Here is a 72,089-nt window from a genome sequence, read left to right on the forward strand (position 1 = left end):
AGACCAGGAGCCGTGCAGGGAGCAGGGTAAGTATAGTCAATGTGAAGGGCCCGGCACATGGGCGGGGCAGTTTATGATATTGGATAACCCCTTTAACAGCACGGATTTTGGCCTAGTATGTCAGGGCATTACTCACTGGTATTATCTTCCGCTATCCTGCGTATTATAAGACATGAAAATGCTGGTTTCAACAACTCAAAAAAATATGAACTTTAATTGTGTGGAGATGGAAATACATGGATTTAGGCCAAATATCACGTTATCACTCAAAGATAATTTTGGGTGCTACCCTGCAACCTTTTAAAACTTTAAAAACTTAAAAAATAAATTAACTATATGTAGATGCCCCGACACTAAGTTTGGATTATTATTTCAGGTGTTTTGACTCAAATTTAAAATGCTACATTGATGGTAAAACACGTGTTGTACAGTTTTGTGCTTATTTCACCCCCCCCATGTATTTTTTGTTAAAATGAGGAAAACATGAAAGGTCCTTGCCGGTAGCTGCTTTGAGGTTTCCAGCAGCTGCAGTTCTGCTAGGAGGCACAGCAAGCCTCAGCTCCTCACTGCTCACTCCCTGGCTGACAGCTTTCCCTGCCTGTCCCATTTCTACACACACAATTCTTCTTCTTTGTAATTCTATCCCATCCCATATCTGTCCTTGGCAGTACAATACAAGCTTGATTGTGACTTTTCACTGTCCCTGACTCCCATTTTCCTGGCAGACACTGACACCCAACCACCCTCATTCACAGCCCCACACACAGTGACTTTCTGCTCGTTCTGCTAGGGCATCTCCCTGCCTGATGCAGCACTGATTGGCTCATGTAGGTTGTCTGTTGGCCTGGGAGCCAATCAGGGCAAACCTTCCCCCCCTCTTCCTATCAAGGTCATGTGAGACCTCTTCTTCCTCCCTAGTGATTTTTCCCGCTGACATGTGCAATAAAATGGCGCTATGTGCTGTTTTAATGGATTTGTCCGAAACAAACCTGAAAAAGTTCAGGTTGGCCTGTCAGCCAAAATTTTGCAAAGCTCGTAAAAAATCGGTTTGCTAATCTCTAAAACATACAATAAATCTGCCAGAACCTGAATACCACAGAAAGATGAAATATAATTAGTATTTTACCTCAGAGTCTGCAGATTATGTAATCCTGGTGCAAGTCTTTCTAATCCTTCATTGTCTAAGGAACATCCATATAGATCGAGTTCTTCTATATTTGTGCATGTGTCCAGAATAAACGATAACACTGTGCAGTCTAGAGCCGACATGTGAACATCAGAAAAGTCAAGACATCTGTGTGATTGTAGTGATTCCAGCACCAGAGCCTTATTCCGGGATTCATACAGATAGAAAAATGTACTGAGAAGTTGCCGCTTGTTGTCCTTACTTTCCATTGGCCTCTTTTCTACTAGAATGAAGTTCTTTAGCCAAGTGATGACATCTATAGATGTCTGAGTTGCTTGTCTGTCCAGGTATCCAGTTAGCATTGACCTGGTGGAGCCATCTGATAGACCACACAGGAAACGGAGGAACATCTCACCTCGTCCATCAGGATAGGATTTGGCATCTTTGAGTGATTTCTGTAACTTCTCAGGAGAATAATCCAAATAATGTACCAAGGCAGAAAAGAATTCCTGAACAGTGAGATGTAAGAAGGAATAGGACACAGGTTCCTCTGATTCCATCAGAAAACTTGCTAAGAGCTTTGACTTATTGCATACATGGAAACAGTCCAGATCTCGTTCCTCAAAGATAATCCTTTGATTCATGACTCCATGTTCTGCCATCCATCCGATGGACTGCAGGATCTTCTGAGCGTCACTTTTGTCCAGGCAGTGATTGGACAGGATGTTGGCGACAAATATCGCAAAGAGCTGGGTGACGGTTTTGGGTAATAATGACACTGGATGAAGACTACTTGTTGGCTGGAAGCTCCTGGACAATACTGTACAAATGATCCAGCAGTAGGACGGGAGGTAACAGAACGTGTACAGGGTGTCATTCTGCTTCACATAATTAAAAGCCTTTTCTGCCAGTTCAGGGTCGGGGAAGAAGTTTTGAAAGTACATCTGTCGTTCTTCCGGTAAAAACCCAGTGATTTCTACTATTCTCTGGAAAACGCTACAATCAATTGATGCCAGTCTGGTTGGACGACTGGTCATTAGGACAGAACAACCATCAAGAAGATACTTTCTCACCAAACTATCCACAATCTGACCACAAGTTTCGGGCTGTGTAGGATTAGAGCACGAGTGACATAATGAGAAATCCAGGTTATGAAGACTTTCATCTAAACCATCAAATATAAAGAGAAGTTTTTCAGGTTCCTGTAAGATGTTACTAAGCTGCTCCTCCAGATATGGGTACTGATGAAGGATTAGAGTGTCCAGACTAACTTTATCCAGTCTGTTGAGTTCTCGGAATTTGAAGAAAAAGACAAAGGAGAATCTTTGATAGAGATCCCCCTTCACCCAGTCATAGACAACTTTCTGCATCAGTGTGGTCTTTCCTACACCAGGCACTCCGCTCACCATTACCATACGTGGCAATTGTTCGGATCGGTGATGCCAGCGGAACAGTTTGTTGGGGGAAATGCGTAGTAATTCATTGTGTTTTCTCTTTAAGTATTCCTCATGTTTTACCCCGGTCTCTATTAGCTCATTCTCAGATCGTCGTCTGAAGTGATCAGTGGAGACAATGGGGAGGTTGACATAACGTGTACAGAATGGAAAACTCTCCTCTCGCTGGTTACATCTTGGAGGTTTTTTCTCTAGAAGTTTCTCAGTTCTTTCATGTAAATGTTTCTTGTGACGGATCTGGAATTCTATAGAATAGGAAAAAAAAAGGTGAAGATAAGAAGATGAAACAGAACTAAATATCTCGATGAAGAAATAGCAGATACTGTATCTGTACATTGCTGAATTTTCCAGCTCCTCTTGGCCACATTACTTTTCTAGACACACTGGAGTGGATTTACTAATAGTGTCTGAAAGTAAGACAGTGTAAACTAAGACCAGACCGTCTGACACTGCTCCAGATTTATCACACAGACTGACACTGGATGATAAATCTGGATAATAACTTTACACAACACCAAGGGCACCACAAACCAGGGAGACCCCAAACCAGGGTTTGCCACGAGGGGGACAAAGGGTGCTCTATTCACTGTGCATGGTCTAATGAGTACCAGGGAGGACTATAGCCACCGTGAGTACTAGTACCACCATCACACACATATTCTCACCTTCCACCCGGGCCACCACTGCATGTTACTAACTAGAATATTAGGTGTGGTGGTGCTGTACGGTGTAATTTGCATGAATTGCAGGCAGCATGTCATAGAGCAGGAGGAACTGAGATTTGTATATAGTTTATGGGAAAAGACCCAGTGAAACTTGTACTTTATTAAAATCAACACTGTCAGCATGATCAACCCTACTAAACCATAGTGCCTGGTAGGGTTGATCATTCTAATGCAAAAAATATTTTTTTAGGTATTAATAATGCATAGAAATCATTACTTTTATAAATATGCAAATTACTTAGATGGAACACCTAGGGGTGTGCTGTAGCGTTATAATGTCACGGATGGTGTTACAGAAAACTAGAAGACACAAATGAAGATCTGACTGACTTGATCCAAAACTAAGGAACAAAAGGGTAAGCCCTGTAACAGCCCTAGCTCTCTCCCTTACTGCTGAAGATCTGAAGTTGTATAAACCGCAAGGTGATTATGGGGAGGAGATATATAGGGAGGCAATCACTGCTAATAGATGACAGCTGGGAGAGGGAGGAGAGATGTCAAAACGAAAGCAAAACAAAAGAAGATCATGCAGAAGGTACTGAAGAACGTCTAACGGAACTTCTCAAAGATCTGGTGGTGACATATAAGCACCCCTGGTGCACTGAACACTGCACCCTGACATTTCATTGATAAAGCAAGACACCTTATCTTTCCCTGTCTTCTGCACCTGAGTACTACCTCCAAATGTCTGCGCCTGTACTACAGCTGGGCTGCTGCTTATCGAGCATTTCAGCAGTATGCACAGGAGTCGATAACCTCATTTAACCCAGAAGCGATCCTCCTGTCTCTGTAGCCAGGGACGCCTCTACTTAAATTATGTCACCAGCACCTGCACTGGTCAGCAAGCAGCAGCAGAGCTATAGCATAAGTGCAGACTTTTGGAGGGTTAATCATGCTGACTGTAGCTGGCCAGCTAAGACCTGTCCTAGGTTGCCAATATAGCTTATATGTTTATACAGCTAAACCTGCCAATAACCTTAATACAGTTCCTATGTTTGTGTGTTAAAGACAAAAGAGTTATTTACAGTGACTAAATGTTTGGATGTCATATAACTGTTATATATTGTGTTCACAGAAGCAGAAAAGATAATATGCCTTTAAGATTAATTATATAATGTAAGGTAAGCTCAATGACACAGCAAAAACAGAAAGCATAGAGTTAAACTGTTGCTGCTGGGCAGGAGTCTTGACCAATCACAGCCAGCCTCACACATAGCAAGAGAGAGGAGCTGAACAGACATTCACTCCACTAAGAGTTGTGTTTTATGGTAGTAGAAAGGGCAAAAAAGGTATTTAACCACCTCAGGACCGCCGTACGCAGGATTGCGTCTTTGCGGCGGTCCTGTTTCTCTGGGTGGACGCGCCAGTGCGTCCTCTCGCGAGACGCGAGATTTCGGGGAAAGCCGGCCCGCGCATGCGCATCGCGGGCCAGCAAAATTTAAAAGACAAGTTCGTCATCAACCTGCCAGCCAATGATCGTGGCTGGCAGGTTGCTGATTTTCAAAAAAACGAATCAGCAGCCAGAAAACACATCATATTAGTAAATATGATGTGGTTATATGGCTGCTGTGCTCCTCTGCTCCTTCTTTTGGTCGGTTGGTTCCAGCAGAGGAGCACACATCACTGTGAGTACCCACCAACACCACACTTAGCCCCCAGATCACCTCCCAGCACCCCAATTAACCCCTTGATCACCCCTTCTTGCCCCTGTCAATCACTAGTGAAAAGTAAAAAAGTGATCAGTGCAAACTGACACTTTTTTTTTTTCACTGGTATTGACTGATAGGTTTTAGGATAGTTTAGGCCCCTTGGTTAGGTAGTTTAGCGATCGGTTAGCGCCCAGCCCACCGCACCGCAGTCACTTATTCGCTGATTAGCGTATCGCTAATCAGCATTTGTACTTTTATAGTATCTGTAAGTGATCAAAACTGATCACGGTCAGATCTATAATAGTATTAGTGTCACTTTAGTTCACCTTCCACCCAAAATGCAGTGTTTGCCCGATCAGGCCTGATCGGTCGCCCACACGTGCGTTCACCCACGCCCGCCCCACCGCAGTGACAAAAAATATATATTTTTTTGATCACTGCACATTCACTTTACACGTGCTGCGGCGATAAAAAAAATCTGTTTTGATATTTTTTATCAACCGCAGCGGCCTCCGGTACTTCGCTAGCCTCCCCTTTGTAAGACAGGCTTGCTTTTTTTTCTTGGGTAGTCTCAGGGAATACCCCCTAAATTTAGTTGCCCAAATGTCAAACAGGGGGTATTCTTCTGAAGAGGCCTACAGGCTTCTGACCCAGTCGGATGAGGAATGGGAACCCTCATCTGACGAATCTAGCGGGTCAGAATACGAACCTGTAGAAAGCAGTGGCTCTTTGACCCAAAGTTCGGACGAGGAGGCTGAGGTCCCTGATAGCACCAGGCGTACCCGGCCCTGTGTCGCTAGACCGCAGGTTGCGCAGGATCCGCTTCAAGAGCAGCAGAGTGGGGCTGGTGCTGTCGGATTACGTGGTGAGGCATACACCAGCAGCGCAGCCCTTCCTGGACCTAGTACCAGCACTGCCGTACAACCTGGTGAAGTAGCGAGCACCAGAAGGGCAGTTGATGCTGGTACGGTGGCACGAGCAGTAGTGACCCCGTCGCAGCCACCGCAAAGACGTGCCCGTAGAGCCCCTAGAATCCCTGAGGTGCTGGCAAACCCTAATTGGCAGTCCCCAACTTCAGCCGCACCTGTAGTTCCCCCATTCACCGCCCAGTCTGGAGTTCGGGTTGAGACAGCTCAGATCGGTTCGGCCCTGGGATTTTTTTAGCTGTTCTTGACTGCGGAGCTCTTGGACTTAGTCGTGGCCGAAACAAATCGGTATGCCACACAATTTATATCCGCTAACCCGGGAAGCTCTTATGCCCAGTCTTTCCGGTGGAAACTAGTCCAAGTTTCCGAATTTAAATTTTTTCTGGGCCTTCTCCTCAACATGGGTCTAACTAAAAAGCATGAATTGCGGTCATATTGGTCCACGAACCCAATTCATCACATGCCCATGTTCTCTGCTGCTATGTCCAGGACACGATTTGAGACCATCCTGTGTTTCCTGCACTTTAGCGACAACACCACCTCCCGTCCCAGAGGCCACCCAGCTTTTGACCGGCTCCACAAAATTCGGCCCTTCATAGACCATTTCAACCAGAAATTTGCAGATTTGTATACCCCTGAGCAAAACATCTGCGTAGACGAGTCCCTAATACATTTTACCGGGCGCCTTGGCTTCAAACAATACATCCCAAGCAAGCGCGCCCGGTATGGGGTCAAATTGTATAAGCTCTGTGAAAGGGCCACAGGCTATACCCACAAATTTCGTGTCTATGAAGGAAAAGATCAGACCCTGGAGCCGGTCGGTTGCCCTGACTACCTGGGGAGCAGTGGGAAGACAGTCTGGGACTTGGTGTCACCCTTATTTGGCAAGGGGTACCCTCTTTATGTGGACAATTTCTACAAAAGTGTGGCCCTCTTTAGGCATTTGTTTCTAGAACGGATTGGCGCCCAACGGCTCGTTACCACCCGTCTTGCAAGGGGGCAGAGGGCTGCATTGTGTAACGAAGAACTGCTCGCGGTGAAATGGAGAGACAAGCGTGACGTTTACATGCTCTCCTCCATTCACGCAGACACGACAATACAAATTGAGCGAGCAACCCGTGTCATTGAAAAGCCCCTCTCAGTCCACGACTATAACCTTCACATGGGAGGGGTGGACTTCAATGACCAGATGTTGGCTCCGTATTTAGTGTCCCGCAGAACCAGATGCTGGTATAAGAAGGTGTATGTATATTTAATTAAATTGGCTCTGTATAATAGTTTTGTTCTCTACAGTAAGGCTGGGAGAACTGGATCCTTCCTCAAATTTCAGGAAGAGATCATCGCGTACCTCCTGTACCCAGGAGGTTCCGTGGCCCCATCCACCAGTGTAGTTAGCCGTCTACACGAGCGACATTTCCCCAGTGTCGTTGCTGGTACCTCAAACCGACCGCCACCCCGAAAAAAATGTTGTGTCTGTAGCAGGAGTGGAATAAGGCGTGACACCCGCTATTTCTGTCCTGACTGTCCTGACCACCCTGCCCTATGCTTTGGAGAGTGTTTCCGGAAGTACCACACACAGGTACACTTAGCATAGGGATCACATCTCACAGGACAGGCACACAGGGCTATTAAGGCCCATTCACACACAGCTGCTGCAAACCTCTCCTTTCACCTGGGACAAAGTGCATAATGTACTTTGCCACATCTTTGGGCGATTTGCGCTTTGCACATTGACCCATGGGGAAGGAGAGGTTTGTTCTATAAAGGTAATAAAAAAAAAACAAAAAAAAAACACCAGTAAGCAAAAAGGTTAATGTTTAATTCAAAAAGTTAAAGTGTCTTCTTTCCAAAATGGGGTCACTTGTGGGGTAGTTATACTGCCCTGGCAATTTAGGGGCCCAAATGTGTGAGAAGTACCTTGCAATCAAAATGAGTAAAAAATGGCCTGCGAAATCCGAAAGGTGCACTTTGGAATATGTGCCCCTTTGCCCACCTTGGCTGCAAAAAAGTGTCACACATCTGGTATCGCCGTACTCAGGAGAAGTTGGGGAATGTGATTTGGGGTGTCATTTTACATATACCCATGCTGGGTGAGATAAATATCTTGGTCAAATGCCAACTTTGTATAAAAAAATTGGAAAAGTTGTCTTTTGCCAAGATATTTCTCTCACCCAGCATGGTTATATGTAAAATGACACCCCAAAACACATTCCCCAACTTCTCCTGAGTACGTAAATACCAGATGTGTGACACTTTTTTGCAGCCTAGGTGGGCAAAGGGACCCACATTCCAAAGTGCACCTTTCGGATTTCACCGGCCATTTTTTACAGATTTTGATTGCAAACTACTTCTCACACATATGGGCCCCTAAATTGCCAGGGCAGTATAACTACGCCACAAGTGACCCCATTTTGGAAAGAAGACACCCCAAGGTATTCCGTGAGGGGCATGGCGAGTTCCTAGAATTTTTTATTTTTTGTCGCAAGTTAGTGGAATATGAGACTTTGTAAGGAAAAAATAAAAAAAATAAAAAATCATCATTTTCCGCTAACTTGTGACAAAAAATAAAAAATTCTAGGAACTCGCCGTGCCCCTCACGGAATACCTTGGGGTGTCTTCTTTCCAAAATGGGGTCACTTGTGGGGTAGTTATACTGCCCTGGCAATTTAGGGGCCCATATGTGTGAGAAGTAGTTTGCAATCAAAATGTGTAAAAAATGGCCTGCGAAATCCGAAAGGTGCTCTTTGGAATATGTGCCCTTTTGCCCATCTTGGCTGCAAAAAAGTGTCACACATCTGGTATCGCTGTACTCAGGAGAAGTTGGGGAATGTGTTTTGGGGTGTCATTTTACATATACCCATTCTGGGTGAGAAAAATATCTTGGTCAAATGCCAACTTTGTATAAAAAAATTGGAAAAGTTATCTTTTGCCAAGATATTTCTCTCACCCAGCATGGGTATATGTAAAATGACACCCCAAAACACATTCCCCAACTTCTCATGAGTACGGCGATACCAGATGTGTGACACTTTTTTGCAGCCAAGGTGGGCAAAGGGGCGCATATTCCAAAGTGCACCTTTCGGATTTCGCAGGCCATTTGTTACACATTTTGATTGCAAAGTACTTCTCACACATTTGGGCCCCTAAATTGCCAGGGCAGTATAACTACCCCACAAGTGACCCCATTTTGGAAAGAAGACAACCCAAGGTATTCCGTGAGGGGCATGGCGAGTTCCTAGAATTATTTTTTTTTTTGTCGCAAGTTAGTGGAATATGAGACTTTGTAAGAAAAAAATAAAATAAAAATAAATCATAATTTTCCGCTAACTTGTGACAAAAAATAAAAAGTTCTATGAACTCACTATGCCCATCAGCGAATACCTTAGGGTGTCTACTTTCCGAAATGGGGTCATTTGTGGGGTTTTTCTACTGTCTGGGCATTGTAGAACCTCAGGAAACATGACAGGTGCTCAGAAAGTCAGAGCTGCTTCAAAAAGCGGAAATTCACATTTTTGTACCATAGTTTGTAAACGCTATAACTTTTACCCAAACCATTTTTTTTCCCAAACATTTTTTTTATCAAAGACATGTAGAACAATAAATTTAGCGAAAAATTTATATATGGATGTCATTTTTTTTTGCAAAATTTTACAGCTGAAAGTGAAAAATGTCATTTTTTTTCAAAAAAATCGTTAAATTTCGATTAATAACAAAAAAAGTAAAAATGTCAGCAGCAATGAAATACCACCAAATGAAAGCTCTATTAGTGAGAAGAAAAGGAGGTAAAATTCATTTGGGTGGTAAGTTGCATGACCGAGCAATAAACGGTGAAATTAGTGTAGTGCAGAATTGTAAAAAGTGGCCTGGTCATTAAGGGGGTTTCAGCTAGCGGGGTTGACGTGGTTAAAACAGTTATATAATGTTCCTACTGTTAATATAGTGATTATAGTAAACTGTATACTGAACCAGTTATATGTGTGTTTACTTACAGTTCCTCCAATTGCAAACTACAAAGTTCACAATGCATACAAACGAACTACTGAGCCATACAATTATACAATCCAAACAAATTGCATACAAATGCGAACTGCTCATACCAGATCATAAGTAATTGTATAGAGCAAACTGCAAATCAAGTAGAGCAAGTGAACTATTGGTTAGACCTCAGATATACCCCTCAGAGAGATCATAAAGTGCTTAAATAACTTAAAGTGAGAGTACAGATACTCAAGAGAAATATATCTACCATTTTATGTTGAATGACAAGATTGAACAGTTGAACCACCGTCTTATGCATACCACCAGTTGTGATACTTTATGCAACACGTGTTTTCTACATGGACTATCTGCTGCGGAGGCGGCAGTGTTATATATGAAGAAAAGTTGAAGTTAATAAAGAAGTTATTTCAAGCCTTTGGTGTGCTCTTTAAACCTACTGTTTTTATAGAATGGCCTTAGTAGAATTACAGAGCAATAGACAGTCTGGTTAGACTAAAAGTCAGAGATATCATAATTCTTCTAATGCTACAGCGCAAAAGGCACTTCATAGTGCTGCGCCTGCCACACTGACAGGGTCGCTTTAAAATCATGGTCATTCTGGGCTGTGAAGTCAAGGAGTTGGTTCTATTAGTGATTAACAGTTTTCTTTCCATTATAAGGTGGTCCTATCAGTGACTGAGCCTTTCCTCTATGAGGAGGAGGAGGTCTTATCAATGACTGAAAGCCTTCCGTCTATGAGGAGGAGATCCTATCAGTGACGGACAGCCTTCCCTCTATAAGGAGGAGGTCCTATCAGTGACTGAGCCTTTCCTCTATGAGGAGGAGGAGGTCCTATCAGTGACTGAAAGCCTTCCGTCTATGAGGAGGAGGTCCTATCAGTGACTGACAGCCTTCCCTCTATGAGGAGTAGGTCCTATCAGTGACTGACAGCCTTCTCTCTATGAGGAGGAGGTCCTATCAGTGACTGACAGCCTTCCCTCTATGAGGAGGAGGTCCTATCAGTGACTGACAGCCTTCCCTCTATGAGGAGGAGGTCCTATCAGTGACTGACAGCCTTCTCTCTATGAGGAGGAGGTCCTATCAGTGACTGACAGCCTTCCCTCTATGAGGAGGAGGAGGTCCTATCAGTGACTGACAGCCTTCTCTCTATGAGGAGGAGGTCCTATCAGTGACTGACATCCTTCCCTCTATGAGGAGGAGGTCCTATCAGTGACTGACAGCCTTCTCTCTATGAGGAGGAGGTCCTATCAGTGACTGACAGCCTTCCCTCTATGAGGAGGAGGTCCTATCGGTGACTGACAGCCTTCCCTCTATAAGGAAGAGCTCCTATCATGGACTGACAGCCTTCTCTCTATGAGGAGGAGGTCCTATCAGGGACTGACAGCCTTCCCTCTATGAGGAGGAGGTCCTATCAGTGACTGACTGCCTTTCCTCTATGAGGAGGAGGTCCTATCAGTGACTGACAGCCTTCCCTCTATGAGGAGGAGGTCCTATCAGTGACTGACAGCCTTCCCTCTATGAGGAGTAGGTCCTATCAGGGACTGACAGCATTCCCTCTGTGAGGAGGAGGTCCTAACAGGGACTGACAGCCTTCCCTCTATGAGGAGGAGGTCCTATCAGTGACTGACATCCTTCCCTCTATGAGGAGGAGGTCCTATCAGTGACTGACAGCCTTCTCTCTATGAGGAGGAGGTCCTATCAGTGACTAACATCCTTCCCTCTATAAGGAGGAGGTCCTATCCGTGACTGACAGCCTTCTCTCTATGAGGAGGAGGTCCTATCAGTGACTGACAGCCTTCTCTCTATGAGGAGGAGGTCCTATCAGTGACTGACAGCCTTCCCTCTATGAGGAGGAGGTCCTATCAGTGACTGACAGCCTTCCCTCTATGAGGAGGAGGTCCTATCAGTGACTGACAGCCTTCTCTCTATGAGGAGGAGGTCCTATCAGTGACTGACAGCCTTCCCTCTATGAGGAGGAGGTCCTATCAGTGACTGACAGCCTTCTCTCTATGAGGGGGAGGTCCTATTAGTGACTGACATCCTTCCCTCTATGAGGAGGAGGTCCTATCAGTGACTGACAGCCTTCTCTCTATGAGGAGGAGGTCCTATCAGTGACTGACAGCCTTCCCTCTATGAGGAGGAGGTCCTATCGGTGACTGACAGCCTTCCCTCTATAAGGAAGAGCTCCTATCATGGACTGACAGCCTTCTCTCTATGAGGAGGAGGTCCTATCAGGGACTGACAGCCTTCCCTCTATAAGGAGGAGGTCCTATCAGTGACTGACAGCCTTCCCTCTATGAGGAGGAGGTCCTATCAGTGACTGACAGCCTTCCCTCTATGAGGAGGAGGTCCTATCAGTGACTGACAGCCTTCCCTCTATGAGGAGGAGGTTATACAAGTTATACTGAATCGTCACAGAAAACTATATATAAATCTGCTCCGCTCCTCCTGCTCTATAACAACCTGCTGCAGTCCAAACACCATGTTCTATGTGACAGGTGGAATGTAATGTAAACAAATAGCAGTTTTATTATAATAGGTCTACAGTTAGGTCCATAAATATTGGGACATCGACACAATTCTAACATTTTTGGCTCTATACACCACCACAATGGATTTGAAATGAAACGAACAAGATGTGCTTTAACTACAGACTGTCAGCTTTAATTTGAGGGTATTTACATCCAGATCAGGTGAACGGTGCAGGAATTACAACAGTTTGCATATGTGCCTCCCACTTGTTAAGGGACCAAAAGTAATAGGACAGAATAATAATCATAAATCAAACTTTCACTTTTAAATACTTGGTTGCCAATCCTTTGCAGTCAATTACAGCCTGAAGTCTGTAACGCATAGACATCACCAGACGCTGGGTTTCATCCCCGGTGATGCTCTGCCAGGCCTCTACTGCAACTGTCTTCAGTTCCTGCTTGTTCTTGGGGCATTTTCCCTTCAGTTTTGTCTTCAGCAAGTGAAATGCATGCTCAATCGGATTCAGGTCAGGTCATTGACTTGGCCATTGCATAACATTCCACTTCTTTCCCTTAAAAAACTCTTTGGTTGCTTTTGCAGTATGCTTTGGGTCATTGTCCATCTGCACTGTGAAGCGCCGTCCAATGAGTTCTGAAGCATTTGGCTGAATATGAGCAGATAATATTGCCTGAAACACTTCAGAATTCATCCTGCTGCTTTTGTCAGAAGTCACATCATCAATAAATACAAGAGAACCAGTTCCATTAGCAGCCATACTTGCCCACGCCATGACACTACCACCACCATGCTTCACTGATGAGGTGGTATGCTTAGTATCATGAGCAGTCCCTTTCGTTATCCATATAATTCTCTTCCCATCACTCTGGTACAAGTTGATTTTGGTTTCATCTGTCCATAGGATGTTGTTCCAGAACTGTGAAGGCTTTTTTAGATGTCGTTTGGCAAACTCTAATCTGGCCTTCCTGTTTTTGAGGCTCACCAATGGTTTACATCTTGTGGTGAACCCTTTGTATTCACTCTGGTGAAGTCTTCTCTTGATTTTTACACACATACACCTACAGATATAGCATTGTTAGCGCTCCCTTCAGAATAGCTGCAGCGCAAAGTAATTTCCAATTTAATTAGCAAACCCGAATCGCGTAAAAAGCCATTGAGAAAATTCAGGCTGCAATGTTGGTTTGTGAACACCAGATGGCGCATGGAACTACAGTCAGCTAGTTAGTTCCCGTGCGCTATACAGTGTCTCAAGCAGGGAAAGGGTCTCCAGCAGGAATCCTGTGCCCTGGAGAGCAAAGAATAAAAAATAGCAATACATATAAAATAGTGATAGATCCAGGAGCATACACAAACAAATAAATTAATATCCAATAAATACTGTAGGTCCTTCACTAACTGCCTGCTGTCTCTGTTATTCGGCAAATTCCATTAAAAGATCGAAGCGCTGACATTGATAGTTACTTACCAACTACTGACACCTAATACTGCAACAAATTGCTGTGAACTTTGATACATATATTCTCTATTCTATGCTGCTACAATTATATAAGAATATGGAAGTGAACTGAACTTGTCTTATTCCCCTCTGTGATTTGGAACACTATCTAACTCAGGTGCTGCTACATAAACTATGATATTTATGGGATATTAATTTATTTGTTTGTGTATGCTCCTGGATCTATCACTATTTTAAATGTATTGCTATTTTTTATTCATTGCTATATTTTATTGCTGGTCATTATTTTAGCTGCTATATTGATTTATTATATATAAATATATTTTATATATTTATATTATATATACATTTGCATATAGTATAATTAGTGTAATATTGTATAATTATTTTTTTATTCAGAGGTTATCTATATATGTCCATTTTACTGTACAATACATTATATCTAAATCACCATACCTCATATGGATCATGGAATAAATAATAAACAATATTACACTAATTATACTATATGTAAATTTATATATATAATATAAATACTGTATCCAGCCACTATAGGAACATAGCTAATAAATACTCTGTATCCACTACTTCAGAGAAAAACAAATAAATAAAAATAAATATGGAAAACTGCATCAAGATACAAAACAATATACACTTAAAGGATAAAAAAAACTGATGAATGCAATAATATTGATTGTGTATCTGACCTACTTGAAGCAAACTCTCTTATAAGGGCTCTTTCACACCTGCGTTATTGTCTTCCGGCATAGAGCTCCGCCGTCGGGGCTCCCGGGGCGCTCCAGAGTGACGTCAGGGCGCCCCACGCGCATGGATGACGTGATTGCATGGCACGTCATCCATGCGCATGGGGCGCTCTGACGTCATTCTGGAGCGCCCCGGGAGCCGCACGGACTGTAAGTATACCGCTCCCCCGCTCCCCACTACTACTATGGCAACCAGGACTTTAATAGCGTCCTGGCTGCCATAGTAACACTGAAAGCATTTTGAAGACGGATCCGTCTTCAAATGCTTTCAGTACACTTGCGTTTTTCCGGATCCGGCGTGTAATTCCGGCAAGTGGAGTACACGCCGGATCCGGACAACGCAAGTGTGAAAGAGGTCTTACTTGAAATTGGGACATTCTCTAATAACTTTCCCACTCTCAGTATGGCTACAATAGGATCTAAGGCCCCTATCACACGGGCAAGGAGGGGCTGGAGGGGTTAAAAAAAAGGGCTGGAGGGGTTAAAAAAAAATAAAAAAAATAATAAACTACTGTACAATGGATTAACTGTACATTTATATATTTATGTATCGATCACAATTATGATTCAGTACATCTAGAATATTAGACTATATATTTGCATATGCAGCTCTATAATATATCTGTATACACCGCTCCATTATGTCTTTACGGCGATGGTGACATTACCCTGCTGCATGATAGTTTCACATAGGGGTCATTTCCATAGGGGGGCAGCACAGCTTCAGGTATTCCATACCAACCATCGGTGCCCCATCTTTGCAGGGGCGCAAGTTCTGCATCACCATCACTTAGCAGGCTGATATCTCCGTCTGTCATCACATGGTACCTAAGTACGCTACGCGCGCAGATCCATCACGCCTTCGGATCCGAAAGTCAAGCCCTGTCACGTCTTCAGGCACCAGTAGTCCTTCACGCACTCAGGACACGATTTAAGTGCTGTCACGTCCACAGGCAAACACGGTCCTTCACGTCCAAGGACTCAGCTTAAGTCCTGTCACGACTACAGGCGCATAAAATAAAATAAAACGCCATACCATCAGTTCATGCATCAATTCATGTCACGTCGCATCCATTTCAGTTGATACCTGGGTCACCCCACTCACTATGTTCCAGGGCAAAGGTGCACGCATTGCATTCCATGTCACCACCTAGTACGGGCGCACAATTGGTAGAACTTCACAGGTGATTAGTTTCCGGGCGCACTAGTGCATGCATGAGGGCCACATTCGGGCAACAGGGCCTTCATGTCTCACAATGTTTTAGATGGAACCATCACAGGATCAAAGGAGCCAAGGCACGCTCGATTCCCAGAGAAGTCTCGACCTACTGTCACTCCCATTCCCTCAGATCCTGGACCATTCCAAAACTGTCAGCAGAACTCCGGCGAAGAGGCATCCCTTTTCCCGCATCGGCCAGGAAGGCCGAACTGTTTCGTCTCCTCCAGGCGGATTCGGGCCCCAGCCAAGACGTGGTCACCATGAACACCATACAAACTTCTATCAGTCAGCTGCACGCAGCCATCAATAAGGCTGCTTTCACACTAGCGTTCGTCGGTCCGCTCGTGAGCTCCGTTTGAAGGGGCTCACGAGCGGACCCGAACGCAGCCGTCCAGCCCTGATGCAGTCTGAATGGATGCGGATCCGCTCAGACTGCATCAGTCTGGCGGCGTTCAGCCTCCGCTCCGCTCGCCTCCGCACGGACAGGCGGACAGCTGAACGCTGCTTGCAGCGTTCGGGTGTCCGCCTGGCCGTGCGGAGGCGTGCGGATCCGTGCGGATCCGTCCAGACTTACAATGTAAGTCAATGGGGACGGATCCGTTTGAAGATGCCACAATGTGGCTCAATCTTCAAGCGGATCCGTCCCCCATTGACTTTACATTGAAAGTCTGGACGGATCCGTCCCAGGCTATTTTCACACTTAGCTTTTTTTTGCTAAAATAATGCAGACGGATCCGTACTGAACGGAGCCTCCGTCTGCATTATTATGATCGGATCCGTTCAGAACGGATCCGATCGAACGCTAGCCGAACGCTAGTGTGAAAGTAGCCTAACATGGCCTCGTCCATGTCCAGCTTTCAGGCCAGACTTGAGGTCGTTGAAAGCAGGGCATCCAATCCCACTGATGACAGTCAGGGTCCGGTGGTTCCATCTACTTCCGCCGGCACGGGCATCCATACCCCGCCCAATTTCCCCAGCATATCCCCATCTCACTTCATTCCTGCTAATCTGAGGAAAGACATTCTTGAGGGTAAGGACATTAACTTAGCCTCATTACTAATAGCCACCCACGAAGTACCAGACAACAAAACGATCGCATGCGGCGAAGTGTCGGTCATATTGAAATCTAGAGACAACCGATTGAACAGGAAGCTCAGTGTCACCGAATTCGTTCTAGCTTTCAGCTTATATAGAGACGTCATATGCTCAGTATCCCTAACACGCAGAGAAGAGTTAGATCTGTACCTCTATAAGGTGGTGGACCTTGGTCACAAGTACGGGGGCACCGCCTTTTATGAATATCATCGCTCGTTCTCCGCCAAAGCGTCCGCTTTACTTACCTAGTTCCAGCATACTGTAGATTGGGCAGTCGTGGACACTGAGCTGTTCTGTCGACACTTCGCCGGGCTGAAATCGCCGGCATGTGTCAATTGTGGGTCTTATTCCCATTCAGAAGAATGGTGCACCAATGCCAGCGCGCGACTTGACTTTCCTATCCCCAAAAACTCCCCGGATGCATTTCAGTCCAAAACAGCCACGGGGGTGGACAAGTTAGGTCGGCCCATCAGATATTTGGGGAAGTCGCAGATCTGCAACAATTTCAATGCAGGGAGCTGCTTCTACAATCAGTGCCGCCTATTGCATCTTTGCGCTAATTGCTTCAGGGTACACCCCCGCATCGCTTGCCCACAGAAAGGGCACAACCCCGCATGACTAAGCGTTGTAAATATTGATATGCTTGCGCATCACCTGTCGGGTCATCCAGACATAGCATGGGTCAAATTTGTAATTGGTGGATGTTCATCAGGGTTTCACACAGGACAGGTCGCCATTCCCCAGGCTTTGTTTGAATGTAGGAACTTGCAGTCTGCCTTAACCAACCCCAAGGTGGTGTCGCAGCTGATTCAGGCCGAGCTAAGCAAGGGATGCCTCATTGGTCCATTCATCAAACCCCCGTTTGAAACCTTCAGGATCAACCCCATAGGGGTAGTCACTGGGAAGTTTTCGAATAAAAAAAGACTGATTTATGACTTGTCAGCGCCCCATTCTTTATCCACACCTAGTCTCAACTCGCTCATTCCAATGAAATATTCCTCCATAGACTAAGCCATCCAGGTCATTCTGTCCTTAAGTGAACAAGCATACTATCCAAAGCTGACATCACGGATGCCTTTAAGCTCCTTCCTATATCACCTCAGTTATGGCAATGGCACGGAGTCAAATGGGAGGGGAGTTATTATTTCGCCAACAAGTTAACATTCGGGTCTAGATCTAGTCCATGGCTTTTTGATCAATTCGCCAAGTGCCTGCACTGGATCTTACAGCACAAATTCCATGCATGCCACGTCATACATTACTTAGACGATTTCCTGCTGATCGAACCCCCTTCCCGATCACCTGTTGACCTCAATACTCTGATACGGGTTTTCAGGGAACTTCACGTACCTGTGGCTGATAACACAACGGACGGGCCCAGCACCAGGATCACCTTTTTAGGAATCCAGCTAGACACTGCATCCGGTCAGGCCAGTCTACCAGAAGACAAGCTGTCTAGAATAAGAACTGCGGTGTGCACCTTGCTCCAAGGGGGGGGGGGGGGGGGTCACGTCCAGGGTCAATCTGCAAAGCGTCTTAGGGATGCTCAATTTTGCCATGAGGATCATCCCCCAGGGTAGATCATTCATCTCCAGACTCCTTCGCTTGTTGCCCGAGGCAGCAGATCAAAATTCGATCATTCCTCTCAATCGCCAGGCCAAGGCAGATCTGGTAATGTGGGATCAGTTCTTGACACACTGGAACGGAGTCTCATTATTTATACCCATGGTCTCCAACAACTCTCCTGTCGTACACACAGACGCCTCATCTTCGGTTGGGTTTGCGGCAATTTATGGTGGGCACTGGATAGCTAGTGCTTGGCCGGCAGAGGTATCCTGCATCCCGGGGTTTTCAGGGTCATCGCCTCTATTCGAGATTTACCCCATAGTCGCAGCAGTGCAAGCCTGGGGTAGTCATTGGTCCAACAACACGGTACTATTCATTTCCGATAACATGGTAGTGGTCGATCAGGTCAACAAAGGGAAATCAGCATCCGGGCAGGTCATGGCGTTCCTAAGGCGGTTCGTGTGGTTGGCATTACAACATCATTTTAACTATGAAGTCGCGCACATTGCCGGGAAGGCAAATTTGGCCGCAGATGCCTTGTCAAGACTTAACATGCAGTCTTTCTTCCAGGTTTCTCCAGACGCAGACCCATGCCGGACTCCAACACCAGCTTACAACCTCCTCCACATGGATTGAGGCACCACTTGGAAGTGGCTAGGTCACTCATTAATCAGTCCCTGTCCAAAAAACACGCAGAGGAATTACAACACGGCCTGGGGACATTTTATCACGTTCAAACGCCTATTTCCACAATCTCACCTAGACCATGTGTCTTACATCCTAGCATTCATAGCATACTGCCACAAGACTCTAAAACTGTCCCATAGCACAATCAAATTATACTTAACCGGCATCCAGCATTTCTGGTACAGCATGTACCCCGACAGACCATCGTTATTTTTGGCACACCCCATCAAAGCCATCCTAAAGGGGATTCTATGTACAACGGTTAGACCCAAGGCGTCACGGGAACCCATCACAGGGGAAATGTTCAAATCCCTGTCTCACATGCTAGACAACGAGCCTTTCGGACACCATACCAGTCTACTCATCAAGACAGCGATATATCTCAGCTTCTACGGTTTCCTACACCCAGGCGAATTCACATGCTCAGGCTCCTCCCCTGGTTACCTCCAGAAGGGACATCTCGTTCAGGTGGGTTCCTCATTCTCACTCTCCCTACAGCATTCGAAGACGGCACGGCCGGGGGAAACCGTACAAGTGAGATATTTCCCCACCGGGAATGCCTGGTGCCCGGTAGCGATCCTACGGGAATGGTCTGACACCATCGTACAGGCCCCGGCTCGATCTCCCCTACTAGCTCTTGGCTCCGTTCCCCTCAGTATTCAAGTTTTCCTAAAGCATGTACGGATCCTCCTCTCCAAGCTGAAGGTAAATCCGCGGTCAATCACGGGGCATTCATTTAGGATAGGCGCGGCACCCCGGCGCACATCAGTAAAGAAACTAGGTCGTTGGCAGTCCTCATGCTATACCAGGTACATTCCTAATCCACGCTCCGAAATGTCTTGTGCTTTCCAGAAGTTATTACTGTAAGTCTGTAACATGAGTCCTTTGTACCATCCGGGTCTCACGCGTCATTTTTGGCCCCTTTAGGCTATCCTCACATAAGCAGTTCCGCCACACCCCCACTGCTAAGGTTAGGGCTCATTATCTGCTAGCCGATCCGATCACAAGTATAGGCGCGGCAGACGCCGCATTTGTGTGAGGGGAGGCGCCAGCAGCAGCTACAAAAGGTGGGAGCAGTGAGCTCCTAGACGACGCGGTCTTCAGCTCAGCTCACCCTCCCACCCACAGCCCTCAACTCACATATCCTCCTTCCAAGGTGGCCCTCTTTAGGCTATCCTCACATAAGCAGTTCCGCCACACCCCCACTGCTAAGGTTAGGGCTCATTATCTGCTAGCCGATCCGATCACAAATATAGATATAGATAGATAGAAAGGTAGATAACCTCTGTATTAAAAATTATTATACAATATTAGACTAATTATACTATATGTAAATGTATCTATAATATAAATATATAAAATATATTTATATATGATAAATCAATATAGCAGCAACGCTGTATATATTGGTCTATTTTTGCCTGTAAACTTTTGGTGTATTTTAAAACTTACCCAGCGCTGGAGCTGTATTAATTTATTTATTTTTGTTTTTCATGTAACAATATTATTTGTTTTAATGGTGTCAGTGTTAACATCAAATTCATATTAGGTTTCCATTGCGCAATTGTGGATAAAGAGATCCAACATTAAGAATAGCAAGAATAGGTGTGGGGATTGTCCTGGCAGAAGGGGGGGGGGGGCTGCCCTCAAGGAGGAAATGTTCAAAAGGCTTTGCTAAATACAAATGTATCCATACTGTACATGTTGTTTTCGATACTGTATTAACATTCAGCCACTATAGGAACATAGCTAATAAATACACTCTGTATCCACTACATTATATATCTGTATACAACACTTCGTTATATATCTGTACACCCCGCTCTATTATATATCTGTATGCAGTAGACCGCACAAAATCCGGTACAATGTATCACCAGGTGTTATCCAAAACGAATCCACTTGTATCACAGATGTAAAGACATAATGGAGCGGTGTATACAGATATATTATAGAGCTGCATATGCAACTATATAGTCAACTATTCTAGATGTACTGAATCATAATTGTGATCGATACATAAATATATGAATGTACAGTTAGTCCATTGTACAGTAGTTTATTATTATTTTTTATTTTTTTTAACCCCTCCAGCCCTTAGATCCTATTGTAGCCATACTGAGAGTGGGGGGTAGGAAAGTTATTAGAGAATGTCCCAATTTCAAGTAATAAGATAGTTTGCTTCCAGTCAGGCGCAGGCAGTGTAGTCAGCGATACTGAGGTATAATACTGCAATGTGCACCATTAGTCGATCCTTTTGTATGTACTTGCAACCTTAATGAAGGGCGGCATTAGCGTATGAATCGCGATTTGCATGTAAATACCTTCAGTGTTTAGGGGATAAGAAAGTTATTAGAGAATGTCCCAATTTCAAGTAATAAGATAGTTTGCTTCAAGTATGTCAGATACACAATCAATATTATTGCATTCATCTGTTTTTTTTTTATCCTTTAAGTGTATATTGTTTTGTATCTTGATGGAGTTTTCCATATTTATTTTTATTTATTATTTGTTTTTCTCTGAAGTAGTGGATACAGAATGTATTTATTAGCTATGTTCCTATAGTGGCTGAATGTTAATACAGTATTTATATTATATATATAAATTTACATATAGTATAATTAGTGTAATATTGTATAATTATTTATTCCATGATCCATATGAGGTATGGTGATTTTGATATAATGTATTGTACAGTATAATGGACATATATAGATATAGATAGAAAGATAGATAACCTCTGTATTAAAAAATAATTATACAATATTACACTAATTATATATATATATATATATATATATATATATATATATAATATATTTATATATAATAAATCAATATTGTAGCCAAAATAAGGGCCAGCAATAAAAAATAGCAATGAATAAAAAATAGCAATGCATATAAAATAGTGATAGTTCCAGGAGCATACACAAACAAGTAAATTAATATCCCATAAATATCATAGTTTATGTGGCAGCACCTGAGTTAGACAGTGTTCCAAATCACAGAGGGGAATAAGACAAGTTCGGTTCACTTCCATACTCTAATATAATTGTAGCAGCATAGAATAGGAGAATAGAGAATATATGTATCAAAGTTCACAGCAATTTGTTGCAGTATAGACAAGGGGCCAGATTTATCATTAGCTCAAATCAGAATAATGGAGTGAAAAAGTCGCAAATTTTTGCGCAATCACTAAAACTGCGCAAAAATTTGCGACTTTTTTCTGCTCTGCACTATGCTCGCCAGTTTTCTGAAAGTGGGCGTGTTTTCTTATGTAAATTAATCTCTAGACAGATTTACTATTGAGACTATTTAAAAAGTCGCAAAAAAGTCGCAAAAAATTGCGCAATTTCACTCCAGTGAGGACCATGCTTATCTTATGAGACTTTTTAATAGAACATGCGACTTTTTCATAAAGACGTGCGACTTTCGTAAAAGCTGCTTACTGACGGACAAACTGCTACCGTCAAACCACATTTATTACAGTCTTAAAGGGCCGATCATAAATCTGACTTGGCTAAAACTGACTTTAGCCATATGTGATAGTGGAGTGAGCTGTCAGAGTCATGATAAATCTGGCCCTAGGTGGCAGTAGTTGGTAAGTAACTATCAATGTCAGCGCTTCGATCTTTTAATGGAATTTGCCATATAACAGAGACAGCAGGCAGTTAGTGAAGGACCTACAGTATTTATGGGATATTAATTTATTTGTTTGTGTATGCTCCTGGATCTATTACTATTTTATATGTATTGCTATTTTTTATTGCTGGTCATTATTTTAGCTATTGTCCTGATTTTAGTTAATAAACACGTACTCCACCAGAAGCGCAGTGAAAGGGTCTCCAGACAGAAAATAACCTGCACTTTCAGCCTGCAGACAATACCCCCCTTCCCCCAAACAGGGAGTTCCTTTTTCTACGGCAGCGGTCAGCAACCTTCGGCACTCCAGCTGCTGTGAAACTACAATTCCCAGCATGCTCCATTCATTTCTATGGGGGTTCGGAGAAGAACAGAGTAAGTATGCATGCTGGAAGTTGTAGTTTCCCAACACCTGGAGTGCCGGAGGTTGCCTACCCCTGGTCTACGTGCTTTCAGTGAATAGGAGGGCAGGGCATCAGTGTGTAGAGAGATAGCGTGCGATCTAATTCACAGACAGCCTGTAAGGGGGGGATGCAACCCTATTCAGAGCCTCAGTAAAGTTCATTTGATATACATTCGATTTGCTAATATAAGCTTAAGTCCTCAGAAGTTTTTTTATGTTATATTTATATCCAGTTCAGCAGTATATTGTGTATATACATAGTTCCACTACCAATCGCAATGCGTGACTGCATAGAAATGTAAATGCTGATATTATTGATAACTAGCAATGCAAGTTATATTATAATATAAATAATAATAATTATAATATATATTTATATACACGCACATATATATACACATACATGCATGTATACAAATTATTCATTTATATTCATAAAGTAAAGTAACACCATATACAGTAATATATATTTGTACTGTATGTATTTTTATTTATTTAATTAGGGATTAGGCTATCTTTCTATGCAAATTTTTGTCTCACTCTGCCGATTTGGCTGCGTGCAGAGCAGTAGTTATGATAGCGATATTATGTCCTAGCTCTCTCCCCCCCCCCCCCCCTGGTGTAACAACCTGAATATACAGCTGGGACATAATATCGCAATCATAACTACTGCTCTGCACACAGCCGAATCGGCAGAGCGAGACGTGGAGCCGGATACTGCGTAGCAGTATGTGCTTGTAGTATATAAGCCTTTGTCTTTGCTGTGGATAGTAGGGTTAGGAGGGGGAGGTGACTTGGATTGACAGCCTGGGGAAGCAGCCCTATGCTGGATGAAGGAGTGTGAGAGCGAAGGTTAACACTGCCATCTGCTGGCTTTGTTGTGTATTGTAGGTACAGTGTTCGTTTCATTCATAGCGAAGGATGAGAACTCGCGCTTCGGCAGTAACGATATGCGAAAAGAGGGAGCGCTAGCGATGACACAACTGTACCTCCTGGAGAGTGTTCTTGATCTGGCCAACTGTTGTCAAGTGTGTTTTCTTCACCAGGGAAAGAAGTCTAGTTGTTTTCCCTGGTCTTCTGTGGTCTTCCGGTGTTGCTGAGCTCACGGGTGCGTTCCTTCTTTTTAAGAATGTTCCAAACTGTTGTTTTGGCCACACCTAATGTTTTTGCTATCTCTCTGATGGGTTTGTTATGTTTTTTCAGCCTAATGATGGCTTGCTTCACTGATAGTGACAGCTCTTTGGATCTCATCTTGAGAGTTGACAGCAACAGATTCCAAATGCAAATAGCAGACTGGAAATGACCTCTGGACCTTTTATCTGCTCATTGTAATTGGTATAATGAGGAAATAACACACACCTGGCCATGGAACAGCTGAGAAGCCAATTGTCCCTTAACAAGTGGGAGGCACAGATGCAAACTGTTGTAATTCCTACACCGTTGATTTGATTGTAAATACGCTCAAATTAGAGCTGACAGTCTGCAGGTAAAGCACATCTTATTTGTTTCATTTCAAATCCATTGTGATGGTGTATAGAGCCAAAAATGTTAGAATTGTGTTGATGTCCCAATATTTATGGACCTGACTGTCTATAAATCTCACTTACCTTTGAGTTGTGGGGACAGTTGGTGGCCATGTTCATCCAGCAGGATTTGCTGCACCAGAGTGTCACCTAATAAGAAATGATACAGACGTCATCAGTGCTGGATGTACTGTACACATATAATGTACAGGAAATATCACATTATACAGGACCGGACGAGGTCTAATGGTCCTAAATGTACAGCTGTGAAATAGTGTCCATGTGCCCCACACTGTGCTAGTCACTGTGTATGGTCACCTTGTGGTGGTCATTGCATGTCCTGGCATTGTGATGGATACTGTATGAAGGGGCACTATGGTCGTTAGTATGAGCGTGCTGTAGTATTATTATTATAGCTCCATTTATTCCATGGCGCTGCAGATATGATAAGGGATATACAATACATAATAGAAAACAATTGCAATAACCATGAACAAGACGAGTTACAGACTGTTACAGAAGGAGAGAGGACCCTGCCTGTGAGGGCTTACCATCAAGGTACTGTATGGGAGAAGGACACAGTAGGTGAGAGTAAAGTTGGTCAAAGCGGTATAATGGCAGCAGGGTTACAGTAGGTTGTAGGCTTGTCTGAAGAGGTGGGTTTTCAGGTTTCTTTTGAAAGTTTCCACTGGAGGTGAGAGTCTGATATGTTGGGGTAGAATGTTTCAGAGTATAGGGGATGCACGGGAGAAATCTTAGCAGCGATTGTGGGAAGAGGTGATAAGAGGAGAGAAGGAGGTCTTGTGAGGATCGGGGATTACGTGTGGGGATGTATCGGGAAAGTAGCTCAGATATGTATGGAGGGGACAGGTTGTGGACGGCCTATTGTCTACTTGTTAAAATTTTAAACTATTCGCTGGGCAATGGGGGGTCAGAAGGGAATGGCAAAGTAGTAATGGGGAGAGGTGGATTAGCCGGCAGCAGAGTTGAGAATATATTGGAGGGGTGTGAGGGTCCTAGATGGAAGGCCACAGAGGAGTGTGATACACTATTCTAGGTGGGAGATGATGAGGGCATGTACAAACATTTTTGCAGACTCATCGTTGAGGAATGTGCTAATTCAAGAGATATGTTTGAGTTGGAGGTGGCAGGTGATGTGCTGGCTGGTAATGGGCTTGGATGTGCGGCTTGAAGGACTTGGTTGACTGAGGAGTGTGTGTGGCCATTGGGGGGTTGAGTGAGATGGGGGAAAGATGATAAATTCTGTTTTATCCATGTTAATTTTAGAAAGCGAGAGCAGAAAGAAGATATAGAAGATAGGCATTGTGTGATTCTTGATAGTAAGGTGGCGATGTCTGTAAAAGAGAGGTAAATGTGTGTAGCATAAAAATGATACTGAAATCCATGGGACTCCATGAGCTGTCCCTGGCCGAAGGTGTAGATTGAGAAGAGCAGGGGTCCTAATACAGAGCCTTGAGGGACACCAACAGAGTGGGGACGAGATGAGGAGGTGGTGTGCAAGTGGGAGACACTAAATGTCCAGTATGTGAGGTATAATGTGATCCAGGAGAGGGCCAGGTCTGTGATGCCAAGAGATGAAAGAGCTCGTAAGAGAAGGGAGTGGTCGACGGCAGGGGCGGATTGGCAATGTATTGTATCTGGAAACTTCCCGGTGGGCCGGTGGAGCACACCTATTCTTATAAAAGTTTGCAACCAGCGCCAATTAACATACCGCTGGCTGTCAAAGATCCCGGCTGCTGCGCTGCTCAATCCCGACTGTCCGACACTTCTTGGGCTATAAGGGTGTGTGGAGGTGGGTGGTGGTTAAAGCCGTGTGGTGGGCGCAGTGTCAGGGATTTACTGTCACCGCCAGATCTCTGAGAAGTTCTGATAGACGTTCTTCAGTACCTCCTGCATGATGTTCTTTTGTTTTGCTTTCGCTTTGACATCTCTCCTCCCTCTCCCAGCTGTCATCTATTAGCAGTGATTGCCTCCCTATATATCTCCTCTCATACTGCCTCACTTTGCGGTTTATACTACTTCCTGGATTGTGTTCTCTGCTTGAAGTTGCTACAGCTGGTTCTTCAGATAAGTCTATTTCTGTATTTGTTGTTTTCCCGTTGGCTTGATTCTAGGTGACCCTGACTCCCTCCGTATTAAGTGCAGGGAGCTGGTGGTCGTGTCCCCTCACTATTATAGGGTTTTCAGGTGTCTTTCAGTCTAGGTACGTGGACATGCAACTTTCTATCATTGAGATCTTTGCATGGGCTGAGAAGACAGGGAGAGCTTCAGGGCTTTAATAGGGCTCACCCTTTTGTTCCTTAGTTTTGGATCAAGCCAGTCGGATCCTTATTTGTAACTTCTTGTTTTCTGTTACACCACCCGTGACATTTACTGAGTGACTCAGTGTCTGCCTGCCAGCCCTGCTGTGCTACACTGACTGGACTTACTATGGGTGGGGCTCGGCCCCTTGGGTGAGTGAGATCTCTCAGCTCGCTGCCGGTCCGCCTCTAGGCTGCCCGAGTGAGTTTGACACTTCCAAGTGTGAAGTTCCACACAAATGAGATTATGGGGCTGGCTGGCGTGTGCAATGTCGGCTGAACTATTCAGACATCGCATATGCTGGCCATAGTGACGTGACCCTGTGCATGCTGCCGGCATGCTGCTGTGAGATGTGATCTGGAAAGTAGGCTGGAAAGGCTTTACTTTACTGCTTGAGAAGCAGGTTTGGGGGGGAAGAGGAATGAGTAGTTGTGTAGAGGGACTGTGGGGACTGTAGGCTGGAGTTTTCTCTGATGTCAATCTTTTCTCTAAAGTCTGTGGCATAGTCCTCAGCTGAGATGAGGGGTGAGGGTGGAGGCACTGGGGAACGGAGAAGAGAGTCACAAGTTTTAAAAAGTTGTTTAGGGTTGTGAGACAGAGAAGATATGATGTGAAGTAGGTCTGTTTTGCAGCAGTGAGTGCAGACAGATTGTTTGTATGTAATAAAGTATATAGGGGCATTGTGGTGGTCACTATGAGGACACTGTGATGGTCACTGTATGTGGTGGTTATTACATGAGGGGCCCTGAAGCCTCATCAGCAATTGCTGCTATCATTTATATATGTTTGTCATGTTCACATTGAGTAACTTTTGGGCTATTTTTTAATATCACCTGTGACTCGTTTTGGCATCAAATCCTATGCCAGACCCAAATCAATTCCGGCCACAGGCAAGACCTAAACTTCAAACCTGAGACTAGACTGCCAAATTATTTCAGATCCCTAATAAATCCAGAGTGAGATCTTTATTACTGTGGACAATGTAAGTCATGAAGACCTCTATTTCATGGGTGACACATCTCATACACAATGTTACCTCTATAACGGAGTTCATCCAGTACAGCGTTTAGGCCGGGAGATCCATGATGTCGCTGTAATGCATACAGACTGACCCACAATCCTATCACAGCTTCTCTTCCTAGGTTATATATATCCTGTAGTAAAGTCCGGGCGAATATTTTTCTATCATGTTCTAGACTCCGGTATTTCTAGAATACAAAAAAGATCAGACATACGGTGCGTTATACACAGACACATAACACAAAGGGTTAACACACTGCAGATATTACATGTCTGTCCTCTCTATAATGTGTTGTCCAGAGAAAGAGAAATCTATGGAATAGTTGTGGAGAAAATCCTTCCTGAATCCACAAGTAACAATCAGATTATTTCCAGGATGTAGTGACCCCTAATGTACGTGTGCGGGGGAGGGGATAAATCCTCCACAATACTGGATTATACACTTCTGGGGGGTCCTCCATCAGATATGAGCTGCTGTCTATTATTACACTGGAAGTTGTCCAACATCTTCCTCTGACATATGAAGCACAATTGTCATTCAGCCTCTTGTAGACAGCAGGATGGTGACATGAATATTGCGCAGGGGATGTCGATATGCTGTGTCACTTCAACAGATTTGTCTTGGGGTAACTCCTAATGGTGTTATATAAGCAGCCACCTGGTCTTCACCCTTTAACCCCTATACAGGGGAACCACCAGGCCACTACAACCTGGAGTAGTCTCTGTTCAAGTGATTGCTGACACAGGGGTCAAGAGATGCTGAGGCAGAGCACTGAGCGATCAGGCAAGGCTGTAATCGGGGGATGACCACGAGCAGCAATAGGTGACAGTTGGATCCCGCAGCGGGAAATGAAGGGGTGGGGGGTGGGTATAATGGGGTCAAATATGTGAATTGGTGCACGACTATTTGTATTTATCTTTTTAATTATTTGTAATGGAATTCACATTTTTGGTTCAGAAAAACAATAAAGAGAAAAAAAAGGCTGTGATTGGGGAAGGCCAAGGTCAGGGCAGGCAGAATTCATGTAATCTATTAAACAGTACCAGGTCAGGAAAGGCAGCTCAGGGTCAGTATAGAGTGCATTTGGAGGTCAGGCAGTAAAGGGTCAAATCTGGAAAAAGAGGCAGAAGTCAGTACACAGGTAAATAGACAGACTATAGCGCGTCTTTGCAGGAATCTAGTCACCAGAAACCATTGTTCAGAGGCTCTCTCCTGTTAGAAGGCTCCTTAAATACCCTAGGGAGGTCTGCCATAAGTTGGAGTAGATGATATACGTGCATGGTGCAAGTGCCCCTTCAGGTATGGAGAAGCATGGCCATAGAAATTCAGGCTGCAGCCTGGATGGAGTAAAGAGAAGAAGTACTCCAGAAGTTGGAGTCCTCAGAGCAGGAGGAGAGAAATGTTTGTGAGTCCAGACCTCTGGCATCCAGGAGCTAGAAGGCAGGTGACCACAGCGATAGCCATGCCGATCAGAGGGAGCGGAGCGGTGGCAGGCATCCACCACCACCATAAAAATGACGTCAACTGTGCCTGTAACATATGATATCACTTGGGGCATTTATATACAACACTGGCGGCTCATGTCCTCTCACCTCAGTATTAAGGAGCTTTAGGGAATGTAGCTCATGCAGAAGTGGTGGAAAACTCATGTTCTCCACGATGTGGAGCAGATCATCCTGGAAATATTCATACGTCATCCTCAGGAAGTGATCTTCATACTGACGGAGCTGCTGGTAGAACTGCCGGGTCTCATCATCTAGGAAACGGAGGGGACACAAGAATGAAGTCGTCTAGAACATGGAGGAGACTGATGGCAGTTTATGTGGAATATTCCTGTCCTGGAGCATTTTACAGGTTTCCACTAATGAGAAATCCACAACCCCCTGTAATTCACCAGCACAATCACTGCAGGACACATTCACAGGAGACATCTTTACATTGATTTCAGTATTTCTATACATGTAGATACATGGCAGATGTCAAGGGGAACGCTCCCCTTATTCAAGAGAGAACCAGTCTCAATAATACACTGCCCTCAGAGGGAGTCGGTCAGCGGTTCTGTCAATACTAAATTGGGCTCCCAGCATCTGGTTTGGTGGGTACACCTCTGCCATAATTTGTACCTCTGCCTCATGTATATTTATTTACCACTATACTGTGACTGTGCCTGAAGATGTGGTTAGTTTCATGTCACTCTTGCTGTATGCTATTGGACAGGTAACTTTTCTGGAGCCATCTCATTATCATCACAGGCAGGATGACAATGATAGGTATCACCTCTGCATAGATTACACAGGATCCACCATTTTCTCTACAGATAGTGGATACATCTTATCTTCTTCCTCCTGACCTCTGCACAGGTCACAAAGCATGTCCAGAAAATAAAAAAAATCACCAGAAATTTTAAAAAATACGTTTAACATAAAAACTTGAATGAGACAACAGGTCGTTTTCTGAGGACACACTCCCTTTAAGGACGCCGTCTAATTTGGTAGTCAATCCTTGGTGACTTTATTTCACTTTTTCATCTCCACATTTCAAAAGCCATAACGTTTTTGCTCTTCCATCCACATACCCGTGTGAGGGCTTGTTGTCTGCAAGATGAGTCGTATTTTTTAATGGTATCATTTTGGGGTACATCTAATGTACTGCATAAATGTAAAAATTTTTGGGGGGTATGACAAGAAAAAAAAACTGTGATTCCACCACAGTTTTGGGGTTCTGAGTTTATGGCGATTTATATAAACTCAGTATTTCTACTTTAATACAGCAAAAATTATTTTTCTTGAAAAAATGTATTTAGTGTGTCCCTTTACCCAGAACATTTTTATTTTTCCACTGACTGACATGTATGAGGCTTGTTTTTTGGGGGATTTTTATTGTGGCCATTCTGGGGTATGTACAACTTTGATAATAGAAAAGTAGAATGAACAAAACCATGCAATTTTAGCATTTTTATGCAGTTTACCGGATGGGATAAAAAATTTGATGATTTTATATTTTGGGTCGTTACGTATGTGGTGATAAAAATTATCTATAGGCTTTTTATTATAATTTTTTTTTACCTTTATACATTAATAAACAAGAGAATAATTGATTTTTCTTTTTTCTTTTAAGAGGCTCTGTCACCATGAACAACCCTATTAAATTAGACCTACTGCCTGGTAGGGCTCATCATGCTGATTAAAACGATACCTTTCTTTTTTCTGTATGATAAACAGCTGCAGAGAAATCTGTGCTTTATTCATATGCAAATGAGAAGTTGGAGAACGCTTTGAGCACTGCTGCCCTCAGCATGTCTAGCCCTGTCAATCAAGGGGAAGGGCAGTGTGCAGAGCGCAGGGGGTGTTCCATAGCAGTGCTCAAAGGATTTACCCTGCCTCCTGCGCCAACTTCTCATTTCCAAATGAATAAAAACACAGATCTCTCTGCAGCTGTTTATCCTACAGACAAAAGAAAGGTATCGTTTTAATCAGCATGATGAGGCCCACTAGGCAGTATGTCTGGTTTTATAGGGTTGATCCTGGTGACAGAGCCTCTTTAGTACTTTTTTTTTTTTTACACACTAAACTGCTGTGTATTATTTCAGTGATTGTAAAACTGACAAAATGCCTATTCAGCCCTTCCAAATGCAGGGCCTAATAGTCATCTGAACATGTCAGGTCCAGGGGCCATTATTAGGCTCTTGGCTGCCCCACAATTGCATCACTGGGGGCTCCTGTCCTCTCTCTAACCACGTAGATGCTGCAGCATTAACACGGGCCCAGCTCCTGCGCCATACGTTTACAGGACAGGGCGTGCACAGCCTGTACTCATCAGAGTACTCATTAGAGTGCCTGTACACAATGTGGGATACGTGCGGAAAAACCGCAGTGTACTACAGTGCCAGCACAGTGTATGAGAATAGACAAGTCTCATGGACACTTGTGGAAATTGAACTGCGGTGATGACTTTCCAATCCTCAGCATGTCAATTATGTTTGTGGCTTTAGCTGAGGATTTCACCCTTTTCCAAATTAGGGTGAGATCTGTGGCAAAACTGCATCAATTTCACACCAAAAACTGCTGCTATAAATTGCGTTTTTTGGTGCACTCACTTGCACTTGGGTGCATGGACCCTTAGGTGGTTGACGGTACGTTCACACACTGCATTAGAAATCTGTAGTGAACCCACTTGTCTATATTTTACCAAACATTTAAGCAATTTAAATACTATGGATAATATACAAAGAAGTTTCCTCAATGAAAGAGATGTAAATTATAATTTCTACATCAACATTTAGCTCACCCTCTGTATGAGAACATTGCGACACACCATATGATACACTGCAATAAGGGCACAGTATGATGGTAATATCCTGATACCAGTGGGAAGACAATGCTGCTACCAGTGGGGGTGGGGTGGGAAGGAAGACCATGCTGCAGCTAGTGGGGTGGGGTGGGAGAATGCTGCTGCCAGTGGGAAAGGAGTGGAAGAGGGTACAATGCTGCAGCTAGAGGGGGAGGGGTGGGAATAGGAAGAATGCTACTGCCAGTGGGGGACAATGCTGCTGCCATGGCAGGATAGGTAGGGAAGGGATAATGTTGCTGCACTGAGGGATCTGTTTGTCACTATTGAGGAAAGGGTTTTGTGCTGCACTGTGGTACGTGGTCCAAGTGGGGAAGTACTTTCTTTCCTTCACAGTGTGATTAGATCTTTCTATGTTTCACTTTTTATTTTCCCTCTTGTGTTAATCGTTTGGTTTTACGGAAGCAGCGGAGCTTCTTCTACTACACGGTTTGCATAGCTCCCATTCATTACAATGGGAGTCACAGAACCAGTCGTGTGTCAGCCTGTTAGCTGTTTCCGTGACCTTGGCCACTGGGGGCCTTCACCTAGTCAGATCTCGCTATGGAACGGTGAGATGGGACAACCCCTTTAAGGGAGTAGAGAGGGGGGCTGTATTGTATGAGGAGTAGTGGTGTTTGGGTGCCAGGGATGCTTTTTAAAGGGAACTCCGGGTGTTTTATATTGACGACCTATCCTCAGTATAGGTCAATAGTATCAGTATGGCGGGGTCTGACTCCTGGTGCCCCCACCGATCAGCTGTTTGAGGAGAAGAAGATACCCCATTGAGCGCTGTAGCGTTGTCGCAGCTTACTAAGCACAGCGCCTTCGATTGTGTACTGGCTGTGCTTGGTATTGCATTTCAGCCCTATTCACTTGAACGGCACTGAGCTGAGCCCAATGCATGTGACCAATGAATGTGACATCACTAAATTAGGAAGAGGCTGCGGGACTCACCGGAGCACCGTGGTCTCTTCACAGCTGATCGGCGGGGTGCTGAGAGAGGGACCCGGACTGGTCTGATACTGATGAGCTATTCTGGAGAGGACATTAATGTCAAAATCGCAGACAACCTCTTTAATCGCTGTCCGGCCCTGCAGCAGCCATATCACAGTATATATCTGCTGTGTGACCCCATTTCCTATTAAGTCTGTTCCTCATCAGGACATTGGAAGGTGAGAATCCTACAGATGTCGTAGATCAGTCACTGCATCCAGTAATAAGAGAAAAAAGGAGGAATCCCTACCATCGCTGGGGGTTATAATGCTCATCCTGGACCTGGGACGATATCAAAATCTCCTGCAACATAAAAAACCTTTATTACATTTAGGAGGGAAAAAAATTAAAATCCTGAATTTTCTTTAACCCCTTAAGCAGCGGCAGATTTTCCTCCCCACATTCTAATGTAAGGTTTGTATCTTCACATTCATGTGGCTGATGAGGTTTAGTGTTAAATCGAGAGAGCAGAGGAGAGCCGGTGTGTAGGATCAGAGAATCAGGGATTGACAGAGAGAAGGGCACCTGGTGCTGTTGTGCTGAGTGAACAATAGTGATGAGCAGCAGCATAGGCAATATTCATTTTTGCGATATTTTGAGAATTTTTGGCCTAATACAGTATTTCCCATAAATTAGCAAATTCTAGAATTCGTGATCTCCAGCTACACTATATCAGGATATAACCTATATTCCTATATATTCCTCGTGTCTATATTTCTATATTACTCCGCATGCGGTCCGCAGACAACGGCAATTCCCCAGCAAAAAAATGTTCAGACCCTGTTCACACACCACGGGCTGTTTAGTGGTAGGAACCCATGCGTGCTGAGACTCCGTGACGTGGTGCATGAGGGGCTCCGATATGTTACTGACTGGAAGATATTGGCTTGAGGAATTGGCTAGTATTGTCAGTTGCGTATCATTTTGGTGCATTTTTTCAGTGAATTGAGCCTTCTCATTGGCCCACAAGCAAGAAGCAGTGAGGGTACTGATGAAAAATAATGTAGAATATTCGCGATTACGAAGATATAGCACTATATTCTAGATCTTCGCAAATTCTCGAAGTGCCAATATTCGCGATAAAAATTTGCGATTAGAATATTTGCGATCACCACTAGTGCACAACTCAGACCACTCGTAGCGTGGTAGACACCTGCTGCTGTGCACCCTCCTACGGTACTCAGGGTCCGGTGATCAACCAGAGAAGAAGAAAAATAAAGGAGTTTATCGGCGGCGCGGCAACGAAGAGTCAGGGATACCTTGAGTGAAGAAGAACTCGACTCTATTCATGATCAACAATGTGTTTCGGGGTTGGAGTGACCCCTTCCTCAGGTCAGTACATCAGCAGCAGTGGTGCACCTGCAATAGAGGTAGACCAGCCAGCTACTATGGGGCCCCTGTGGGAAGGGGGCCCGCAGAGGAGGTTAGGGCACACTACTAATTACCCTTATATAGGTAGCGGCTAAACTCCATGCAGGAAACGGACCTTCTAAAGTCACTGGGTCACATGACATTCTCTTGTCACGTGACCTTTGAATAGAAGGGTCGGAAGCTGAAGCGACACAACCCACTTATGTAGCTACCTGTGAGAGTAGACTCGGGAAGCCAAGGCATAGCAGAGCAGAGAAGTCTGAAGGACCTTTGATGATGTCCTCATCATGTGACCAGTGCAGACAACTGGGGAAACCTGTGTGATGTGACTGTGAAAAGCCGGAGCTTGTGTGTGGTGCCTGGAGGTGAGGTTAGTGGTGTTCTGGGATAGTCCATATAACATCCTAGAAATACTAGGAGTTGTAGTTCTGTCCTATTACAGATGTAGCAACGTTAGCGATCCCTTTTTTCTCATAAGAAAATAAACGAATCGCGATTCTAACCTGCAATTCATAACAAAGCCAGTAGATGGCAGCATTATCCAATCTTAATTAAAACCACAGTAACTGTTTTAACCAGATTATATCTACCTCGTTTTAATACATTAAATTATATCTTAAAGGATTTTGTAAGAGTTAAATACTATTATTTTATACTTTCAAATTGTTTTATGTAAAAACATTATTAACTCACAAAACAAATAAACACACAAGCTATATGCCAAAAGCCAGGTATAATGCAAGTCAGGACCTATTCATAGAACAGGTAACTGGGATACCTTACAATGGCAGCCTAGTGCACTATGAGATATTTAAAACCATCTCTCATCTAACTGAGAGTCAGTAAATCTCAAAATTGTCTAAGAGCTTTTGGATAGCTTGGGGGACCATGCACCTAAATCTTAATCATTAGGGTGACAAAATTATAATTTAAAAAATAAAAATAAAAAAAATAAATTTTTTATTTTAATTTTTTATTGGTAGCTAATTCTTCTCTAACTGCTTAGGAAGGCTGTATAAAAATTTACGGCTTTCTAATTGTTCTAATATATATTTAAATAACCCATCTATGCTGTTTTGTTATGTACACTTATTTGCATAAATATGCATATTAGCCTACTTTCCATTATGAACAGCGCCATCTATTGGATACATAGTCTTATGTCCTACAGTCTGCAGACTATTATGAATTTCCACATGGATGGCGCCATCTATTGGATCCATAGTCTTATGTCCTACAGTCTGCAGACTATTATCAATTTCCTCATGGACACCGCCATCTATTGGATACATAGTCTTATGTCCTACAGTCTGCAAACTATTATCAATTTCCTCATGGACAGCGCCATCTATTGGATACATAGTCTTATGTCCTACAGTCTGCAAACTATTATCAATTTCCTCATGGACAGCGCCATCTATTGGATCCATAGTCTTATGTCCTACAGTCTGCAAACTATTATCAATTTCCACATGGACACCGCTATCTATTGGATACATAGTCTTATGTCCTACAGTCTGCAAACTATTATCAATTTCCTTATGAACAGCGCCATCTATTGGATACATAGTCTTATGTCCTACAGTCTGCAAACTATTATCAATTTCCTTATGAACAGCGCCATCTATTGGATACATAGTCTTATGTCCTACAGTCTGCAAACTATTATCAATTTCCTCATGAACAGCGCCATCTATTGGATACATAGTCTTATGTCCTACAGTCTGCAGACTATTATCATTTTCCTCATGGACGGCGCCATCTATTGGATACATAGTCTTATGTCCTACAGTCTGCAAACTATTATCAATTTCCTTATGAACAGCGCCATCTATTGGATCCATAGTCTTATGTCCTACAGTCTGCAAACTATTATCAATTTCCTTATGAACAGCGCCATCTATTGGATCCATAGTCTTATGTCCTACAGTCTGCAAACTATTATCAATTTCCTTATGAACAGCGCCATCTATTGGATCCATAGTCTTATGTCCTACAGTCTGCAAACTATTATCAATTTCCTCATGAACAGCGCCATCTATTGGATACATAGTCTTATGTCCTACAGTCTGCAGACTATTATCATTTTCCTCATGGACGGCGCCATCTATTGGATACATAGTCTTATGTCCTACAGTCTGCAAACTATTATCAATTTCCTTATGAACAGCGCCATCTATTGGATCCATAGTCTTATGTCCTACAGTCTGCAAACTATTATCAATTTCCTTATGAACAGCGCCATCTATTGGATCCATAGTCTTATGTCCTACAGTCTGCAAACTATTATCAATTTCCTCATGAACAGCGCCATCTATTGGATACATAGTCTTATGTCCTACAGTCTGCAGACTATTATCATTTTCCTCATGGACGGCGCCATCTATTGGATACATAGTCTTATGTCCTACAGTCTGCAAACTATTATCAATTTCCTTATGAACAGCGCCATCTATTGGATCCATAGTCTTATGTCCTACAGTCTGCAGACTATTATGAATTTCCACATGGACGGCGCCATCTATTGGATCCATAGTCTTATGTCCTACAGTCTGCAAACTATTATCAATTTCCTTATGAACAGCGCCATCTATTGGATACATAGTCTTATGTCCTACAGTCTGCAGACTATTATCATTTTCCTCATGGACGGCGCCATCTATTGGATACATAGTCTTATGTCCTACAGTCTGCAGACTATTATTATTTGCCTCATGGACGGCGCCATCTATTGGATACATAGTCTTATGTCCTACAGTCTGCAGACTATTATCAATTTCCTTATGAACAGCGCCATCTATTGGATACATAGTCTTATGTCCTACAGTCTGCAGACTATTATCATTTTCCTCATGGACAGCGCCATCTATTGGATAAATAGTCTTATGTCCTGTAGAGATGGAAAGTTCGAATCTTCGGTTCATTCGCTGAGCTAACAAGAAGCAAGTGAACTGAAGCTTAGCTTGCGCAATGCGCATGCGCGGAAGCTTTGATTCACTTGCTGACTCAGCTCTTGGTCTGAGTCAGGAAGTTTATTCTTTAAAACCCTGTGTGTAAAGGTCCATTCACATGTCCGTGGTGTGTTGCGGACCCGCAAATTGCTGGTCCGCAACGCACCCTGCCGGCACCCGCTATAGAAATGCCTATTCTTGTCTGCGGACAAGAATAGGACATGTTCTATCTTTTGCCGAGCTGCGGACCGGAAGATCAGGGCCGCGCTCCGCAAATGCGGAAGCGGAGAGAACATAATGTGCTCTCCACTTCACGTCCGGGCCCATAGAGAATGAATGGGTCCGCACCCGTTCCGCAAAATTGCGGAACGGGTGCGGACCCTTTTGCGGACGTGTGAATGGAGCCTAAATGTGTAATTATCTACCCCACTGTAGGGGGAAAAAAACAAGCATCCAGGGGGGTAAATTTTACACTGGGGTAAATATAATTAAAATGGAGGATTAAATGTGTAAATGTATTTAAAAAAAATACATCTCTTTCAATAGTTATATAGCTACTGAATGAGACAGAAGGGATGCCTTTAACATATATCTCCTTGAGAAGACAATTTGACCCTAAAGGGTTAATTCAACCTGTAATCTAAACTGTGTGTCCTGTCACTTCTCTTATCTCTCTGCTGACTGCTGCCTGTCCCTTAACCTCATCACTGCTGCAGCCTGGTCATCAGCCTCAGTGTCAACTGTTCGAGTGACTCACGATTCTTTTAAGGCCTCATGCACACGACCGTTTTTTTTTAAGGTCCGCAAAAACGGGGTTCGTAGGTCCGTGATCCGTGACCGTTTTTTCGTCCGTGGGTCTTCCTTGTTTTTTGGAGGATCCACGGACATGAAAAATGAAAAAAAAAATCTAAGTCAAGTTTGCCATTGAAATGATAGGAAAAAAAGGAAACGGATCACGGACACGGATCACGGACACGGATGACAATCTTGTGTGCATCCGTGATTTTTCACGGACCCATTGACTTGAACCGTTGGCCGTGAAAAAAATAGGACAGGTCATATTTTTTTCACGGCCAGGAAACACGGATCACGGATGCGGCTGCCAAACGGTGCATTTTCCAATTTTTCCACGGACCCATTGAAAGTCAATGGGTCCGTGAAAAAAACCGGAAAATGGCACAACGGCCACGGATGCACACAACGGTCGTGTGCATGAGGCCTAACTCAAAGAATCGAATGAGTGTACAGACTTCCTCCTGTACAGTGTGTGACTCAAAGCTGCTTGCCTGAGCTCTGATTGGTTGCAGGCCGGGGTGGGCGGGGAGGGGCTGGCTTCCACTCTAGGATCAGATTACACTCCTCCCTGCTGCAGCGTCTCTCTGCTCTGCTACCTCACTGCCTGGTTTATCAGCTGGAACACTGTTTGCAATATCTTGTCCATATTTATGCAAATGAGCTTACTTGACAAAATATTATAGAAAGGTTATTTGAAATTACTATTGTTTTCACCCTAATGGTAACGACTGGTGCACAGGACCCCTAGAAATCCGAAATAGAGAAATATTGAGACTTTCTGGCTTTCTCCTTTTGGATTGAGGGCTAGTTTAACATGTCTCAGGCTGCCACTATGAGGTATGCTGATGGTACCTGTCTCCCAGATAGGACATTGGCTTACACCTTGCTTATGGCATATAGCCTTCAGTTAAAAAAGAACTGTTTTATGTTGTCTTTTGTCGTTTTGGTATTAAAAAGTTATAAATGGTAGGCAGGGAGCTATATAAGTGGTTATTAATATTAGGCTTTTGGCATGTAGCCTGTGTGCTTTGTTATAAATAGGCATTTAAACAGAAATAATTTAAATAAAATAATTATATATTGAAAGGTAAATAAAATCTATATAATTTAATTATTAGTTTATAAAATAGATTAATGATAGATTTTAAAATAGTTAAATTGTTAGTATAATCATTGTAAAATATCTGTAGATATGTTAAAATCTTAAAATGTTCTATTCGCCATCTGCTGGTAATAGAGATGAATTGCATTCTGATTTTTTAGTTACTATTTTTACTTACGTTATCGTTCTTCACTTTCGCGATTGTGAAGGGAGCAGTAGCGTTGCTACATCTGTATATCCATTTTCATGTAATTGCAACTTATGCCCTAGTACAGTCTGATAATGCTGGGAGTTGTAGTTCTGTTCTATTATATCCATTTTCATGTAATTGCAACTTATGCCCTAGTACAGTGTGGTAATGCTGGGAGTTGTAGTAGGCTGTATAGTTACAGTATATATCCGCAGCTTGTTCTGTGTGTGGACGGTATGTGGTCAGGTATATGACTGGCTGTACAGTTACAGTATATAATCACAGCTTGTCCTATGTGTGGACATTATGTGGTCAGATATATGACAGGCTGTATACTTACAGTATATAACCGCAGCTTGTCCTATGTGTGGACAGTATGTGGTCAGGTATATGACTGGCTGTATAGTTACAGTATATAACCGCAGCTTGTCCTGTGTGTGGACAGTATGTAGTCAGGTATATGACTGGCTGTATAGTTACAGTATATAACCGCAGCTTGTCCTGTGTGTGGACAGTATGTAGTCAGGTATATGACTGGCTGTATAGTTACAGTATATAACCGCAGCTTGTCCTGTGTGTGGACAGTATGTAGTCAGGTATATGACTGGCTGTATAGTTACAGTATATAACCGCAGCTTGTCCTATGTGTGGACAGTATGTAGTCAGGTATATGACTGGCTGTATAGTTGCAGTATATAACCGCAGCTTGTCCTGTGTGTGGACAGTATGTGGTGAGGTATATGACTGGCTGTATAGTTACAGTATATAACCGCAGCTTGTCCTATGTGTGGACGGTATGTGGTCAAGTATATGACTGGCTGTATAGTTACAGTATATAACCGCAGCTTGTTCTCTGTGTCACACCCAGGATTTTCTTCATTCAGTAGTAAATCCCTGACCCTGACCTAGAACTGGATCTTCCTGGAAGTCTGTGACCCTCTTATATCACGGAGCAGTGTGAGACCCCCCACCATAACAGAAGAGACCCTGTACATACAGTATATAAGTGATGAATGTCTTACCTGAAAGCCGTACACAGCGTGTAGAAATACAAGATATCCGGAGAAGAGGAAAGTCCAGTGCAGAGGGAGGAGAAACCATCCCAAGTTATTTTCACTGTCAGTTCTGCTGATATTAACCCTATAAGGTGTGAATGATATTTAGTTTCCTTACAGTTTATTGAATGTAAAGAGTCAGTGTCTCAAGGAATATATGGTCGTCATGTCTGTCTAACAGTAAAGGGACATGTGTTATTACTTTTGTCCGATTAAAAAGAGCTACAAAGTACTCAAATCTGACCCGACCTCTCTCTATTTACAGGAGCTGTCCCAGATGTTGCAGAGGGCCCTAGGGGAATTTGAATATCTTAGACCACCTTATCCTAGAGTGGCCACGGCCTTCCTAAAATACACAAAGGTACCAACCCCCTCAAGGGCTGACCGATAGTATCCGGGATTGGCAGCCTTACCCAACATGCAGGCACTTATATTGACCAGATACTCCACCCCTTTGTTTTAGCTCTACCATCGAATCTACGTGATACAACAGACTTGCTTAAACGTCTGGACGGCATTATACTGGCACCAGATACTTGGGTAGCGTCAACTGACGTTGAGGCACTCTATACTTCTATTTCTTACAACAAAGTGATAGCAGAACCAATGACTTGAATGAAAACAATCATTTTGTGATTCAACTCTTGGACTTTGTAGTTATTTATACTTATTTTGTATTTAATAACCAGTTCTACCAGGGGCACCGCAATTGGTAGTCCTTGCGCACCGAGTTATGCATACTTACTCCTGGGCTGGTGGTAAGATACGGTTGTCTTCTCTGAGTCCATGACACACTGGACCAGATTTATCACCCTCTGGTCAAGGTTTATTGATGACATCCTGCTACTGTGGTCTGGGACAGAAGAGGACTTCCGGTTGTTTATGGGTGTTCTTAATACCAATCATATTGGTCTATATTTTACATATGAACTTCACAAAGATACTATAACTTTTTTCATAGAAGTAAATCAACAACAGAATGGCTTAAAAAGAAAAAAATACGCCTTCTAGAGTGGCCCAGTCAGAGTCCTGACCTTAAATCCGATTGAGATGCTGTGGCATGATGTCACTGCCAGTTCTGTGAGAAGGTCTGACAGACGTCCTTCTCTACCTCTTGCATGATGTTTTTTGTTTTGGTTTCACTTTCTCATCTCATTTCCTTCTCCCAGGTGTCACCTATTTAGACTAATCCTCTTTCCTTTATATTCCCTCCCATACTGCCTCACTTTGCGGTTTATACTACTTCCTGGATTGAAGTGTTCACTGCTGGAGGCCTCTGCTGCAGCTTGTTCAGATAAGTCCTTTCATGTATTGTGTTTCCTTGCTGGCTTGATTCTAGGTGACCCTGACTCCCTCCGTATGAAGTGCAGGCAGCCGGTGGTCGTGTCCCCTCACTATTATAGGGTTTTCAGGTGTCACACAGTCTTAGGTATGTGGGCATACAATCGTCTACCTTTGAGACCCGTGTATGTGCTTAGCAGTCAGGGTGAGCTCTTAGGGTTTTATAGGGGTCACCTATATGCTCCTTAGTTTGGGATCAAGCCAGTCGGACGTTTATTCATAACTTCCAGCTATCTGCAGCATCATCCGTGACATTATAAACCGCCTTTACCGTCTTAAGCATGGATCCGGTTTCAGCCTTGATTGACCGCATGCAAGGTCTTTCACTGGAGGTAGCAGATCTCCGTAAAACTGTGTCTCAGTTTCAGGTGACCGGTTCTACTTGCGTTAATGGAGTTTGTTTGGATCCTAAGATCTCGCTTCCGGATACGTTCTCCGGGGGTAGTGAGAATTTTGAGAATCCAAACGGCGTCTTTTATGCCAGGAGATACAGTATATTGTTCTGAATTTCGGAGATGGGCAGCTTATACTGGTTGGAACGATGCTGCACTCCGAAGTCAATTTTGCCATGGTCTTTCGGAGGGATTGAAAGATGCATTTGCTTTTCATGAGAGACCTGCCTTGTTGGAGTCTGCCATGTCTCTAGCTGTTCGTATTGACAGGCGTCTTAGGGAGAGAGGAGAGTCCATTCCTTCTTGTCATAGTCAGCCCAAGGACAGTGGGACTATCCCATTCAGTACGCAGGGGTCTCAGTCTCTCTCAATCCCCTCTGAGCAGGAGGCCATGCAGCTGGGTTTGCTTGCCTCTGATAGTAGAGGATTTAGCTCTCAGAGGAGGGTTTGTTTCTGTTGTGGAGGTATAAATCATTTTGCTAATGTTTGCCCCTCTAGGAGATTCATGGAGTTTTCTGAGGGTAATAAAAAGGAAACAAAAAGAAAAAAAACCTCTAAAAACTTCCCATTTGCTACTATTGGCAAGGTTGATGCGGAAATTGAAGGTTTGCCGTTTGCTTGTAGTTCCCGTTTTCTCCTACCTGCCAGGGTGGCGCTAGACAGCAAGAACATTGTTTGTGAGATTTTTGTAGATGGTGGAGCAGCTGTCAATCTCATTGATAATCAATTTGCTATAACGCATGTTTTCCTGGTATACACTTTGGAAAAGGATATACCTGTTTTTGCTATCGATTCCGCTCCACTTTCTCAAAGATCGTTAAAGGTCATAGTTCACAATATCCGTGTGACTGTGGGTGATGCTCATGTTGAGGATATGTCATGTTTCGTCCTAAGCGGATTAGCTACTCCTCTAGTGTTGGGGCTACCCTTGCTCACTAAACATAACCCCACCATTGATTGGCAAGCAAGGCAAATAAATGGTTGGAGTGACTTTTGCAGAGAGAATTGGCTCACGGCGTCTCTTTAAGAGGTTTCTACCAAGACTGTACCATCTTTTCTTTCTGAATTTTCGGATGTGTTTTCCGAGAGTTGTGTCCAGGAGCTGCCCCCTCATGGGGAGTACGATTGCCCTATTAATCGAATCCCAGGCGCCAAGCTGCCAAAATCACATTTATACAATCTCTCCCAACCTGAAAGAGTCGCTATGCGTACTTATATCTCTGAGAGCCTGAGAAAGGGACACATCCGACCCTCGAAGTCACCTGTTGCCGCTGGTTTTTTTTTTGTTAAGAAAAAAGATGGCTCTTTAAGACCATGTCTGGATTTCAGGGAGCTGAACCGTATCACAATTCGTGACCCATATCCGCTTCCTCTGATCCCGGACCTGTTTAACCAGATTGTTGGGGTTAAAGTTTTATCTAAGTTGGATTTACGAGGGGCATACAACCTAGTCAGAGTCAGGGAAGGGGACAAATGGAAGACGGCCTTCAATACCCCTGAGGGTCATTTTGAGAATTTGGTTATGCCCTTTGGTTTGATAAATTCTCCAGCCGTCTTCCAACAGTTTGTAAACAGCATTTTTTATCATTTAATGGGGAAATTTGTACTGGTGTATCTAGATGACATTTTGATTTTTTCTCCTGATTTCAAGACTCATTGGGACCACCTACGTCAGGTCTTGCTCATTCTGCGGGAGAATAAATTGTACGCTAAACTGGAAAATATATGTTTGCGGTTCCGGAGATTCAAAATCTTGGTTTTCTTCTCTCCGCTTCTGGTTTTCGCATGGACCCTGAGAAGGTCCGCGCTGTGCTTGATTGGGCGCTTCCTAAGGCGCTGATGCGGTTTTGGGGTTTTGCTAATTATTACAGAAAGTTCATTTTGAATTATTCCTCTCTTGTTAAGCCACTCACTGATATGACTAAAAAGGGGGTAGATTTTTCCTCCTGGTCGGTAGATGCGCTTAAGGCCTTTTCTAGTATCAAACAGAGTTTTGCTTCCGCTCCCATTTTGGTACAACCTGATATCTCTCTACCTTTCATTGTTGAGGTGGATGCTTTTGAGGTGGGTGTGGGTGCGGTCTTATCTCAGGGTCCCTCTCCTGCCAAATGGCGACCATGTGCCTTTTTCTCAAAGAAACTCTCCTCTGCAGAGAGAAATTACGATGTGGGAGATAGGGAGTTGTTGGCAATCAAATTAGCTTTTGAGGAATGGCGTCATTGGCTAGAAGGAGCCAGACACCCTATTACCTTGTTTACCGACCATAAGAATCTGGCCTACTTGAAATCAGCCAAGCGTCTGAACCCGAGACAGGTCTTTGTTCTTTTCAAGGTTTAATTTTGTTGTCACGCTCCGCCCTGGGGTTAAAAATATGAAGGCGGATGCCCTGTCACGTTTTTTCCAAGAGGGGGGAACTTTAAAGACCCGGGTCCCATTTAGGCTGAAGGGGTGGTCGTCTCTGCTCTTTATCCTGATTTGGTGGCAGAGGTTCAGGCAGCCCAGACAGAGGCTCCTGATCTTTGTCCTCCTTGGAGGTTGTTTGTGCCTCTTGCTTTACGACACAAGGTTTTTAAGGAGCACCACGATACTGTCCTTACTGGGCACCCAGGGAGTAGAGCCACAGTAGATCTCATTGCTCGGAGATTCTGAGGATTTTGTGGCAGCCTGCGAGACCTGGGCTCGTGCCAAGGTCCCTCATTCACGGCCATCGGGTTCTCTCCTCCCGTTACCCATTCCTTCCCATTCTTGGACGCATCTGTCCATGGACTTCATTACGGACCTGCCTCGTTCCTCGGGGAAGACTGATTCTGGTGGTAGTGGACCGTTTTAGCAAAATGGCGCATTTCTTTTTCTTTCCTAGGTTACCCAATGCTAAGATGTTGGCGCAAGTGTTTGTTGATCACATTGTTAAATTGCATGGCATTCCTTCAGACATTGTTTCTGATAGGGGCACACAATTTGTTTCCAGATTCTGGAAGGCCTTCTGTTCTCGCTTGGGGATTCAGTTGTCATTTTCTTCTGCTTTTCACCCACAGTCGAATGGTCAGACCGAACGCGTCAATCAGAATCTGAAGACATATCTGCGCTGTTTTGTGGCGGAGAATCAAGAGGATTGGTATTCTTTTTTGTCCCTTGCTGAGTTTGCTTTAAATAACCGTCGCCAGGAGTCCTGGGTTTCATCCACAGTTTGGGACATTCTCTGGAGAGGGATCTTCTGGTTTACCTGATGAGGAGAGATTTTCCTCGTCTTTGTCATTTATTTGGCAAAAGATTCAGGGTAATCTGAAGAGGATCAGTGAGAGATATAAGCGTGTGGCGGATAAGAGACGCGTGCCTGGTCCAGACCGGAATGTGGGTGATCTGGTGTGGTTGTCTACAAAAAATATCAAACTGAAGGTTCCCTTCTGGAAGTTGGGTCCTAAGTTTATTGGGCCTTACAAGATCTTGTCCGTCATCAATCCCGTTGCTTTCCGTCTTGATCTTCCTCAGACTTGGAAGATCCATAATGTTTTTCACAGGTCCCTATTAAAACCTTATGTCCAACCCACTGTACCCTCCTCTTTGCCTCCTCCTCCGATTTTTGTTGATGGTAATCTTGAATTCCAGGTCTCTAGGATTGTGGATTCTCGTATTATCCGCGGTTCTCTCCAATACCTTGTTCGTTGGGAGGGTTATGGTCCTGAGGTGAGGATGTGGGTCCCAGTGGCGGACATTAAGGCCACTCGTCTCATCAAGGCTTTCCATAGGTCTCATCCTGAGAAGGTAGGTTCTGAGTGTCCGGAGTCCACACGTAGAGGGAGGGGTACTGTCACCGCCAGTTCTGTGAGAAGGTCTGACAGACGTCCTTCTCTACCTCTTGCATGATGTTCTTTGTTTTGGTTTCACTTTCTCATCTCATTTCCTTCTCCCAGGTATCACCTATTTAGACTAATCCTCTTTCCTTTATATTCCCTCCCATACTGCCTCACTTTGCGGTTTATACTACTTTCTGGATTGAAGTGTTTACTGCTGGAGGCTTCTGCTGCTGCTTGTTCAGATAAATCCTTTCATGTATTGTGTTTCCTTGCTGGCTTGATTCTAGGTGACCCCGACTCCCTCCGTATGAAATGCAGGGAGCCGGTGGTCGTGTCCCCTCACTATTATAGGGTTTTCAGGTGTCACACAGTCTTAGGTACGTGGGCATACAATCGTCTACCTTTGAGACCCTTGTATGTGCTTAGCAGTCAGGGTGAGCTCTTAGGGTTTTATAGGGGTCACCTAAATGCTCCTTAGTTTGGGATCAAGCCAGTCGGACGTTTATTCATAACTTCCAGCTATCTGCAGTCATCCGTGACACATGACCTCAAGAAAGCGATTCACACCAGACATCTGAAGAATATTGCTAAACTGAAACAGTTCTGTAAAGAGGAATGGTCAAGAATTACTCCTGACCATTGCACACGTCTGATCTGCAACTACAGGAAACGTTTGGTTGAAGTTATTGCTGCCAAAGGAGGTTCAACCAGTTATTAAATCCAATGGTTCACATACTTTTTCCACCTGCCCTGTGATTGTTTGCATGGTGTGTTCAATAAAAACATGGTAACATTTAATTATTTGTGTGTTATTAGTTTAAGCCGACTGTGATTGTCTATTGTTGTGACCTAGATGAAGATCAGATCACATTTTATGACCAATTTGTGCAGAAATCTATATCATTCCAAAGGGATCACATACTTTTTCTTGCAACTGTATCTAGTGATGTGTAGGAGCAGATGATCCACCAAACTTCATAACTCACACAAGGTAGAACTATAACCCGCAAATGCTATAGGGAGAGGGAGGAATAAATAGCCTCACCAATTACCTAAATAACAGCTGGGAGGAGGTGGGATTCTGCTCAAACCCACAACAAAACAAACTGTCAGATCGAGTCACTTGCAGCAATTCTGATAGATCTCCTCCTAACACCCACAGGGCAGGGCATGACAGTACCCCCCCCCCCACTCTACGGGTGACCTCCAGACACCCAGGCCCAACTTTATCCGGTGGGCCCTGTGAAAGGCATTCACAAGGTGGCTAGCATTAACATCGGTAGCCAGAACCCACATTCTTTCCTCGGGACCGTATCCCCTCCAATGCACCAGGTAATAAAGGGAACCGCGAAGAACACATGAGTTGAGAATTCTAGAGATCTGAAACTCCAGATTACCATCAACCAAAACAGGAGGAGGAGGAAAAGGAGATGGTTCCGCAGGTTGCACATATTTCTTCAACAAGGACCTGTGAAACACATTATGGATCTTCCAGGCCTGCGGAAGTTCCAGACGAAACGCCACCGGATTGACAATGGTCGAGATTTTGTAAGGGCCAATAAATCTTGGACCCAATTTACAATAGGGTACCTTCAGCTTAATGTTCTTAGTGGACGACCACACCAAATCACCCACACACAGGTCCGGACCAGTCATACGTCTCTTGTCAGCCATCCGTTTATATCTTTCACCCATTTTTTTCAAATAACCTGAATCTTTCGCCAGATAGATGACAAAGAGGAAGAGAATCTCTCCTCTTCCGGTATCCCAGAAGATTCGGTCCCAGAAAAAGTACCAAACTGAGGGTGAAAACCATATGCGCCAAAAAATGTTGACTTATCAGTTGACTCTTGCCTACTTCAAGGCAAACTCAGCTAAAGACAAGAATGAGGACCACTCATCCTGATTCTCAGCGACAAAACACCTCAAATAGGTCTCCAGGTTTTGGTTAGTGCGCTCAGTTTGACCATTCGACTGAGGATGAAAAGCCAAAGAGAAAGACAACTGAATACCCAAACAAGAGCAGAACGCCCTCCAAAACCTGGAAAAAAATTGCGTTCCCCTATCAGACACCACATCAGAGTGAATGCCATGTAATTTTACAATGTTATCAATAAAAACCTGAGCGAGAGTTTTCGCATTGGGCAAACTTGATAATGGTACAAAGTGAGCCATCTTGCTGAAGCGGTCCACTACCACCAAAATCACAGTTTTCCCAGAGGAACTTGGCAAATCAGTAATGAAGTCCATGGACAAATGCATCCAAGGACGAGATGGGATGGACAAAGGAAGAAGAGATCCTGATCGACGAATGTGAGCCACCTTCACGCGCGCACAGATCACACAAGCTGCTACATAACCCTCAACACCTTTACGCAACCTGGCCACCAGAATCTCTGGGAAATAAGATCTACAGTGGATCTACTTCCAGGATGTCCCGCAAGGACAGTATCATGATGTTCCTTGAACACCTTGTATCGTAGTTCAAAAGAAACAAACAACTTGCCTGGAGGACAAGAATCAGGTGCCTCCTTTTGAGCCCCCAACACTTCTGCCTCCAGCTCAGGGTAAGGAGCGAAAACCACCACCCCATCAGCCAAAATCAGAGCGGGATCCTCCGAATCTTCCCCAACCCCAGGAAAGCTATGTGACAACGCATACGCTTTGACGTTTTTAATCCCAGGGCGATAGGTGACCACAAAATTGAACCTAGTAAAAAACAATGACCATCTAGCCTGACTAGGATTCAAACGTTTTGCAGATTGCAGGTAAGCCAGATTCTTATGGTCAGTAAATACCGTAATCGGATGAGTAGCCCCTTCTAGCCAATGATGCCACTCTTCAAAGGCCAATTTGATGGCGAACAACTCTCTATTCCCAACATTATAATTTCTTTCGGCTGCCTAGAGTTTCTTGGGGAAAAAAGCACACGGGCGCCATTTGCTAGGAGAGGGACCCTGTGAGAAAACTGCTCCGACTCCCATTTCTGACGCGTCAACCTCCACAATGAAGGGTTGAGACACATCAGGTTGCATCAAAATGGGAGCAGAAGCAAAACATTTCTTAATAGCAGAAAAAACCTGTAATGCCTCATCTGACCAGACAGAGAAGTCAGCACCCTTCCTAGTCATATCTGTCAAAGGTTTGACAATGGTGGAATAATTCAGGATGAATTTTCTGTAGTTAGTAAATCCTAAAAACCGCATCAAGGCTTTCTGATTCTCCGGACGATCCCATTCCAGTACCGCACGGATCTTTTCGGGATCCATTCGAAAACCGGAGGCAGAAAGCAAGTACCCCAAAAACGGCAGCTCCTGAACAGCAAACACATTTTTCCAGCTTAGCATACAATTTATTCTCCCGAAGGATCAATAACACTTGTCTCAAATGATCCTGATGAGTCTTCATATCGGGTGAATAAATTAGTATGTCATCGAGGTAAATAACCATTAACCTCCCCACCAAATGATGAAAAATGTCATTGATAAAGCGCTGATAGATTGCTGGAGCATTATTTAAACCAAAGGACATGACTAGGTTCTCGAAGTGACCCTTGGGGGTATTGAAGGCTGTTTTCCATTCATCTCCTTCCCTGATTCTGATCAGATTAAGATCCTCTTAAATCCAACTTAGAAAACACCTTGGCACCGACAATCCAATCAAATAGATCCGGAATCAAGGGAAGGGGCTGAGGGTCACAGACAGTAATGAGATTCAATGCAAAAAAGAGAAAAAGTGAGTCGCTAGGTTTCAATGGTACTTGCGCTGCTGGTCTCCTTGAATGAAGTGGGTTTCTCACAATTACAAAATGTCAATATGGTGGGACCGCGCTGCTCCTCATTCACACAGAGCTTTTTTCCTCGAATGTAGGTATTCACTTAATCCGGCTCAAGACAGACACCTCTAGATTAAATCGCAGTATACTTAACGCAGGTTGGAAAGCTCAGCATGTCATCTCTGTATGGTTCAGAACTGCCCACACCTCTATGCTTAGCCGTCGTGGGCTATCTGCAAGATGTCATAAACCGCACAATAGTGAGAGCACAACCAGCACAGTTAAAATCCTCTGTTTTATTATACTCATAGAAAGGAAGTAATTTTTCAGCATGTCATTGCAACAGTGGTCTTTCGCACAGCCCGACCCGGGTTTTTGCATGTAGCTTCGTCAGGGGCGAGAATCTAACACACCTAGAGCAGCGCGGTCCCACCATATTGACATTTAGTAATGAGATTCAGTTCACGGAAATCTAGGCACGGTCTAAGGGATCCGTCCTTCTTCTTTACGAAAAAGAAGGCAGCGGCGATAGGAGACTTAGATGGTCTAATATGTCCCTTTGCCAAACTCTCAGCAATATACTCCTGCATAGCAACTCTTTTGGTTGAGAAAGATTATATAACCGAGATTTTGGCAATTTTGCTCCGGGGATAAGATTGACCGGACAATCATACTCTCGGTGAGGGGGCAACTCCTGAGCTCCACCCTCCGAGAATACGTCCGAAAAGTCAGAAAGAAACTGAGGCAACACCTTAGTGGACACCCCCGAAATAGAGGCACTAAGACAGTTGTTCATACAAAATTCACTTCAATTACTGATTTGTCTAGTTTGCCAGTCAATGGTAGGGTTATGTTTTATCACCCATGGTAAACCCAGAACCATCGGAGCAGGCAAACCTTTCATAACAAAACAAGAAATGAACTCAACATGAGAATCACCCACCCTCAAATGAATATCCTGAACAATATGAATCAGACATCTTTGCAAGAGGGGGCGGAATCTATAGCAAACACTGGTATCTCTTTGCTTAATGCGCTAGTTTTAAAACCATGACTCTGAAGAAATTGAAAATCACTGGCCACCAATGAATTTAAAACTGGGGAGGGAGGGGGATCTGCCCCCTGCTGCCTGGCAGCCCCTGATCTCTTACAGGGGGCTATGATACGCTCAATTAACCCCTTAGGTGCGGCAGGGAGGGGTTATTGTGCGGATCACAGCCCCCTGTAAGAGATCAGGTGCTGCCAGGCAGCAGGGGGCAGTCATGTACACAGTTCGTAGTATATTCTAACTTGAAGCGTCCCCATCACTATGGGAACGCCTCTGTGTTAGAATATACTGTCAGATCTGAGTTTTTATGAAGTGAATACTCAGCTCTGAAAAAGCTTTTATGCAGACGGATCTGCGATCCATCTGTATGAAAGTAGCCTACGGACACGGATCGCTGACGTGGATAACAATCTTGTGTGCATCCATGTTTTTTCACTGACCCATTGACTTGAATGGGTCCATGAACCGTTGTCCGTCCAAAAAATTGGACAGGTCATATTTTTTTGATGGACAGGAAACACGGATCCTGGACGCGGATGAACAGTGGTGCATTTTTCGAGTTTTCAACTGACCCATTTAAAGTCAAACGGAACAACGGACACGGATGCACACAACGGTCATGTGCATGAGGCCTAACGTTGCTTTAACGACCGGCAGCCCTGCAACCTTAACACCTTCACTGCCAGCCACACCTGAGCCTCCCCAGCATGGTGGCATTTCCGCATCGTAGGCTGTACAAATGGAGGAGTGCTCCCTCATACCGCCGCACGTGCGCCAACTGATGGAACTGGTCACAATCGCACTTATCAGGCTCACACCAGAAAAGGTTCCCCCCCCCACTTCAGCCAGTGGCGTACACACAATCCATGGGGCCCTGGTGCAAAACTGATCTATGGAGCCCCCTCCCCGTCGCCCCCCCCCCAACCTGCCTCCAAGCCCCCCCCCACTAGTGTTGTAACTATAGTGTAATGGGCCACAGTGCAAACATTTTTACAAAGAACCGGCAGATTTTCTTACTAAGGACTCTTTCCGTGCAGGTAATCCGCTGCGTGACTGAGTGCCAAGCCCCATTCTGGACAGCAGAGACACGGAGCAGTGACATGATTGACTGTGATCTTTTTACTACAAAATCATGGTGACAACTTTATGTCTCTGTGATTTTTTTGTAAAAAGATCACAGAGAGGCACAGAGCATTGCCAATCATGTTAATGCTCCGTGTCTCTGTTGTCCGGAACGGGGCTTGGCTGTCTTTTAAGCAGTGGATTACCCGCACGGGATCCGCTCATGTTAAAGAGCCCTAAGCCCAATGCATGGCTACACTCACCTAGTCCTAATAAAATCTGGTCCTACCTCATCCAGGGTGTCGCTGGCGTCGGCGTGATGCCCGCTGGATCCAGAACAAGGTCCCTGTGGTGAGAAAAAAAGAATAATCACATGAGGAAGGGATGGTGACTGCCCCTGTGAAATCACCAGCAGGGGGCGCTGTGCTGGCCTGTAAGACTGAGCCATTCCAATGTATAGCAGGGTAATCTAGGACATTTCCCCTAAGTGCAACCACACAGTACTAATGCCCATCTTGTGGCCCCTCACAGTAGTTATGCCCACCTTTGTTCCTGTCACAGTAATTATGCCCAGATATGTGCCCCCTCATAGTAGTTATGCCAAATATGTGTCCCCTTACAGTTGTTATGCACAGATATATGTGCCCCCTCACAGTAGTAACGCCAGATTATATGCCCCTCACAGTATTTATGCCCAGTTATGTGCCCCCTCAAAGTAGATATGCCCAGATATGTGCCCCCTCAGAGTGGTTATGCCAGATTATGTGTCCCCTCACAGTAGTAATTCCAGATTATGTGCCCCTTCACAGTATTTATGCCCGGTTATGTGCCCCCTCAAAGTAAATATGCCCAGATATGTGTCCACTCAGAGTGGTTATGCCAGATTATGTGCCCCTCACATTAGATATGCCCACATATGTGCCCCTCACATTGGTTATGCCAGATTACATGCCCCGTCACAGTAGTTATGCCTTTATATGTGCCCCCTCATAGTTATGCCTTTATATGTGCCCCCCTCACAGTAGTTATGCCACATTAGGTTCCCCCTCAAATTTGTTATGGCAGATTAGGTGCCCCCCTCAAATTAGTTATGGCAGATTAGGTTCCCCTCAGTAGAGATGCCAACTTTTGTGCCCCCTCACTCTAGTTGTTCCCATCAAGTCTGTGCTTAGTAGGAGGGGAGGTTATCTCCTCCTACTAAGCACGGATTATTAAAAGGGATATGGTTCACTGGCTTTTTAGTGTCTTGACCAGTGCGGGGCTCCTATTAACCCTTTTATTCCCTTATTAAGAATGTTTGTGAGCCCAGGCAGGGAGCTCACACGGAGCACCAGCAGTGTCCCCCTAAGTGTTATCAGGGTTGTAAAGACGATAAGGAGTAGCCTTTATCAGAGGCAGCGCAGGGGTGACTGTGACAGTCTGTTTGTGGATTGTTAAGTATTCGCTTCTCAAGCTAATCTCTGTTCTATGGAGCAGTCAGCATGGAGCGGCTCCCTGTCTTCATGACTCTGACTGAAGATCAAGCTGCTGCTGTGTTTAGCACGGGAGAATAGGGGGGTGAGAGGAGCAGCCAATGGCAGGGCAGCCCGGGGGATACTATCACCAATCAGCAGACTCCTCTCTAATAACAGAGCTTTGTACTGTGCAGAGCTCTGTTATTGGATTGCTGTCTGCCTGCTGTATGAAATCCCGTTCTTCTTAAAGCGGCAGAGCAGCGGAGGGTCTAGGCGCAAATGGCGACAAGACTGGCAATTCTAAGTCGCATTGGCAACCATTTTGGTCGCCATCTGGAGCCCTGATGATCTAACCTGTCAGATGAATGTTGTAAATAACAAAAATTAAAAACGGTGCCAAAACAGCTTTTTCTTGTTACCTTGCCTCACAAAAAGTGTAATATAGAGCAACCAAAAATCATATGTACCCTAAACTAGTACAAACAAAACTGCCACCCTATCCCGTAGTTTCTAAAATAGGGTCACGTTTTTGGAGTTTCTACTCTAGGGGTGCATCAGGGGGGCTTCAAATGGGAAATGGTGTAAAAAAAAAAACAGTCCAGCAAAAACTGCCTTCCAAAAACCGTATGGCATTCCTTTCCTTCTGCGCCCTGCCGTGTGCCTGAACAGCGGTTTACGACCACATATGGGGTGTTTCTGTAAACTACAGAATCAGGGCCATAGATATTGAGTTTGGTTTGGCTGTTAACCCTTGCTTTGTAACTGGAAAAAAATTAGTAGAATGGAAAATCTGCCAAAAAAGTGAAATTTTGAAATTGTATCTCTATTTTCCATTAATTCTTGTGGAACACCTAAAGAGTAAATAAAGTTTGTAAAATCAGTTTTGAATACCTTCAGGGGTGTCGTTTATAGAATGGGGTAATTTTTGGGTGGTTTCTATTATGTAAGCCTCGCAAAGTGACTTCAGACCTGAACTGGTCCCTAAAAATTGGGTTTTTGAAAATTTCAAAAAAATTTCAAGATTTGCTTCTAAACTTCTAAGCCTTGTAACATCCCTAAAAAATAAAATATCATTCCCAAAATGATCCAAACATAAGTTACACATATGGGGAATGTAAAGTAATAACTATTTTTGGAGGTATTACTATGTATTATAGAAGTAGAAAAATTGAAACTTGGAAATTTGCATTTTTTATTTATTTTTTGGTAAATTTGGTATTTGTTTATAAATGAAAAATAATTTTTCCCATATCACCACCATGACGGCCACAAGGAGATTGACTCATGACCTCTGTGGGGGCAGGGAACAGAGAAGAGGTTAAATTGCCCCCTCCCACCACCACACCTCAGTGTTCCTGTCCCCACTGTGGCCAGGGTCAGAGAAGAGTCTCCCTGCGGGCTGGCAGGGAGATGAAGATGGGAAATAGTTTCCTACACTACTTTTTTATTTTTTATTCTTCTCCAGGAGGGTCCGAGGACAGTCTCCTGGTTTACCTGAAGTTCAATGGGAGCTCCCCGGCGGCCGTGTGCTTACGCTGGACTGAGGGGTATGGGGAGGGCTCGCTCTGGGTGGTCTGGAGCCTGCTCCCGGGCCGCAACTTCCTCCTCCCCGGTGGGATGGGCTGTGCAGCGGCCGGCGTGTTCGCACGCCGATGTCTGAGACGTCACTTCCGGGTTCGGTCATGTGACGCAACCCGGAAGCACAAGCGAAGAAGGCAGAGCTGTTTGAATAAAAGGCGGGACGGCCACGGAATGCTGATCTGAGGTCTGTAAGTACCGGTACCGTACCGTATACTGTCCCTACTACCAGAATATGTCAGGTCCCAATCTGCAAACTTCCATGGAGCTTGATGCTTCCTCTCTGCCTCCTGTAAGTATCCCTCTGGGGGTCCGCTTGTTGATTCAATTGAAGTTTCTGCCTGGGCTTTTTTTTTTTACTAATGCCTCTATTCCATATTTATTTAAATTGCAGGCTAAAGAGGCTCAGAAAAAGGTTAAAAAACCTCCTCGCTGCATTTCTTGCGCTAAAAGATTGCCTGATGAATATGGAAAGAAGCTGTGTAAAGAGTGTATTTCTGATGTGATCCAGCAGGAGCAACCCTCCCTTATGGATAGTATTAAATCCGTGGTTCAGGAAGAACTTAGGGCCGCTAAAGCCGCTCCATCTGATTCCCAGGGCCAGCCCTCTCGCAAACGTCCACATTCTAAGATCATTTCCTCCTCGGGATCCGATGACGCGGATGATAAGGCTTCCACTTCCATGCAATGGGAAGATGATTTCTCTCTCTCTCTGTCACGGCCATGGCTATGACCGTGACTCTTCAACCACATGCGATTGCCAGCGGTTTGGTTTTGTTGTCAATCACAGGTGAGGGCAGTGGTATTTGCCTCACCTGTGGTTGCTGCTGACAACGCTATGTATGTGGCAGCTTTCCTGCTGTGCATACGGTTGCACCTAGCAACTTCTATGTTAGGTGTGTGTGTATTGTGTTCACTGTGTTGTATGTCTGTGTGCACACTGTGTAGTGTGTTGTGTGCACTGCCACTTTTCCTGCACTGTTGTTGCCCGTGGCAACGTCTGGCTGTCTGTACAGGTGGTGGCAGTGTCCCGGCCTCCGGGCTATCTCCCAGGACACGGTTGCCACCCATGTCGTTGCCAGCGGCAACAACCACAGTGTGTTGCTACTGTTGGACCTTTTATGTGTGTTTCCCTTTTGTGGTGCTGAAAGGGTTAACTCCCTTCCCAGTGTGTGTGTGTCACTGGGTGTGTCCGACTGTGGGGTGTGGCTTCTTGGCCTATAAAGCCTCACTGTTAGTTCAGGTCTGAGGGTTGCTTCAGTCATGCTTGGCTGGAGCAGCCTCCTGTCTATACTACCTGCCAGTGAGAGCCACCCCTGTGGTCATAAAGATATTGTCGTTATGTTTATGTCTTCTTGTGTGTGATGTTATATGTGATGTTCTGTTGGGACCTTCCTTGTGACTTTGTGCAGTTTACGGTTCTGGATTCCTGTTTGCACAGGGATCCAGTCAGCAAGGCTCTGGCAGGTTGGTGGAACTTCTAGTTCGCCTGCCATACCCGTAAAGCTGTTTGTGTTCCCCTTTTCCCAACAGCTTGGCCATTGAGACTCCCGCTCCTCCGTACCTTGGAGGAGTAGGTCGTCTTACCCAGCTCCTAGCTCAGGGATCTGCGGAGGGTAAGTCAGGGCTCCGAGGTTCCTGCGCATGGGCCCTCCTACCTTAAAGGTCGGCCCATGCAGGTAGGAGTTAGGGTCAGGTTAGGGATGCTTGAGGAGGTGACCTGCTCCCTAATCCTGTTGTCCTGGCCGAGCAGCTATGACATCATCTGGCATCGCACGGCTGAGGGTTTCCCCCATCCTCAGCCGTGACACTCTCTGAGGGAGAGATCTACGAAAGCAACAAAAAATTATATTTTTCCTCTGAGAAAATGGGTGACTTATTAAAAGCGGTCAGAGCGACTATGGGGATTGAAGAAGCCCCTAAGTCTCTATCTATCCAGGACGAAATGTTTGGGGGCCTTAGAGTGAAGAAATCCAGGGTCTTCCCCATAAACTAAAATATAAAAGAAATGATTCTGGAAGAATGGTCAGAACCAGAGAAAAGACTTGGAATTTCAAAGGAATTAAAAAATCGGTTATTGTTTGACCCTTCTCAGTCCAAACTATTCGATGAGACCCCTAAGATCGACGTTCAGGTGGCGAAAGTAAATAAAAGACTGCCCTGCCGTTTGAGGATGCTGCTCAATTAAGGGATGCTGTGGAAAGGAAGGCAGATGCCCTTTTGAGAAAGTCTTGACTCCCTAACACAGTCGACTTTCCTGCCACAGAACAAGATCCAGTCTCTGGTAAGCAAGGTGAGGCACTTTCAACACCAGAAAAAATGCTCAGTGAGAGAAGCAATGAGCCTTCTCGGCCTTCTGACCTCCTGTATGCCTTCAGTCGTGTGATACAGAATTGGCTATTGTCCCAATGGAACAAAAAGAAGGGCTCTCTAGATTCCAAGCTTTGGATTCCAGGGTCAGTAAAGGTCTCTCTCTCATGGTGGACAAAGGAGAAGAATCTTTCCTAGGGGGTTCCATGGATCAAATCGCCATCAATAACGATCTTCACGGATGCCAGCAAATCTGGATGGGGAGCGAAAGTCGACAAAGCTTACTTCCAGGGAACTTGGAAGCATCACATATCTGTCCAATCCTCAAATTTCAGGGAACTGTTCGCGGTAAGGGAAGCTCTACTTTCAGCCAGGCAGCTGATAAGAAGGCAGCATGTGAGGGTCCTATCGGACAACATGACCGTGGTCTCCTACCTGAAACACCAAGGAGGTACTCGATCAAGGAGACTCCAGAATATCACAGAGGAAATTTTCTCCTTTGCAGAAAAAGAGCCAAGATCCATATCAGCAATGCACCTGAAGGGGTCCCAAAATCTAGAAGCAGACTTTTTAAGCAGGCAAAAGATAGATCATACAGAATGGGCTCTGAATCAAGAGGTCTTCAACATGCTAACCCAGAATTGGGGACTTCTTACAATAGACCTTTTTGCAACAAAAAAGAATACGAAATTACAAACATTCTGCTCCCTAAATGCGGGAGACCATCCTTGGAGAATAGATGCCTTCTCTCTGAGATGGTGTTGGGATCTAGCGTACGCATTCCCTCCAATGCCTCTCATCCCGAGGGTCATTCAGAAGATTCTGGAAGGGAGAACCACAGTGATATTTAGGGGCGTAGCTAAAAGCTCATGGGCCCTAGTGCAAGCGTATAGCTTGGGGCCCTCCCTTCCCTCAGTGCTTGTTGAAAAGGGGCAGGGGAGCACATAGCCTTCCTGCTGCCTGAGGCAAACATTGAAAGGGCACCCCCTTATGCCAAATTCTTGACCTAACCCCTTCCATACAGGCAGAGGTGTAAATTGACCAGCATGCCCTTTCTATAATGCCAGTGTCTTATTTGGCACAAGGGTCTTTGGGCCCCTCAGGCTCCTGGGCCCGGTAGCGACTGCTACCTCTGCACCCCCTATAGCTACGCCCCTGGTGATATTGATTACCCCGTTCTGGCCCAAGAGGAGTTGGTTTGCTCCACTCCTGAGACTGGCAATAGATGACCCGGGGAGACTCCCACTCAGAGGGGACATCCTATACCAGGGCCCTTTACTACATCCTCATCCGGAATTCCTGAAACTCACGGCCTGGATCCTGAGGTCTCCATTTTAAAGTCTCAGGGCCTGTTGGACAAAGTCATAGCCACCTTGAGATGCTCCAGGAAAAAGGTGACATCTGCGATATATTTGAAGATCTGGAAAAGGTTCTGCTCATGGTCAGGTGAAAAGAATCCAAACCTTGAAGGGCCTAACATTCAAAAGATTCTGGGTTTTCTACAAAATGGGCTTTAACTAGGTCTCTCTCCATTTACCTTAAAAGTTCAGATTTCCGCATTAAGCGCCTTCTTTGATACCAACCTGGCAGACCATAGATGGATTAAACGGTTTATAAGAGCTGCCCGTAGACTTAGACCCACCTTGAGATCTCGCACCATGACCTGGGACTTAAATCTAGTACTCAATAACCTCATGTGTTCCCCGTTTGAGCCGTTGGAGAACTGTTCAATTAAGTTACTTGTATTTAAGACCGCTTTCCTTATAGCAATTACCTCCGCTAAAAGATTAGGAGAGATTCAGGCTCTCTCTCTATTCGTGAACCATACCTTTCTATCACTGAGGATAAGATTGTGCTAAAATTAGACCCAGGTTTCCTGCCAAAGGTAGCCTCAGACCGCAACAGAGGCCAAGAGATCTTTCTTCCATCTTTCTTCAACAATCCTAAGGATCAGGAGGAAAATAAATTTCATTCCCTTGTGTCACCGCCAGACATCTGAGAAGCTCTGACAGACGCTCTTCAGAACCTCCTGCCTGAGGTTCTTTTGTTTTGCTTTTGTTTTGTCATCTCGTTTCTCCTCTCTCAGCTGTCATCTAGTTGCACTGATTGCATCCCTTTAAATCCCCTCCCATATTGCATCACTTTGCGGTTTATACAACTTCCTGGAGTGTGCTCATGCTACAAACTGCAACTGTTGCTTCTAAAGATAAGTCTGTTTATTTATTTGTGTTTTCCTGTTGCCTTGATCCTAGGTGACCCTCACTCCCTACGTATTAAGTGTAGGGAGCCGGTGGTCGTGTCCCCTCACTATTATAGGGTGTTCAGGTGTCATACAGTCGAGGCACGAGGGCATGCAATTTTCTATCATAGAGATCCTTGCATGGGCTGAGAAGACAGGGAGAGTTTCAGGGCTTAAATAGGGGTCACCCTTTTGTTCCTTAGTTTCGGATCAAGCCAGTCGGATCCTTTTTTGTAACTTCTTGTTTTCTGTTACACCATCCGTGACACCTTGATGTTAGACGTACAGTCCTTAAATATTTAGAGGCCACTAAAGATTTCAGGAAGTCTGACAGCCTGCTTGTCCAGTTTGCTGGGAAAAATAAGGGATCCAAGGTCTCAAAATCCTCCATTGCAAGATGGATAAAAGACACCATTACCCTATGCTATAGGAATCAAAATCTGGATCCTCCATCCAATATTCGGGCACATTCTACCAGAGCTGTATCCACTACTTTTGCTGAAAGAGCAGGGGCTTCCCTGGACGATATATGCAGGGCTGCCTCCTGGTCTAGGATTCACACATTTGTGAGACATTACCGCTAGGATTTGGTTGGTGATGATGTGGGAAAACCGGAATTAGACTTACCGGTAATTCAGTTTCCATGAAATCACCATGATGGCCCGTATATTCCCTCCCCTTTTTTATGAAGTTTTACCTTTATTTCTCCTGGTATGAAGTAATACTGGGAAATAATAATACATTTCTGCCCCCACAGAGGTCATGGGTCAATCTCCTTGTGGCCGTCAAGGTGATTTCATGGAAACTGAATTACCGGTAAGTCTAATTCCATTTTTTTTACTTCATTTTACCAGTGTCATGAAGTACAATATGTAACGAAAAAAGGGCAATTAGACTTACCGGTAATTCCGTTTCCTTGAATCCACCATGACGGCCCACATTGAGATTGACCCTTGACCTCTGTAGGGGCAGGAACACATAGAGAGTTTAAGAACCCCCCACCCCTCCACCTCCTCAGTGCTTTACAATTACCCGAAAAGGTGGAACGAAAGTAAAAGGATATTGATGCATACCCTTAAACTCCTATTTATCTTAAAGTATGTATATATAAAAATATATATATGCAAGTATATATATATATTTTTTATATATATATATATATATTTTTAATTTTTTTGGAAAACATTTCTTTTTTTTTTTTGGGGGGGGGGGGGGGGGGGGGAGGGGAATAGTATGGGCCGTCATGGTGGATTTGAGGAAACGGAATTACCGGTAAGTCTAATTGCGGTTTTTCCATTTCATCCACCATGACGGCCCACATTGAGATATATCAGATAACTAAGAGGGTGGGGATATCGCCTGTAAAACCCTCCGGCCGAAAAGAGCTTAATTCGAATCCGGAAGATTAAGACGATAATGTTTTACAAAGGTATTAGCGCTTGACCAGGTTGCGGCTTTGCAGATCTGGTCCAGCGAGACTCCTCCCTTCTTAGCCCAAGAGGAGGCAGTGGCCCTAGTAGAGTGGGCATTAACATTATCAGGACTGGGTTTGTTCTGAATCCTGTAACAGCATTCAATGGTGGATTTGATCCATCTGGCTATGGAAGACCTAGCTAGTTTCTTTCCCTTATTTTTCCCCGAAAACTGAATAAGGAGATTGTTATCAACCCTAAAATCTTTGGTAGAATCCAGGTAATGGATAACTGTATCCCTGACGTCTAAGAGATGTAAATTAATGCTAGACCCTGAAAATTCAGATTTGAGGATAGAGGGTAGGATGATCTCCTGTTCTCGATGAAAAGAGGAGACTACTTTAGGGAGAAAACCTGTATCGAGAGTTAGACGGATGTGATCTTTGCTGATCTGGAGGTAGGGTTCTCTACAAGAAAGGGCCTGGATCTCTCCAATACGTCTGGCTGAGGTGATTGCAATCAGAAAGGCAGTCTTCAGGGAAAGGTGTTTTAAAGAGATTTCTGATAATGGTACAAAGGGAGGTTTTGTTAGGCCCTCTAGGACGATGTTAAGGTCCCAAGTAGGAGCTCTGGATTTCAGAGAGGGTCTGAATCTTGAAACCGCTCTAAAGAACCTCCTGATCAATCTGTGATTAGCTAGGCTGCAGTCGTAGAAAGAGCTGAGAGCAGAAACCTGGACTTTCAGAGTACTAGGTCTTAGGCCTAATTCCAAGCCGCACTGTAGAAAGTCCAGGATCCTATTGATGGGAGGGGAGGAGGTGTCTGGGCGCTCAACTCCTAACCAAGAACAGTATCTCTTCCAGATCTTTAGATAGATGACAGAGGTCACCTTTTTCCTACTAGCCCTTAGGGTAAGTATCACCTTTTCCGAAAGACCCCTGCTTCTCAACGTCTCACTCTCAGGATCCAGGCTGAAAGCTTGAATATCCCGGAGTCTGGATGAAGTAGAGGGCCCTGGACTAGAATGTCCCTCTGGAAAGGGATCTCCCACAGATCCTCCAGCGATAGCTGTTTTAGAGTGGAGAACCAACTCCTCTTTGGCCATAGAGGGGCTATTAGGATAAGAGTAGTTGGTTCCCCTAGGAGCTTCTGGATGACCCGGGGTAGAAGAGGTATTGGGGGGAAGGCGTAGGCCAGTTTCCAATTCCAGTGTATTGACAGGGCATCGATTGCCCAGGGTCTGTCCTCTAGGTTTAGGGAGCAGAAGCATTCCACCTGCGCATTTTTCCTGGAGGCGAATAAGTCTACATCCGGACGGCCCCATCTTTCCGCGATCTTCTGGAAGATATCCCTGTTTAGAGACCATTCTCCTGGATCTATTGTCTCTCTGCTCAGGAAGTCTGCTATCGTGTTTTCGCAGCCCCTTAGGTGGATGGCGGAGAGAGATAAAACGTTCTCTTCTGCCCAGGAGAAGATTCTTCTTGCTATCGCACCCAGAGGCCGTGACCTTGTCCCTCCTTGGTGTCGCAGATAAGCCACCGTTGTGGTATTGTCGGACATTATTCTTAGATGTCGCCCTTTCAAAAGACTCTCTCCCCTTAATAACGCCTCCAGGACCGCGTACAGCTCTCTGTAGTTTGAGGATCTGACTCTTATCTCGGCTGGCCAGGAGCCCTGCAGAAGAGCCTCCGAGGCTTGCGTCCGTGATTACCTGAACGGCCGGATGGTTCTGCCATTGTAGGCCTCCAAGCAGTCTTCTTCTTTCTTTCCACCAATCTAGGTCTGTTTTTACTGCCTGCGGAATCCGGAAAGTCTTGTCTAGACTTACTTGCTTCCCGTCCCAAATACCTAGGATCCAACTCTGGATCACCCTTGTGTGGTTTGGCACCATGCAACCAAGGGAATGCAGGCGGTTAGGCTTCCCAGGAGACTCATGGCCTTTCGGATGGAGCAACTGCGAGTCCTCTGGAACGCTCGGATCTTTTCTGTCAGTGTAGTGGCCTTGTCCCGAGGGAGGAAAGTTTTCAACAGGGATGAGTCCAGTTCCACACCCAGGAACCTTATTCTCCTGGATGGGATTAGGGTGGATTTTTTTAGATTTATGATCCAGCCGAGATTTTTTAAGAACTCTGAGAATCTTTGAGTTGCCAGAAGGTTTTCGGATTCTGTCTTGCCCAGAATTAAGAAGTCGTCGAGATATGGGATGATTGTAACTCCCTCCTGACGAAGGTAGGCCACCATCTCTACTACGACTTTTGTGAAGACCCTGGGAGCCGAGGAGATACCGAAGGGAAGGGCCACATATTGAAAGTGATGGATTGATCTGTCCGGACCCTTTAGAGCTAATCTTAGATACTTCTGGGAGAGATGATGAATAGGGACATGGTAGTAGGTGTCCTTTAGATCGATTGACGACATGAACGCCCCCTTCTGGATCAGGGGGATTGTGGATGGGATGGTCTCCATCCTAAACCTCCTGTATAGAATGGACCTGTTTAGGGGTTTTAGGTTTATTATAGTGCGAAAGGATTGGTCTGTTTTTTTTTTTACTAAAAAAAGGCTGGAATAAAACCCCCTCCTTTCCTCTGGGATAGGGACCTTTTGAATCACCCCTAGATCTAAGAGGTCCTGGACGCCCTGCCAAATTTTCGGGAGTTCTGATCTGCGCTGGGGTGAGATGCAGAATCTTCTTGGGGGGACTGATGTGAATTCTATCTTGTAGCCCTGAGAGATTACATTTAGAACCCAGGGATTTGAGGTTATCTTTTTCCAGGAAGATAGAAAACCCATCAGTCGCCCCCCTACTCTGGCGTCACTGCTGTTTATTTTGTGTATTCTGGGGATTGAGGATGAAGCCTCTTCCTCTCCCTCCTTTTTGATAGCTCCATCGGCCGGTTTTCCCTTTCCCCCTGTAGGATCTCTGCTGAGGCTGGAATTGACTGGGTCTGCTGCCCCCTCTAGGATCTTATCCAGAGTGGGACCGAAGACAAATTTCCCCGAAAAGGGGATGGAACAAAGCTTGGCCTTGGAAGCCTTGTCCCCAGACCAGGCCTTCATCCATAACGCCCGTCGGGCTGCATTAGAAAGAGCCGCATCCTTGGCTGAGAAACGGATCGACTCTGCTGAAGCATCGGCCAGAAATGCTGTGGCGGAGCGGAGAAGAGGGAGCGAATCCCTGATCTCCTCTCTTGGAGTCTTATTTTTTAGATGTTCGTCCAACTCTCCTAGCCATATATACATCGCTCTGGCAACGGAGGTAGCAGCAATATTAGTTTTGACCCCGAACACAGCTGACTCCCAGGATTTTTTTAGGAGCCCATCTGCCTTTCTATCCATAGGATCGCCCAACTGTGAGGGTAGGGCGGTCTTCTTTACTACCTTGGCCACTTGTAGATCCACTTTAGGGGTCTGATTGTAAAGTTTGCTTTCAGCCGGGTCAAAGCAGAGTCTGTTTCTGAACTCTTTGGGAACGCCTAATCTTTTCTCCGGGTCTGACCACTCTTCCATTATCATCTCTTTTATATTTTCATTGATGGGAAAAACTATAGAAGATTTAGATCTAAGACCCCCAAACATTTCATCTTGTACCGTACGGGGTTTAGGGGTATCCTCGATTCCCATTGTGGATCTGACTGCTCTCAGCAGTTCCTCCATTTCGTCAGCGGAGAAAAAATATTTTTTATCCTCGTCCAGAATTTCCCCGTCAGACAAGGGTTCCTCATTAGGAAATTGTCTGGATGAGACGGAAGCCACTTCAACATCTTCACCATCAGAAGAGGAGATAGCGGACAATTTGCGTTTCTTAGAAGGGTTGGGGGTACTAGCGGGGGCAGACAAGGTGGCTAAAGAAGACTTACTGCCAGTACTGCTGCCAGTACCGTGAGTCCCCTTCTGGGGGGGGTGTATATTTCAGATTCCTGTCTTGAAATACTAATTGTGGCATATCTGGTTGCTTCCTCACTCCAGGGCAGCAAGGAGTCAAAGTCAAAATCTCAGTAAAGGTACGTCCTAGAGAGCTGAGACCTGATCTAAAACCTTCCTGGACACCTGATGTACCTGCGTTCCAAATTTTGTGATTGTAAATGTGACAGTGTGGATTACTTAAGCAGACATACACACACATACACTCAGCTTTATATATTAGATTGTAACTTTGGATATGTGTCCCCTGATGAGCCGATGAGATTGTGCTGGGACTAAGGTGCCTATTAACTAAGGACTATTCATCTTATTGTTTTTCAGGATAGAAAGTAGGTGTCTTATTGTGGAAAGATTATTTAAATCCAAACGACTGTATTTAACAGTATTACATTTTTTGTTTGCTTGTATCTGAGATTTGTTATTTTCAGTATTTAGGGTAGGTCAGCTATTTAGACCCACTTTGGGCCACCTAACCAGGTGTTGGTCGCTAATACATCCCCTCTTTTAGGGCCATCCAAGGGCGTATAGGAGGTTCCTGGACACGGGATCGCCCCTATCGAGGTGTCACAACCAGACAGCTGAGAAGCTCTGACAGAGGCCTTTCAGAACCTCCTCTTTGAGTTTCTGTGTTGTGGTATTCAGCTCCTCCTCTCCTTAGCCTCTCTCAGCTGTCATGTGTTGGACTAATTGCTTCCCTTTAAATTCTTCCCCAGAAGGTTTTTCTGGGCGGCTTATATTTCTTCCTGGAGTATGTGTGCATGCCCATCTGGTTCTCCTCTCCTCTACAAAGTTAAGTGTTGAACTGTTATCTGTTATTTTCTGTTTGCTGGATCCCAGGTGACCCTGACTCCCTCCGTGTCTGGTGTAGGGAGCCGGTGGTCGTGTCCCCTCACTATTGTAGGGTGCTCAGGGGTTATATAGTCAAGGTACGTGGATATGCATACCTCCACCATTCGGATCTATGCATAGGCTAAGCAGCCAGGGAAAGTGCCAGGTCTTCTACAGGGGTCTCCCTTTTGTTCCTTAGCTGTTGGATCCAGCGAGTCATTTATGCATGTTGTTTTGCCTTGTTACCTGTACACATTCCGTGACATTATAAGCCGCCAAAACCGTCTTAAGCATGGATCCGGTTTCACTTTTGGCTGAACGCTTCCAGGGTCTTTCATTGGAGGTAGCTGACCTCCGTAAGACTTTTTCTCAGCTTCAAGTGACCGGTTCAGCTTGCGTTCATGGAGCTTGTTCTGAGCCTAAGATCTCGCTCCCGGATACGTTCTCCGGGGGTAGTGAGAATTTTGTGCGTTTTAGAGAGGCTTGCAAACTCCATTTTCGCCTTCTTCCCCTTTCCTCTGGAGATGAGGAACGGAGGGTGGGGATCATTATATCGCTGCTCAGAGGTAACGCTCAGTCCTGGGCCTTTTCGCTGCCGGAGGGGGCACGACCTCTCCGTTCAGTGGATGAATTCTTTTTAGCCCTGGGTCAGATATATGATGATCTGGATCGTATTGCTCTGGCGGAGTCTAGACTACGTCTATTATGCCAGGATAAACAATCCGCAGAAATATACTGCTCAGAATTTCGGAGATGGGCAGCTGATACTGGTTGGAATGATGCTGCACTCCGAAGTCAATTTTGCTATGGTCTTTCAGAGGGATTGAAAGATGCATTTGCCTTTCATGAAAGGCCTATTTCTTTGGACTCTGCTATGTCTCAGGCCGTTCGTATTGACAGGCGTCTTAGAGAGAGAGGAGAGATCTCTCCTTCATGTCATACTCGGTCCCAGGACTGTGCAGCGGTCCCATTCTGTGCGCAGGGGTCTCAGTCGCTGTCAGCCCCTTCTGAGCAGGAGCCCATGCAGCTGGGGTTGATTGCTTCTGACAATAGAAGATTCAGCCCGCATGGGACGGTTTGTTTTTGTTGTGGAGGTATTAATCATTTGGCAAATATTTGTCCCTCTAGGAGATTCAGGCAGTTCTCTGGGTATAATAAAGAAACAAAGAGGAAAAAATCTTTGAAAAATGTTCCGTCTGTTACTATTGGCAGGGTTGAGGCGGAAATTGAAGGTTTTCCGTTTGCTTGTAGTTCCCGTTTTGTCCTGCCGGCTAGGGTGGCGCTAGAGAGCAAGATCATTTTTTGTGAGATTTTTGTGGATAGTGGAGCAGTCAATCTCATTGATAATCAATTTGCGATAACTCATGGTTTCCAGGTGTGCGCTTTGAGAAAGGATATCCCTGTTTTTGCTATCGATTCCGCTCCACTTTCTCAGAAATCATTAAAGGGCATAGTTCACAATATCCGTTTGATTGTGAGTGATGCTCATGTTGAGGATGTGTCATGTTTCGTCCTTAGCGGTTTGCCCACCCCTCTGGTGTTGGGGCTGCCCTGGCTCACTAAGCATAACCCCACCATTGATTGGCAAGCGAAGCAAATAAATGGTTGGAGTGACTTTTGCAGAGAGAATTGCCTCATGACATCTGTTTCTGAGGTTGCTACTAAGACTGTACCATCTTTTCTCTCTGAATTTTCGGATGTCTTCTCTGAGAGTGGAGTTCAGGATTTGCCCCCGCACAGGGAGTAAGATTGCCCTATTAATCTCATCCCAGATGCCAAACTGCCTAAATCTCGTTTATACAATCTTTCCCAACCTGAGAGGATCGCTATGCGTGCTTATATCTCTGAGAGTCTGAGAAAGGGACACATACGACCCTCGAAGTCACCTGTTGCCGCTGCTTTTTTTCTTTGTTAAGAAAAAAGATGGTTCTTTAAGACCTTGTCTGGATTTCAGGGAGCTGAACAATATCACAATTCGTGACCCTTATCCGCTTCCTCTGATCCCGGACCTATTTAACCAGGTTGTTGGGGCTAAAGTCTTTTCCAAATTAGATTTAAGAGGGGCATACAACCTGGTCAGGGTCAGAGAAGGGGACGAATGGAAGACGGCCTTCAATACCCCTGAGGGCCATTTTGAAAACTTGGTTATGCCTTTTGGTTTGATGAATGCCCCAGCCGTTTTTCAGCATTTCGTGAACAGCATTTTTTATCATTTGATGGGAAAATTTGTATTGGTGTATTTGGATGACATTTTGATTTTTTCTCCCGATTTCAAAACTCATAAGGAACATTTACGTCAGGTCTTGCTCATTCTGCGGGAGAATAGATTATATGCGAAACTGGAAAAATGTGTGTTTGCGGTTCCAGAAATTCAATTTCTGGGGTTTCTTCTCTCCGCTTCTGGTTTTCGCATGGACCCCGAGAAGGTCCGCGCTGTGCTTGAGTGGGAGCTTCCTGAGAATCAAAAGGCGCTGATGTGTTTTTTGGGCTTTGCCAATTATTACAGGAAGTTCATTTTGAATTATTCTTCTATTGTTAAACCACTCACTGATATGACCAGAAAGGGGGTAGATTTTTCTTCTTGGTCAGTAGAGGCGCGTAAGGCTTTTTCTGATATCAAGGAGAGTTTTGCTTCCGCTCCCATCTTGGTGCAACCTGATGTTTCGTTACCCTTCATAGTTGAGGTTGATGCTTCTGAGGTGGGTGTGGGGGCGGTCTTGTCTCAGGGTTCCTCTCCTGCCAATTGGCGACCGTGTGCCTTTTTCTCAAGAAAACTCTCCTCCGCAGAGAGAAATTACGATGTGGGAGATAGGGAATTGTTGGCCATCAAGTTGGCTTTTGAGGAATGGCGCCATTGGCTAGAGGGAGCCAGACACCCTATTACCGTATTTACTGACCATAAAAATCTGGCCTACTTGGAGTCAGCCAAGCGTCTGAACCCGAGACAGGCCAGATGGTCGTTGTTCTTTTCTAGGTTTAATTTTGTTGTCACGTTCCGCCCTGGAGTTAAGAATGTGAAGGCAGATGCCCTGTCACGTTGTTTTCCGGGAGGCGGGAATTTTGAAGACCCGGGTCCCATTTTGGCTGAAGGTGTGGTGGTCTCTGCTCTTTTTCCTGAATTGGAGGCAGAGGTGCAGGCAGCCCAGTCAGAGGCTCCTGATCTTTGTCCTCCTGGGAGGTTGTTTGTGCCTCTCGCTTTAAGACACAAGATTTTTAAAGAACACCACGATACGGTCCTTGCTGGGCACCCGGGGGTAAGAGCCACACTGGATCTCATCGCTCGGAGATTCTGGTGGCCTGCGCTTCGTAAGTCGGTTGAGGGTTTTGTGGCAGCCTGCGAGACTTGCGCTCGTGCCAAAGTCCCTCATTCACGGCCATCAGGTCCTCTCCTTCCCTTACCCATTCCTTCCCGTCCTTGGACACATCTGTCCATGGACTTCATAACGGACCTGCCTCGTTCCTCGGGGAAGACTGTGATTCTGGTGGTGGTGGACCGTTTTAGCAAAATGGTGCATTTCATCCCTTTTCCTGGTTTGCCCAATGCTAAGACGCTGGCGCAGGCATTTGTTGATCACATTGTCAAATTGCACGGTATTCCTTCAGACATAGTCTCTGATAGGGGCACGCAGTTTGTTTCCAGATTCTGGAAGGCTTTCTGTTCTCGCTTGGGGGTTCGGTTGTCATTCTCTTCTGCTTTCCACCCGCAGTCGAATGGTCAGACAGAGCGCGTCAATCAGAATCTGGAGACATATCTGCGTTGTTTTGTGGCGGAGAATCAAGAGGATTGGTGTTCTTTTTTGTCCCTTGCTGAGTTTGCTTTAAATAACCGTCGTCAGGAGTCCTCTGATAAGTCACCATTTTTTGGTGCATATGGGTTTCATCCACAGTTTGGGACTTTCTCGGGAGAGGGGGCTTCTGGTTTACCTGATGAGGACAGATTCTCCTCGTCTTTGTCATCTATTTGGCAAAAGATTCAAGATAATCTAAAGAGCATGAGTGAGAGATATAAGCGTGTGGCTGATAAGAGACGTGTGCTTGGTCCGGACCTGAATGTTGGTGATCTGGTGTGGTTGTCTACCAAGAATATCAAATTGAAGGTTCCCTCCTGGAAGTTGGGTCCTAGGTTTATTGGGCCTTACAAAATCCTGTCTGTCATCAATCCTGTTGCATACCGTCTTGATCTTCCTCAGACTTGGAAGATCCATAATGTTTTTCATAAGTCCTTATTGAAACCTTATTTTCAACCCATTGTACCCTCGCCTTTGCCTCCTCCTCCGATTATGGTTGATGGGAATCTTGAATTTCAGGTCTCTGGGATTGTGGATTCTCGTCTTGTCCGCGGTTCTCTTCAGTACCTTGTTCACTGGGAGGGGTATGGTCCTGAGGAGAGGATGTGGGTCCCAGTGACGGACATTAAAGCCTCTCGTCTCATCAGGGCTTTCCATAGGTCCCATCCTGAGAAGGTGGGTTCTGAGTGTCCGGAGTCCACTCGTAGAGGGAGGGGTACTGTCACAACCAGACAGCTGAGAAGCTCTGACAGAGGCCTTTCAGAACCTCCTCTTTGAGTTTCTGTGTTGTGGTATTCAGCTCCTCCTCTCCTTAGCCTCTCTCAGCTGTCATGTGTTGGACTAATTGCTTCCCTTCAAATTCTTCCCCAGAAGGCTTTTCTGGGCGGCTTATATTTCTTCCTGGAGTATGTGTGCATGCCCATCTGGTTCTCCTCTCCTCTACAAAGTTAAGTGTTGAACTGTTATCTGTTATTTTCTGTTTGCTGGATCCGAGGTGACCCTGACTCCCTCCGTGTCTGGTGTAGGGAGCCGGTGGTCGTGTCCCCTCACTATTGTAGGGTGCTCAGGGGTTATATAGTCAAGGTACGTGGATATGCATACCTCCACCATTCGGATCTATGCATAGGCTAAGCAGCCAGGGAAAGTGCCAGGTCTTCTACAGGGGTCTCCCTTTTGTTCCTTAGCTGTTGGATCCAGCGAGTCATTTATGCATGTTGTTTTGCCTTGTTACCTGTACACATTCCGTGACACGAGGCGGCAGTTCCGTTTTGTAGGCAGGGCCTAAAGTATAGAGTTAGTTTCAGGGACAGTTCCCCCATCTTATAACCCACACCTGTACCTACAAAACAGCCGCTCCTGTCTACGTGGAGAAGATAATATCTTTTACTAATTTTGTTTAATATATATTTTTGTGTGTGTCCGCACTTTTGGGTTACTTTTAACTATATATTAATTAAAGGCTATGTTATAATAATCTATGAAATCTCTTATTAATATATACTGTCCCTAATACATTTAAACACACTGGAGGGTGATTGTCTGAACTGTGATTTTCAAGGAATACAGTGGGGTGCGAAAGTTTGGGCAACCTTGTTAGTCGTCATGATTTTCCTGTATAAATCGTTGGTTGTTACGATAAAAGATGTCAGTTAAATATATCATATAGGAGACACACACAGTGATATTTGAGAAGTGAAATGAAGTTTATTGGATTTACAGAAAGTGTGCTATAATTGTTTAAACAAAATTAGGCAGGTGCATAAATTTGGGCACTGTTGTCATTTTATTGATTCCAAAACCTTTAGAACTAATTATTGGAATCCAAATTGGCTTGGCAAGCTCAGTGACCCCTGACCTACATACACAGGTGAATCCAATTATGAGAAAGAGTATTTAAGGGGGTCAATTGTAAGTTTCCCTCCTCTTTTAATTTTCTATGAAGAGTAGCAACATGGGGGTCTCATAACAACTCTCAAATGACCTGAAGACAAAGATTGTTCACCATCATGGTTTAGGGGAAGGATACAGCAAGCTGTCTCAGAGATTTCAGCTGTCTGTTTCCACAGTTAGGAACATATTGAGGAAATGGAAGACCACAGGCTCAGTTCAAGTTAAGGCTCGAAGTGGCAGACCAAGAAAAATCTTGGATAGGCAGAAGCGACAAATGGTGAGAACGGTCAGAATCAACCCACAGACCAGCACCAAAGACCTACAACATCATCTTGCTGCAGATGGAGTCACTGTGCATCGTTCAACCATTCGGCACACTTTACACAAGGAGATGCTGTATGCGA

General features: G+C 44.7%; 1 protein-coding gene and 1 long non-coding RNA gene across 2 annotated transcripts; both read right to left on the reverse strand.

The window, feature by feature from the left end:
* Positions 1 to 1,122: 1,122 nt before the first annotated feature.
* LOC122921297 (NACHT, LRR and PYD domains-containing protein 12-like) lies at positions 1,123 to 29,347 on the reverse strand. Its single transcript, XM_044271276.1, has 4 exons — positions 29,303 to 29,347; positions 28,083 to 28,254; positions 24,809 to 24,874; positions 1,123 to 2,825 (listed from the first exon to the last, which is right to left on the reverse strand). Exons 1-4 carry the CDS (start codon positions 29,345 to 29,347, stop codon positions 1,123 to 1,125), a joined length of 1,986 nt encoding a protein of 661 aa, XP_044127211.1.
* A 345-nt stretch (positions 29,348 to 29,692) lies between these two features.
* On the reverse strand, positions 29,693 to 40,872 carry LOC122922216. Its single transcript, XR_006387110.1, has 3 exons — positions 40,821 to 40,872; positions 33,640 to 33,692; positions 29,693 to 29,823 (listed from the first exon to the last, which is right to left on the reverse strand). It is a non-coding gene; the product is annotated as an uncharacterized LOC122922216 (long non-coding RNA).
* Positions 40,873 to 72,089: the final 31,217 nt, after the last annotated feature.

Source organism: Bufo gargarizans, chromosome 11 (genome assembly GCF_014858855.1).
Source record: "Bufo gargarizans isolate SCDJY-AF-19 chromosome 11, ASM1485885v1, whole genome shotgun sequence".
In the NCBI taxonomy this organism is placed as follows: Eukaryota; Metazoa; Chordata; class Amphibia; order Anura; family Bufonidae; genus Bufo; species Bufo gargarizans.

What these genes read in the sequence shown, in the direction of transcription:
- LOC122921297 (XM_044271276.1), bottom strand. Translation starts at nt 29,347, where the DNA reads ATGCACGTATATCATCTACTCCAACTTATGGCAGACCTCCCTAGG. An exon ending in GGATGAACTCCGTTATAGAG is followed by an intron (nt 24,875 to 28,082) that starts GTAACATTGTGT and finishes ATTTCTTATTAG; the next exon opens with GTGACACTCTGGTGCAGCAA. An exon ending in ACTGTCCCCACAACTCAAAG is followed by an intron (nt 2,826 to 24,808) that starts GTAAGTGAGATT and finishes CCTATTCTATAG; the next exon opens with AATTCCAGATCCGTCACAAG.